At 42.7% G+C, this 56278-nt stretch overlaps 1 protein-coding gene across 2 annotated transcripts; it reads left to right on the top strand.

Moving 5' to 3' along the window:
* The first annotated feature begins 30420 nt into the window (after nt 1-30420).
* CD9 (CD9 molecule) lies at nt 30421-50925 on the top strand. 2 transcript variants are annotated; one of them, XM_065742378.1, is made up of 8 exons: nt 30421-30577; nt 40395-40497; nt 43645-43742; nt 44971-45045; nt 46336-46428; nt 47304-47393; nt 49187-49270; nt 49907-50925. In XM_065742378.1, exons 1-8 carry the CDS (start codon nt 30512-30514, stop codon nt 49970-49972), a joined length of 675 nt encoding a protein of 224 aa, XP_065598450.1. In that variant the 5' UTR covers nt 30421-30511; the 3' UTR covers nt 49973-50925. The 2 variants fall into 2 exon arrangements, with proteins under 2 accessions (XP_065598450.1, XP_065598451.1); XM_065742379.1 differs by lacking the exon at nt 30421-30577 and adding an exon at nt 39700-39775.
* Nucleotides 50926-56278: the final 5353 nt, after the last annotated feature.

Genomic DNA, 56278 nt, shown 5'->3' with positions numbered 1-56278 from the left:
TCTGGACATGCTCCAGGGCCTTGATGTCTACCTTGCAGTGAGGGGCCCAAAACTGAACGCAGTACTTGAGGTGCAACCTCACCAGTGATGAGTACAGGGGTACAATCTTCCCTGCTTCTGCTAATAATACTATTTCTGACACAAGCCAGGATACTATTGGCCTTCTTGGCTAGCTGGTCACACTGCTGTCTCATGTTCTGCTGAGCATCAACCAATACCCCCAGGTCAATTTCCTCTACATAGTCTTCCAGCCACTCTGCCCCAAGCCTGTAGTGTTGATTGGGGTTGCTGGGGGCAAAATGCAGGACCTGGCACTTGGTCTTGTTGAACATCATCCCATTGGCTTCAGCCCAGGTATCCAGTCTGTCCGGATCCTTTTGTGAGGGAGATTGACACTTCCAGCCAACTTGGTGTCATCTGCAAACTCACTGTGCAAACTCACTCAGTGCCCTCATCCAGGTCATCAAGAAAGACACTGAAGAGGACAGTTCCAGTACTGACCCCTGGGGAACACCACTGATGACCAGTCGCCAGCTGCATTTAACTCCACTCACCACCACTCTCGGGGTCCAGCCCTCCAGCCAGCTCCTTATCCAGCCAAGAGTGTACCTGTCCAAACCATGGTTTGCCAGCTTCTGCAGCAGAATACCATGGGAGACAGTGCCAAAGGCTTTGCTGAAGTCTAGATAGATGTCATGGTTTTATGATTTTTGGTACTGGTATTCCACATCATAACATCATGTAGTGCATTTAAAGAGTTCATGCTCCAGCTCCATGGATCATCAATAGTTCCAGGTATACTTGTCTCAGAAGAGAAGAAGAACTACATTCCCCAGAGGACTTTGTGATGCTTTGCGTTCTTACGTGTTTACGCTCAGAGGGAAAGATAAAAACTGTCTGCAGTCACGGGACACTCTCTTTCCTTTGGGATCAACTCAGCAGTGGGTGATCGCTGCTGTCCGCCTTCAGCATTAGCGTAAGGCCTTCGGTTTATCGGACACTCTCTCTTGCTCATTTTACTTGATTTATTAGCTTCAATTCCAATTATATTGTATTATATTGTTATTTTGCTTTCCAATATCTATTTAGTAAATTAGCTTTCCTCCTCAGATCGTTGCCGCTGTTTTGTTTCTAGGCCCATCTCCCTTTTCCCTTTCTCCCTTCCCCTTTCCTGGGGCGTGGGTCTGTGGGTCCCTTGCACCAATTGTCACGGAACCGGGCCGAACCTGCCCGTAAACCGTTGACAATAGACTACATCAACAGCCTTTCCCTCATCTGCCAGACAGGTCACTAGATTATAGAAGGAGATCAGGTTGGTCAAGGAGGACTTGCCCTTCATGAATCTGCTGGCTAGGCCTGATCCCCCAATTGTCCCACACATGCCTTGTGATCTCCCTTAAGACAACCTGCTCCATAAACTTCCCTGGCACTAAGGTCAAGCTGACAAGCCTGTAGTTCTCCAGATCCTCCTTACAACCCTTCTTGTAGATGGGAGTCACACTGGCAAGCCTCCAGTCTTCTGGGACCTTGCCAATCAACTAGGAGCACTGATAGATGATGGAGAGTGGCTCAGCTATCACCTCCACCAGTTCCCTCAGCACTCTTGGGTGAATCTCATCCAGCCCCATGGACTTGTGGCAGTCCAGTTGGAGTAGTAGGTCTCTGACTGTTTCCTCCTGAATTGTGGGGGGTCTATTCTGCTCTTCAACTGAGACTTCCAGGTCAGAGAGTAGAGACCTGGAGGATAACTGGTCTGACTTTTGGAGACAGACATAAAGAAGGCATTGAGAACCTCAGCCTTTTACTTAACCTCAGAGGTCACATTCCCAGCCTCATCTAGTAAAGAATGGAGATTCTCCTTGGTCCTCCTCTTACTGTTGATATATTTGTAAAAGTTTCTTGTTCCTTTTTACCCCAGCAGCCAGGTTGTGTTCAAGCTGGACTTCTGTCTTTCTAATTTTCTCTCTGCACATTGTAACAACTTCTTGGTACTCTTTCTGAGTTGCCTATCCCTTCTTCCACAGGAGGTAGATTCTCTTTTTCTCCTGGAGCCTCAAGAAAAGCTCATCCATGCCAGTCTTTTTCCCTGCTAACTCATTTTGCGGCTCAGGGGGACGTTCTGCTCCTACGCCTTTAAGACTTTCTTCTTGAAGGGCAACTAGCTGTCCTGGACCCCTTTACCCTCCAAGACTGAATGCCAGGAGACCCTCCCTCCACCCCACTAGTCTTCTGGGCAATTCAAAGTCTGCCCTCCGGAAGTCCAAAGGTGGCAGTTTTACTGTCCCTGCTCCTGGCTCCACCAAGAATCAACAACTCTACCATTTCTTGGTCACTCTGTCCAAGACAACCCCTTTCCTACATATCTCCTACCAGATCTTCTCTGTGAACAGCAAGTCTAGCAGGGCAACTCCTCTGGTAGGCTCTCTCACCAGTTGCAGAAGGAAGCTATCTTCCATACACTGTAGAAACCTCCTATACTGCTTCTGTGCTATGTTGTATTCCCAGCATACTCCCAAAAGCTGTTGATCGTGCAGCTTCTGCCAGCTGCTTGTGGAACACTTCATCTGTCTCTTCATTCTGGTTAGGCGACCTACAGCAGACCCCCACCAGGATGTCTGCCTTGTCAGGCCTTCCCCCGATCCCCATCAATAGGGATTCAACCATATAATGCCCAGTGACAAGCTCAGTAACATCAAAGCACTCTCTAACATAGAGAGCAATGCCACCACCCCTCCTTCCTTACCTATCCATTCTGAAGAGCTTGTAGCCATCCATTGCAGCACTCCAGTCATGGGAGTGATTCCACTGTGTTTCTGTAATAGCAGCTCAGTCACAGTTTGCCTGCTGCACAATGGCTTCCAGCTCTTGTTTGTTGCCCATGCTGCATACATTAGTGTAGATGCACTTCAGCCGAGCCTTTTGCTTCATTCTGTCCAGAATCCCCTTACCCCTTTCATATCTATTTTAAAGCCCTTTCTACAAGTCCTGCCAGGTACTGGGCAAAGATCCATTTCCCTCTTTGAGACAGGTGATACCCATTAGCAGATCTCAGGCCAGGTGCTGAGTAGACCACCCCATGATCAAAGAACCCCAAATTCTTGCCTTTGCACCAGCCTCTCAGCCACATGTTTATAGGATGGGTTTTCCTTCTCCTCTCAGTGTCCTTCCCTGCCACAGTAGGAATACAGGCAAATACTACTTGTACACCTGCTCCATTAACTAACCTCCCCAGTCCCCTGAAATAATTTTTTATGACATTTTTATAGGCTTCTGTCAGTGATCTCATCACTGCCAACTTGATCTATCAATAAAGGATAATAATCAGAGGGTCATATCTGCAGTGGGATTGCCTGGTCACAGCCTGAACCAGTGAATGAGCATCTGAGTGACCGGAGCGGAGGAGCCCAGGTCCACCCATCCTCTCTCTCTCTCTTCCTCTCGGTGGTGCATTCGGCTGTGCTTCCAGGAGCACAGATATGCTCAGAGCCTGTGAGGGTTGCCCCCCCCTTCCCTGGCATCCCTCCTTCTGGCACGCCAGTGTTCGAACGAGAGGTGGTTGCGTGCCTCAACCTAAACGGTCACCGGGAGGGGTGAGTTCATTCCCCTTATCTCTAGCATCTTGTTCTATAGCAGCTGTACTTCAAATAAAGGCTCCGTCACCGCCTTTGTTTGCTTTAGAGTATCAGACTGGGAAGTTTTCTAGCAATATCCCTGGCCCAGGCTCCAGGAAGGCAGCACACCTGATTACAGGTAGGGTCAGGCCAACACATAGGGTCTTCTGTTCCTCTCAGAAGGGAGTTGACTGTGACTATCACCCTTTCCTGGCAAAGGCAGTCTTGAGGTGTGGAGCTGACCACTTCACCTTAGACAAGTTTGGAGGCAGAACTCCTACTGCATCCCCACTCACCTCTCCCTCTGGTCTCAGGGCTTCAAACCTATTACATAGAGGCACCTGGCGAGCTGAGGCAGGTTGGGATGGGGGTTGCCTGCATTGCTGAGCTGGGACCTGTTGCCATTCCTCCTCTCCTCTCAAGTTGTCTCCCTCTGCTTGACTGTGGTAGAGGGTTCACCATGGTTTGCAAACCCAGTGTTTTTCTTGTAGAGAGTCACCCTACCAGTCAATTTCCTGCTCACACCCTCTGATGATCCTTAATCTCTCTTCCTCTTCTCTAAGCTCCATGACCAGGCTGAGCAGCTCATATACCACACGCAGATGGAATCCTTTCCTCCCTCCCCCAGCAGCAGCAGGCTCAGGTACTCCCTACAATCATGTTACAGCTCGCCCCTGTACAGCATCCAAATTAATTGACTTAGTCCAAAGATTTTGACAAAAACCATGCAAGATTGTACCCTCACGGTTGCTTCAGTTGTGGGACTTGGGGGCAGAGAGCATTGTGATCAATGAACCAGAGGTCTCCAAACTTGCATCCATAATCGTGTCACTGTGCAACATAGTGAAGAATACTATTCATTACTGAATTGGTTGATGGCAGCATGCCGTATCACTTGGATGACATAAGGATGTCACTTGGATGATCATAAGGCTGACATCCTAGTACACACAGGTCTGTGGACCTCCGTGGAGGACCTCCAAATGTACATTCATGAATTAGGGATGAAGGAAGCAACATAGGGGGAATCCTTCAAAAGGTCAGATTTAGTCAAATTTTTGGCATGAATGGGTGACCTAATTTTACAGCAGGCACCCTCCCAATACTATGTTATGTTAGTATCCATATAGAACTCCCAGGTTGCCTCGGAGGCCATGGTTCAGCAGGCTCCGCAGCTGGTAGCTGATTTGGGGAAAACGGAGGGCCTTCAGACGAGGTGCAGCATTTGAACATTGCAAGGGTCCTCCTCATAACTAAAACCAGGATGTCCACCCCAGGGACTTCTTGATCAGAACCCATAAGAATATCCTGAAAACAGATGTTTAATGATTTAATTTGGGCTGGAATCCAATTCTCTAAAATTGATCACAAGCCTAATCATGTCTTTCTGTAGCTCTGGAGACAGTTGGAGGACAATCAAAACTTTCAAAATTACCCCGAAAGGACAGGGGTGAGAACTATTGAAAAAAATATCAATAACATAGAGCTTGAAAGATTTCCTGGTTCCCAGTAAAAGTAAAAACCTCCTCAGGTGACCTGAGCCACTATGCCTGAGCCACCTGAGGGAAAAGATATGGCAATTGTGCAGGTCAGAGCATGAAAGGGAATGTTAGTCTCCATGTAACTAGGGCCTCTATACAAGACTGAAGGCCCTATGTTGAATTGACAACTTTTTGGTCCTGGAATATGTGTCGTGGCATTGGTTGATACAGGAGCAGAAACATTATTTATGGGGATCCTACTGAGTTTAAAGGGGACAGAGTGTTGATTGGTGGCTTTGGGGGACAGACTATTCCTCTTACCCAGACATGGTTGAAACTAGGGTTTGTGCATCTCCTGCCCCAGGAGTAAAGGTGTCTAATTGCCCCAGTCCTAGAGTACATCTTGGGCATAGACATATTATGGGGTCTGGCTTTCCAGACAATTGCAGGAGAGTTCAGACTCCAGTAGAGGTGCATTAATGTCTGGGCAGTGCAGACAACATTGAGAAGCCATGCAAACCATGAGCCTATTTGCCAGCCAGAACTGTGCCGGATTATTTGTGTGAAGCAATATAGACTCCAGGGGGGCAACATGAGATATCCAGAACAGTGTAGGAGTTAGAAAAGGCTAGGATTATAAGGGCTGTACATAGCCCCATATGGCCAGTGTGGAAGTCAGACAGCACATGGAGAATGACAGTGGACTATGAAGAGTTAAATAAGGTCCAAATGCCTATTCACGCAGCTGTACCCAGTATTGGTTCCCTAATGGACACATTGAGTAGGAAATAAAAATCTACCATTGTGTCCTAGACTTAGCAAATGCATTCTTCAGTATTCCAATTGCTGAAGAATCACAGGACCAATTTGCATTTACATGGGTGTCAACGGTTTACGGGCAGGTTCGGCCCGGTTCCGTGACGACTGGTGCGGGGGACCCACGGACCCACGCCCCAGGAAAGGGGAAGGGGGAAAGGGAGAAGGGAAAAGGGAGATGGGCCTAGAAACAAAACAGCGGCAACGATCTGAGGAGGAAAGCTAATTTACTAAATAAGATATCAGAAAGCAAAATAACACAATGTATAATACAATATAATTGGAATTAAAGCTAATAAATCAAATAAAATGAGCAAGAGAGAGTGTCCGATAAACCGAAGGCCTTACGCTAACGCTGAAGGCGGACGGCAGCGAGCACCCACTGCTGAGTCGATCCCAAAGGAAAGAGAGTGTCCCGTGACCGCAGACAGTTTTTATCTTTCCCTCTGAGCGTAAACACGTAAGAACGCAAAGCATCGCAAAGTCCTCTGGGGAATGGAGTTCTTCTTCTCTTCTGAGACAGGTATACCTGGAACTATTGATGATCCACAGAGCTGGAGCATTAACTCTTTAACTCTAAATGCACTACATGATGTTATGATGTGGAATACCAGTACCAAAAATCATAAAACCATGACAATGGGAGGCAGGCAGTGGACCTTTCAGGTCTTGCCACAGGGGTACGTGCATTTACCAACATATTGTCATAACCTAGTGACACGTGACCTGGCAAACTGGAGAAGACCTAATGATGTCAACTTGTATCACTATATTGATGGTCTCACATTGACACCTGACTCACTGGAGGCAGTAGATCAGGAGGCAGATTCATTGACCATCCATCTACAGGAAAAAGGATGAGCTATAAACCCTCAAAAGTTGCAGGGTCCAGGTTTATCCGTGAACTTCCTGGGAATAGTTTGGTCAGGAAAGGCCAAAGGGCAGTAATAAATAAAGTTTCAGGCATTCCCAGTCCCTGTGACACTTAAGCAGCTGCAAGAATTCTGGGGTATATTGGCATTCCTTTATACCCCATTTAGCACAGCTGCTGAGGCCTTTGTATTGACTCACAAAGAAGGGCCAACTATGGGACTGGGGGAGAAAGGAACATGAGGCTTTTCAACAGGCAAAACTGGCTGTTAAAGCCTAGGCATTAGGTATATTTGATCCTACCCTCCCAGATGAACTGGACATCCATGTCACTCAGGACAGCTCTGGCTGGGACCTGTGACAATGCCAGAGTTTCGTTCAGACCTCGACTGGGTTTTGGTCTCAGGTCTGGCACAGAGCAGAAGAAAGATACAGTATGACTGAAAAGCAGTCATTGTCTGCCTACTCCACATTGCAGTCAGTAGAGCAAATAACCCAGGCATCTGAAATCATAGTTAAGACCACTTTGCCAGTTCAGGGATGGGTAAAAGATTTGACCCACCTTTCTAAAACAGGGGTGGCCCAAGCACAGACAGTGGCACAATGCCACACACCTATCTCAGGCAGAGGAGTAGTCTGCCTTCATCACCATTGAAAGAGCTTCAGAAGATCCTAGGCCAAATGATATTTTTCACAGTGATGTTCCAGAAGAGGCAATGGTTGCTCCACTGGAGAAGAGTCCCATTCAAGAAAGAAAATATCCCATTCCTGAAGATACCTGAAGATGGGTCCAGCAAGGGCAACCCGAGCAGTGGCATAACCATTCTTCCACAGAAACAATCTGGTTTGAAGAGGGAGATGGTCAGAGTAGCCAATGGGCAGAACAGCAAGCCATGGGGATAGTTATAACCAAGGAATCCGGAGGCAGTATCTTGAACATTTGCACAGATAGTTGGGCTGTGTACCAGGGGCTCACCCTTTGGATTGTGCACTGGACCACCCAGGAATGGACTATCCACACCCAATCACTCTGAGAAAGAGATACGTGGTTAGACATATGGAATGTGGTTAAACACAGGACCATACATGTCAACCATGTATCTGGCCACCAACCTCTACAGTTAGTGGGAAATGATGACACACAGTAGCCTGAATTTGATGGACTGAGAATACACCATCCTCAGATGAACATCACCCACTAGTTACATCAGAAGCTGTGGCATGCCAAACAAAACAGTGTGCTCAGCTGCTAAAACATGGGGGCTGCCCACACAGCACAGCGATATCGTCCAGGCATGCTGAGATTGCAATGTTTACTCCAAGATGAGACCAAGAATATTGCCCAAAACAACAGCCCATCTTGCCAGAGGACTCAGCCCTCTCTAGCAACGGCAGATCAATTACACTGGGCCCCTCCTTCAATCTGGGGGGGCGAGATATGCCCTGACCTGCATCAACACACTAAGTGGACTATTGCAGGTCTATCCAACACCAAGAGCAAACTAGGCATATACCATCAAGAGACTCACCAAGTCGATGGTGAGTCATTTTACTAGGGCAATGATACAACACTGGGCAGAAGAACATAATATTGCATGGCAATTCCATCTGCTATATAATCCAACAGGGTTATTGAACACTATAATGGTATTCTTCTTATTGAGGCTTGTATGGGAACTGCTGAATCATGGCCTGAACCACATACTGGTCACCTGGGGTGAGCACCAAGTCAGCCATGGGGGCACAGGTGAAGGTGATATACCTGTGTGATTGGAAGGGGTGGAGCCTGGCTCCACCTCTCCCAAACCCCATTTAAGGGCTGACCACCACCAGGGAAAGATTTCTTCTTGGAGATCCCTTCTACGTGGAGTCCTCTGTGAGCCTTGACATCTTGAAGGTGAGTCATCTTCTCTTTTGTATTATTTGTATTCCATTTGTATAGAACTACCCAAAATATACTACCATCCACACTATTTTGTTGTGAAGTACCATCCTTGGGAGTTATTTACCTCACAAGGCTGCCCTGAAGACAGACTCTCAGTCCCTGCAGGTGTGAACAAAGAGACTCTGTAAAACACTGCAGGACCTGAATGAAAGGCCTAGAGACAGCAGACCCAGTATCCTCAAGAAGCTACAGACAACATGGGCCTCTTCTCTTAGGATCCAGATCGCAGGCACTGACAATCAGGTAAGACCCCAAATTGGTAATGACAGTAACCTTCTGCTCCCTGCCCCTGAGAATCTAGCCTCTGGTACCCATAGAATAGAATGGCCCTGGAATCTCTCTTTGGGGGAGATTAGTGGAGGTGGATGGCTCAGTAGTCCCTCTGTTATCCAGTACATGGCCTACTGATACTGTGGTCAACAGTCTAGTCTTCATTGCTAAGGAGGCCCTCATCATGTCCTTATAGCAGATCAAGCTCTCCCCCACGCCCCCCCCCCACCTTACTTTGGTGTCTGATATAGTTATACAGTCACAGATATCTGGTCAAAGAATGTGGTACAGACCACCAGGACATGCACCAGTGCAAGCTGAAGTGTTGACCCAGGACAGGAATATGGCTTGTATCTTGTCTTGGAGGGCAGACCTCCCCATCTTGGTACTTCTGAAACATCTGTACTACTCCCCGTGAGTTTTTGAAGTCTCTAGGATCACCGGAAGGAGCAAAATGTCATCATACCACTCCAGTGCCACCATGAGATTGAGAATGACACCTGACGATGGCCTCTGTAGAACTGATGGAACGTAAGATGGACTTGCACCAAACAACTGCACACCTCCAGTAACACCATTGAGCACTAGCCCATGAAAAAACATTAACCTCAACCACAAACTGATTATCAATTGCCTTACATTATGTAAACCTGTATTGCTACAGGCAAATTATATAAGCATCACAATGCATTGGATCCCTGTATTAGGATAGGAAAGGCTCACCCTCCAGCTGGCACAATCAGTGGTTCATGCTGTGAGGGGGTGGAGTGTATGGGGACTGGTGAGTCACAGCCTGAACCATTGGTTGAACACTTGAAGGTCAGCCAATTACCTGGTCAGCCCTGGGAGCACAGGTGAAGACAAGCTGAGTTAGACCTCATTTAAGGTCTAACTGACACTGAGGAAGGCTATTTTGTTAGAGATCCCTCCTTTTGGAGATGGTTTTCCTGAAAGCCTTGATCCTTGGAGATGGGTAATCACTCTTTACCTTCCTTTTGTAACATCTTGTTTGTGCTGGTCCTTTTGCATTTACACCCTTGTTCTATGACCACAGACCTTGCTAAAGAGTTTGTACCCTTCTTTCCTGTAGCTCCCCTTTAGATACTGAAAGGCTGCTATCAGGTCACCTTGAAGCCTTCTCTTCTCCAGGCTGAAGAGCTTTAACTCTCACAGCCTGTACTCATAGGAGAGCTGTTCCACTCTATAGATCACTTTCATGTCCCTTTTCTGGATGAACTCCAACAGGTCTATGTCTCTCCTGTACTGGGGAGTCTACATTTGGATGAAGTACTCCAGGTGAGGCCTTACAGTGCAGAGTAGAGGGACAGAATCATCTCCTTCAATCTGCTGTCACACATCTTTTGATGCAGTCCAGGATAAGGCTGGCTTTTTGGACTGTGAAGGTACATTGCTGGCCCATATCCAACTTGCCATCCACTATTACCTCTATGTCTTTTTTGGTAGAACTGTGCTCAATCCTTCCATTCCCCAATTTGTATTGTTAATGGGAGTTCCCTCAACCCAGGTGCAAGACCTTGCACTTGGATTTGCTGAACCTCATGAGGTTCACCTAGGCCCACTGCTCAAGCCTGCCTAGGTCTGAATGACATCCCATTCCTCTTGCGTGTCAGCTACATCCCACAGTTTAGTGTCTTCCACAGACTTGCTGGGGGTGCACTTGACCCTATTGTTGATGTCACTGATGAAGACATTAAAGAGTATCAGCCTCAGCCTGCACTAGTCTCCATCCAGACACAGCCACTGACCACCTGACAATGGTTTACAGGCTGGTTCAGCCCAGTTCTGTGATGACTGGTGCAGGGGATCCACAGACTGGGAAAGAGGAAGGGGGAAAGTGAAAAGGGAGATGGACCTAGAAACAAAACAGCAGCAACAATCTGAGGAGGAAAGTTAATTTACTAAATAAGATATCAGAAAGCAAAATAGCACAATGTAATACAATATAATTGGAATTGAAGCTAATAAATCAAATGAGCAAGAGAGTGTCCGATAAACCAAAGGCCTTAAGCTAAATGCTGAAGGTGAGATGGCTAGCAATCACCCGCTGCTAGCTCGATCCAAAAAGAAAGAGTATCTGGATGCTCCGTCCCTGAAGGTGTTCAAGACTGGATAGGGCCCTAGGCAACCTAGTCTAGTACAAGACCTGAAGGTTGGTGGGACTGCCTGTGACAGAGGGGCTAGAACTTAATGGATGTTCCATCCAACCCAAATCATTCTATGATCCATTATTTGAGAATGCACTAGGGTGAAAATGCTATGTGAACCTGCATTCATTCCTGATGAGCCAAACCAAGAGCATGATCCTGAAAGAGTCAGGTATACACACCAAATACATGGCATAAACTCACAAGAACTGAACCAGAAAAGTCTGCTGGTACATTGGCAGCAATGTATGGCAGAGGGCAAATAAGATCCCTTTTAAATGAAATTATTAGTATACATCATGACTTTGTGCTACATTTAACCCCTCTATGAACTTATGTTTCAGCCATTTCAAAAGTAACTGAAAGACTGGATAGAATAGAAAATATTCAAAAAGATATAATGGATGAACTGTCTACTGTGCTTCATCGTGATGAAACCAATGAACCTGTTGATTAGGATTATCAAGACAGCCTACTGGAGAGGATGATCAAATTGGTTTCCTCCCAATGTGCATCATCCAATATCTCAGCTATTAAAAGATGTCCTGCTCAAGCAAGTGATAACAGTAAGACCGTGTCATGTATTGCCTTGTGAAATTATCTATGCAACCATGGAGAAGATATGAAGAAGTGGCATAAAACACCCACCTCATGCACTTCGAGCACAGGTAAAAGAATTGCAAGACAGATCAAACACCAAGGCAAATTCCTCCAAAAAGATGACGGCTCCAGTTGCTAAGAGACGTGGCAAAAGCCATAAGGACCCTGATCATGCACAGAAGAAGAGCAATAGAGGTAACAAATAGAGTTGACATGTTAATAAAGCATTGGATGCATAGGTGATCATTCCACTGAACATGTACACCAAGGGTGACACTGCTATATTTATATAAAGGCAAAGTACATACATGTTCATCAGATTTCCCTAAAATGGGTTACATACACATTGAGCGTCCAGGAACTCTTTAGCATACTGTTCCACCCACTTGCACATGCACTCTAAAATGATGGGAGGGGTCTCTGGGCTCCATCTGGTGGTTGCTGGATGAAGGCTAGTAGTCATCCTCACAAAGGCTCAAAGTCTTCCTCACTGTGAAGTTTTAACCTTTTAGGGAGGTTTTAGCAAGACCCATTTCTGCTGGTATTGTGTTGCAACAGCAAATGTCTCCTTATCTTCACGGGGACACCCCAGGCAACTCTACTTGTCTTCATGGGACCCTGCATTCCTATGGTTTCTGCATTCCTTCCTAATGTGCAAGCTGTGAGGTCTAGTTTCAATAAGGCTGTACGTTGTCTCCTTGAGTCAAACCCCCATCTTCTATACCCTAGGCAAATTCTTTTGCCTATAGTACCCCACTATACATTAATACCTTCTTAAATTATTTCCCTGTTTTCACCTGGTGCTTTATTCACCAGGCATTGCCAGCAGCACTAGAAGTTACACTGCACTAATACAGAAGCGAGCCTTGAGGAATCAAAAATCCTGCTACACAAGTTCCTGTCCAATTTGTCAATAAACTTTTCTTGCCATACTATCTCCACACAACCACCACTTTCCTGGTCCTAGATTACATTTTGTGACACCATTGCTAAGATAAAATAACCTCCCTGTACCTTGTTCCCTAATATCTTCATATGTTATATTAAGCGTGGTATTTAAAAATCCCTACCTCTTGTCATGATTGAGTCATATGATATATTACATTACCCGCCTCTCAACCTTTTAGAATTAATCTAGGCCCTAAAACTTTTGTTGAATCTTATCCATAGGTGCAATTCAATCTACTTCCTGATCCTGTCCACACATTCTCTGTTCAACTCCTAGTAATGACTCCATATCTCAGTTGTTTCCACCCCTCCCTGAGGCATATATACCAAACATTCTGAAAGATTAAAGCTCTGTGCTATTTTCTGAGTCATTCATACAGTCCTGACAATCGGAAATTGTAAAAGCAATTTTAAATTGGTCCATAGTCTGCCTCTTCAGCCTTAGCTTTAAAGGTCCTTCAGTTTCAGAAATCCAAAGATGTCTTGGTGCTTGACAGGAGTGTCATGAATCCAGGATGGCTGCTCCTTTATCTTGACCACTTGAAAGTTGTTGTAGTGTGGAAAACAAAATGAATAATACCAAATGGGATTGTCAGTCAAGATAGATAGTATAATTTAGAAAGATTAACTAGATGGCAAAGAGACAATCAATAATAAGCTCACCAATCTCCAAAGATTGAGGCTTGCAGGAAGAAACTCCACAAAGGAGAAACCTCCAAGAGACCCTCTCCCACTAGTGGTCAGCCCTTAAATGGAGTCTAGGAGATGTGGAGTCGGACTCCACCCCTTCCTGTTACACAGATGAATTGTTTTCACCTGTGCTCCTGCAGTTGCCTCAGTGCTCACCTCAGGTGATCAGTCAGTGGTTCAGGCCATGATTCAACAGTTCCCATACCACTGTTAACAAGATTTGGAATGAACCATTCCACTTCTCTTCCAAGGCTGACCTGAAAAATTTCTAACTGTGGGGTAAATAACTCCCAATGATGGTACTCCGCAAAGAGATAGTATAGGGGATGGTATATTTTAAGTAGTTCTATATAAACAGTATACAAATAATACAAAAGGGAGGATGGCTCACCTTTAGGATGACAAGGCTCGCAGGGGACTCCACGTGGGAGGGATCTCCAAGAATAGATACTTCCCTGGTGGTGGTCAGCCCTTAAATGGGGTTTGGGAGAGGTGGAGCCAGGCTCCACCCCTTCCATTCACACAGGTATATCACCTTCACCTGTGCCCCCATGGCTGACTTAGTGCTCACCTCAGGTGACCAATCAGTGGTTCAGGCCGTGATTCAGCAGTTCCCATACACTCCACCCCTTCACAACATGAACCACTGATCAAGTAACCGTAAGGTGAGCTCCCCTTGATACAGAGACCCAATACATCGTGAAGCTTACATAATTACCCATCACAACGCATGTTGATATAATCCGAGATGAGTGATGATTGGCACATCAGTCAAACTCTTCTTTGGGCCAGTGCTCGGTGGTATCTACTGGAAGCATGTAATCACACAGTGCAGGTCCATCTGATGTGTCATCAGTTCCGGTTAGACCATCACCAGATGCTGCACATGGTCTTATAACAACTCTGGAACACTGCAGTATTGTTTGGTTCCTTCTGGCGATTCATAGACTTATGGGGAGTAATATAAGTGTTTTAGAGGTACCAAGAGGGGAAGATCCACTCTCCAGGGCAAGATACAGGCCGTATTCCTGTCTTGGGTTAACACTTCAGCTTGTACAGGGGCATGCCCTGGCCGCCTGTAGCAAACCCTTTGACCCGATGTCTGTGGCTGTACAACTATATCAGGCACCAAAGGGGGTGTCCTGATCTGCCACAGAGACATGATAGGGGTCCCCTTAGCAATGAAGACTGGAGTGTTCACCATTATTTCAGTAGGCCATGTACCCATTACCGGAGGGGCTACCAAACCCCCCACCTCCAATAATCTCCCCCAAGGTGCAAGTAGGCCGCACCATCATGGTCCTACCTGCACCTTCCAGGGCCATTTTATTTTATTAGTACCTGGTTTTAGGTCCTCAGGGGCAGGGAGCAGAAGATTGTTCTCACGGCCAATCTGAGGTCTCACTTCATTATCAGTGCCCGTAATTTGGATCCTAAGTGGGGAGGCCCATGTTGTCTGTAACATTTTCAAGGCACTGGGTCTGCCATCTCTAGGTCTTTCATTCAGGTCCCGCAGGGTCTCATGGAGTCTCTTTGTCTACCCCTGCAGGAACTGAGAGTCTGTCTTCAGGGTAGCCTTGAAAATACCATCGTAATGTTTGATAAGGCCTGCCCCCGTTGGATTATATGGCAGGTGGAAGCACCACTCAATATTATTTTCTTCTGCCCAGCATTGTATCACTGCACCCGTGAAATGACTTCCTTGGTCGCTCTCGATGACTTGCGGTGTCCCGTAGGCAGCCATCAAGCTTGTGAGTGCCTTTATAATGTATGCCTGGTTGGCTTTCGGTACTGGATAGGCCTGCATTAGCCCACTCGCAGTGTTGACACAAGTTAGGGCATATCTTGCCCCCTCAGACCGAGGGAGGGGCCCAATATAATCAACCTGCCACCTCTGTAGAGGATTGTGTCCTCTAGCAAGATGGGCTGTAGTTTCAGGCAACGACCTCAGTCTTATCTTAGAGCAGGCGTCACAGTCTCGGCATGCTTGAGCAATGTCCGATAGTTGTACAGGCAGTCCCCACGCTTTAGCAGCTGCCCACATGGTCTTCTGCCCAGCATGCCACAGCTTTTGATGTAGCCAGTGAGCGATATTCTCAGATGGCGAGTTCTCAACCCATCTAACTCGGGCCAGTGTGTCGGCTTTATCATTTCCTGGTGACTGTAGGGGTTGATGACCAGAAACATAGTAGACACGTACAGTTCTGTGTTTGACTGCATTCCATATGTCTAACCACATATCTTTGCCCCAGATCGGTCGGGAGTGGATAGTCCAATCCTGGGTGGCCCACTGTGCGATCCAAAGAGTGAGCCCCCGATACACAGCCCAACTATCTGTGCAAATATTCAGGATACCATCAACAGGTTCTTTGGTTATAACCATCCAAACCACCCGCAGCTCTGCCCACTGGCTGCTTTGACCATGCCCCTCTTCGAACCAGATTGTGTCTGTGGCAGGATGGTACGCTACTGCTCTCCACTTACTTGGGTTGCCCTTGCTGGACCCATCCGTGTACCAGGCATCTTCAGGAATAGGATATTTTCCTTCCTGGACGGGACTCTTCTGTGGTGGAGCAACCAAAGTTTGTTTTGGTGCATCACTATGATACGTTACTGGGCCAAGAATCTTCTGAAGCTCTTCTTTCAATGGTGAGGAAGACAGACTACTCCTCTGACTGAGATAGGCGACCCATCGTGCCACCGTCTGCGCCTGGGCCACCCCCGTCTTAGGAAGGTGGGTCAGATCTCTTACCCACCCCTGGATTGGCAATGTAGTCTTGACTATAACTTCGGCCGTTTGGGTTATTGGCTCTACCGCTTGTAATGTGGAATAGGCAGCCAATAACTGTTTTTCAATCATACTATATCTTTCCTCTGCTCCATGTCACACCTGAGACCAAAATCCAATGGGGGTCCGAACAGAACTCTGATGTTGCCACAGGCCCCAGCCAAAGCCATCTTGAGTTACGTGAACATCTAGCTCAGCTGGGAGGGTAGGATCAAATATACCCAGTGCCTGGGCTTGTTTAACCGCCTGTTTCGCCTGTTGGAAAGCATCCTGTTCTGTTCTCCCCCAATCCCATAATTGGCCCCTTTTTGTAGGTCTATATAATGGTCTCAGCAGCTGCGCCAAATGAGGTATAAAGGAACACCAATATCCCAATATACCCAGGAATTCCTGCAGCTGCTTTGGTGTTGTAGGGACTGGAAATGCCTGAACCTTATCTATGACGGCATCAGGTAACACTTTGGTCTTTCCTGACCAGACTACCCCTAGAAATTTTACGGACAGTCCTGGACCTTGCACTTTTTGAGGATTGATAGCCCATCCTCTTTCACTTAGGTAGGCAGTTAATGAATCTGCTGCCTCCCCTACTGCTTCCAGTGAGTCGGATGTTAACAGGAGGTCATCAGTATACTGGTATAGGTTCACATTGTTTGGTTTTCTCCAATCAGCCAGGTCACGTGCCACCAAATTATGAAAGTATGTTGGTGAGTGCACGTACCCCTGTGGCAAGACCTGAAAGGTCCACTGCCTGCCTCCCCACGTAAATGCAAATTGATCTTGTGATTCTTTAGCAATAGGTATGCTAAAAAATGCATTTGCTAAATCCAGAACACAATGGTAGGTTTTAATTTCCCTACTAAGAGTGTCCATTAAGGAAGCAATATTGGGTACGGCCTCATGGATGGGCGGCGTGACCTTATTTAGTTCCCTATAATCCACCGTCATTCTCCATGTTCCATCCGACTTCCGTACTGGCCATATGGGGGAATTATATGGGCTGTGTGCAGGCCTTATAATACCTACTTTCTCTAATTCCTGCACTGTCTTTGATATTTCTTCTTGCCCACCCGGGAGTCTGTACTGTCTTACATTAGTAATCCGGTGTGGTTTCGGCAAACAAATGGGCTCATGTTTCGCATGGCCCCTCAATATTGTCCGTATTGCCTGGATACTAATGTACCTCTGCCGTAGTCTGAACTCTCCCACAGTTGTCTGGAGAGCCAGACCCCATAGAATGTCTATGCCCAAGATATATTCTGGAATTGGGGCAATCGACACCTTATACTCCCGGGGTGGGAGACGCCCAACCCCCAATTTCAACCACGTCTGGGTGACTGGAATAGTCTGTCCCCCAAACCCACCAATCATCATTCTATTACCCTTAAATTTTGTTGGGTCTCCATATATAATTGACGTTTCTGCACCGGTATCCACTAGAGCCATCACCTTCTGCACATTTGTCCTAGACCAGAATATTGTTAGTTCTACATAGGGCCTCCGGTCACATCTGGAGGCCCTATGGGGACCAGAGTTTTCCGTTAATCCATGAATTTTGCCAGATCTAAATCTTTTGCCACAGGTGGCTCAGGCACTGTAGCCCGGGACACCTGTGGATGTTTTTTCCTTCTGTTTGGTATTACAAAGTCAGCCAGATTCCAGGTTGTTGTCGGTGTTTTTTTGTATAATTCATACTCCCGATTTTCTGGGAGCACTCTGAAATTTTTGATCATTCCTAAGCTGTTTCCACAGCTGCAACAAAACATGGTTGCGTTGCCCATCAATTTTGGTAAACGCAACCCCAGCCCATATGAGATCATTAAACATAGTCCTCCGGGATACCCGTACAGGGCCTGATCGGGGTATCCGTGGAGCAGGCTTTTTAGTTTTAATAGGGAAGGCCTCAGTGTCTTCCACTACACGAACATTGCGCCTGGTTCTTATGCGCTCTGTCTCCCCTAAGTCTGCCACTAACTGGGCTGCCTGCTGTATGATGGCCTCTGATGCCACAAACGGATTTAATATGGAAACTAACATCCCATATAGGTGGGAGGGGGCCTGCTGCAGTATCAGATCTCTCATGCCCGCTGTAAATTTCTCTGTATCGGGGCTTTCAAAAGCATCTGCGTACACAGCCTCCCTCATACCTAGTTCTCTGATGTAGGTCTGGAGGTCCTCCATAGAGGACCACAAACCAGTATTAAGAGGAATATCGGTTTTGTTAGGCCATGTTAAGCGGGACGCTGCCATCAACCAATCTATAATAGATAGATAATATATCTATATAATATAATATATAATATATAATAATATTGTTATATATTATATTGTATATTAATAATATAATAATATTATAATATAATATTATTATTATATATAATGATAATAAAATATATATAATATATAAAATAATAGTTTTCATCATTGTAGTGGACGGCTGCATATAACCTTTGTCTTAAGGCCGGGTTTATTGTTATGGATGCTAATTTTGACATTTCTGTCTCATTCACTAAAACACTTTCAGCTCCTGCATCCCATAACCTTAGGAGCCATGATGGTATGCTTTCCCTTGGTTTTTGATGGAACCGTTGTACTAGGTCCATCAACTCATTAGCTGCATACGGACGAGCAGTCACATGGAGGTCACATGGTTCCTACTTTAGGTCTGGTTGACTGGCATAGAGTCTCCAAGCAGTAGTGCTCTACTGGCTCTGAGGTGGCTCCACTGAAGAAAGATACTAGGTTCACAATGTTAGTGATTACTATGTTGGCATGCTCTTCTCCCAACATGGCCTGATATTTCAGAAATCTGGAAGGGGAAAACCAGTAGCCTCCCTTCTGTTGCAGAAACTGAGTGGGAACCAAAATGTTTTGTAAAGGTTTTACCAAAGATCTATGAATACATAATCTGCACCAACCTGTCAATAACAAGGAAGGTTCTGTTTTTATTTACCCCAGCAGAGCCACTGGTCAAATTGGAGCTAGGGGAACAGGGTAAAGAGGTTAATTTTCAGGTGGATATGGGTGCATCTCTGTGCTACAACAGGAATCATTACCCATAGATGCTGCTTTCATAACAGTAGTAGAAGCTACTGGTCAAGAAGAAATGGCTTATTTTTCAAGACCAAATAAATATAGTCTGGGAAAACAAGTAGGAATACATACATTCTTGTACATGCCAGGTTCTTCAAAGCCATTACTTGGGCAAGACTTATTAGAATAAATGGATGCAGAGATTAAATTCAATAAAACTGAAGCAAAGGGTCCAAGAAGATCAACCGATTGAAAATTTTAAGCCTGGTTTTAACACATACTGGGAAAAACAATGTTATACCCCCCAGAAGTTACAAAAATCTTAAATCAAGTATACCAGGAGTCCAGGTGCAATGGAACTGCGTGGTCACAGCCTGAATCAGTAAATAAGCACCTGAGTGACAGGCAGGAGCCCAGATCCACCTGTCCTCTCTCTCTCTCTCCCTTCCTCTTGGTGGTACTTCCAGCTATGCTTCCAGGAGCACATATATGCTCAGAGCCTGCACGGGTTGCCCCCCCTTTCCCAGCTCTCTTCCTTCCAGCACACCAGAGCTCAAACAAGAGGCAGCAGCATTCCTTAACCCAAACAGTTGCTGGGAGGAGTGAGTTAACTCCCCCTTCTCTAGTACTGTGTTCTATAGTGCCTATATCTCAAATAAAGGCTCTGTCATTGTCTTTGTTTACTTTACATTTGGCAAGTCAGGCAGAAGCAACACCATTCCAGCATGCTCCAATGTACTTGAGGAAACATCATGACATCCAGTGGTGGACTGTTGAATTTTTGAGAGCTGATGAGTGTGAACCTGAACTGCTACTGGTCATTAAAGAAGATATGCCTCCAGAAAGAACATCAAGTACTGGCCCAACAGAAACACAAAAAAAGACTGCAAATAATGGCTTTCAATGCCTTAACATTCTACACTGCAGCAGGTATTGGACATGTGTCACGATGTACTTTTTATTTTGAGCCACTGAAACAGCAAGAGATTATGCCCTACCTCCTCAGTTGTTGGTTCATGCTGTGAAGGAGTGAAGTGCAATGGAATTGCCTGGTCACAGCCTGAACCAGTAAATGAGCATCTGAGTGACCAGAGCAGGAGAACCCAGATCCACCCATCTTCTCTCTCCCTCTTTGTGGTGCTTCCAGCTATGCTTCTGGGAGCGTATATACACTCAGAGCCTGCGTGGGTTGTCCCCCCCTCCTTGTTCTCTTCCTTCTGGTGCACCAGAGTTCGAATGAGAGACAGTTGCATTCCTTAACCAAAACAGTTGCCAGGAGGGGTGAGTTAATCCCCCTTTCTCTAGTACTGTGTTCTATAGTGCCTGTATCTCAAATAAAGGCTCTGTCATCGCCTTTGTTTACACCAGGCATCAGGGATGCCTGGAAGAGACAAAAATGCAGCCCCAACACATTAAAAGCCCAGTCAGGGTAAAGCACTGCCCTTTGAGGATACAAGATTGCAGAAGGATAGAAGAAATAACAGGTAACTTTTTGGAGCTGGGATTATTAACTGAATATGAATCCAGTTGTGACACCCCTATCTTGCCGGTGAAATTCAGATGGAAAATGCTATCATTTGGTACAAGATTTGAGGGTAATTAATAGAAATGTTAAAGTATACACCCAGTGGTGGCAAATCCATACACTTTATTAGTTAAGGAATAAGTACGTGGGGTTTACTGTCCTGGATTTGAAGGATGCCTTTTTCTGCCTGTTTTTGCCAATTAAAGTTCAAAGTTAAACATATTAAGGGGATAGACACTCTTTATAAGTATTTGAACAAAGTAATTGTACAGGAACAAGATTCAAGTGGGGCCCACTGGGAAAGGGAACCTCACAGGACAACAGTGGTAAATAGATCAGAATTCACTAGAAAAGGGTGTGTTGGTGAATCACTAGCTCAAAAAAGGGCCTCCAGTCCCCTCTAGATGCCCTAGTCCCAAGGGATTTCTGCTCCCCATCACACTATTAGCTAAGCAATCCCCAACTCATTTTCTTTTGCCCAGACTACCTCAGGAGGTTTATACTTTTTTTATAGGACTATGAAATCCTCTAGATTCCACGTTTCTCACGGAATCTGTTCTATGATTCTAACTCCTTCCCCTTTAGGGGAGGATTGGAATCTTTATTTGTCAGGTAATCGCCTTCATTATTGTAATAGGACCTGATTAGACTGTCTGTTGATCTTTTAAAATTGAACTCCTGCCTTAATCAGGTCACTGAACTTTTGCTTTCTTGAGATTCTAATGGGTCCAGGCTGGAATCCTTTAGAGGACTGTCTCCAAAGTCACGATGGACCTCCAACCTCTCCACCACCATTCAGACACTGCACTTGGTGGTAGGCACTCTGTATCCCCCAGATCTTCAACCAATTGGACAGCCTGTTGTATTACACCCTCTAAAACCACTAGGGAATTTAGTATAAATACCTAAGTACCATATTGGTGTGTTGGGGCCTGTTGCAGATTGAGATCTCTCATTCCTGCTGAAAATGTCAACAGATCCAGACTATCAAAGGCATCTTCATTTTATGGAAGATTGCCTCTTCCATACCTAATTCTCTGACGTAGTTTTGTAGGACTTCCATAGATGACCATAAATAGATGACCTGTGGTTAAAGTTATATTGTTTTTATTTGGCCATGTTAGTCAGTATGCAGACATCAGACACCGTGAAATTAACAAACTATTTTCTTCATTATGTTGGACTGTTACATATAGTCTTTGCCTGAGGGCAGAGCGAGTAGTAATGGATGCCAATTTTGAAATTCCTGGTCCATATTCTATAATATTTTCTGCCCTCATGTCCCATAAAACTGGAGCAGCCACACTGGTACACTTTCTCTCAGTTTTTGTATAAACTGCTGCACTAGATCCATGAGTTTGGCTGCCATCATGCTGTTATATGTAATGTAGTTTGGGTAGGGGGAGGCACTTTCTGAAGGGTATCCCCACTAGTCTATCTTACATCTTATGTGGGTTTTTTTTTTTTTTTTTTGTATCACAATAAGACAGATCTCAAAGGGATTCAGCTCAAGTGGAGTATTGAGTTCAGACCTTTTAGTTTTTTTGACTGCCAAATCTAGCTGGTATGGACTTACTTTTTCAGGGTCCTTGGTAGTTTCTAACAATATATTCCTGACTTTTCTTACAGGGATGTTCAGATTTGATTTTTCCCCATTTAGAATGGCGACTTGTTCAAATCTTTTGACTTGATAACACAGTAATTGATTCTCATTTTCCAGTGTGTTATTTGATACATACAGTAGATCCAAGGCCACTAACAGTGATCATGCCACAGTGGATACCACCAGTTGTTCTTTTGTAACCAGTATATCTTTACTGAGGCCACAAAGATACTCTGCCATGCAGGCCAGGAACTCATAAATATTGCCCTCATCCCACAAGGGGTCCCATTTTTCTATCACTGGGGCAATCCTATAATATGAGGATCCTAGAAATCCCAAGATATGCCCTGGCAAAGTTTTGCCTAGACAGGTAGTTTTTTCCCAACCAAACCATCCAATTATGCTCCTTAGGATTGCTGTTTCTAGTATTCTCCTTTTCAGGATGATTATAATGAAATACTTCAGGAGTTTGATGTCTGCCTGACTCACCAATAATGTAGGGCAAAAGAAGTGCCTTTGAATGGGATACAGGCACTACAGAGCAATAACAGGTAATAAAGAAGGAAAATTGGCTCACCCCTCTCAATGACAAGTGACAGCTCAAGAGGAGTGTAGTCTCTCTCCGGAGAGATATCATTCATCAGCTGCTAACCCTTAAGTGAGGGTGAGGAGGGATGGATCCAGGCTCTACTCCCTTCTGATCACTCAGGTGCATTGCTTGCAGCTGAGCTCTCTGGGTTAGACAGACCTTCCCACTGGGTGCTCAACCATACTCAATCATCATTGGTTCAGACTGTGATCTGACAAGTCCACTGCAGCTCCTTTTGGGCATTCAAGCTGACTTACAGGGGTCATCTTGGAGGAGAGAATCACCATACCGTCAATATGTATACCTAGCAGTTCACCAAGCAACAGATGCGTGATCAGCTCCCAATTACTGAATGAGACAAACATGTACTATGGGCATGCTGTTGCCCCTGATAAAACATAAGTACCTCTGCAACTACTGCCACCCCTGAGGAACAAAACAAAAGTGTGCCTGACAATCGGCTGCTGCCTCTGGTAACCAAAATGATATTATGAAGAGGATAAAAATGCAAAGAATCCTGAGGTAGAACAGATACTCTACTGAACAGCAGCCATGCAGGTCAATGAGACATTGCTGACCAACTTGCTTCCTGCTTACGGACCAACGAGATGTTACAGGATCCCTGGTGGTGACTATCCATACTTTATAAAACATTCACTAGAATTTCTGTCTTTACTACCACTAACTTCCCCATCTTCCCCACATTCCTTAGCTGCTTAGAATTTGTAACAAATAAATTGGACAGTATTTGGCCTCTTTTGATGCCTTAGTCTTCCTCCGGGTATGTTGAACCATCTCCTCTAATAATTGGAGCAAGACAGCCTGGACGTGACCTGTAGCTCTGTAGAAATTCTAAAAGTGAGGAGCAATCTGCTTCTTGCTGAACCTGAGCAGTCATGATCATCTGCTGGAGAACTTTAGAGTATTCCAATTCAATGTTCTCCTTTATCGAATCTCAGGATATCTCCTCTAACTTCCTCTTGCACCTTTATTCAGGAGATATCCTACCAACTACACCAATAAAAATGTCCCATCCCACACAGTAGGTTTCAGGGGAGGTTAATGTTTTTCTGTCTCCTGAGTTGCACCTCCCCCAGTCAGCAGGGGTCACTACTGCAATGGAGTCATCAATAGGTTCATAAGTTCATAGGTTCATAAGGTTGGAAAGGACCTACAAGATCATCTAGTCCAACCATCCTCCTATCACTGTCCCTACCCAACTACTAAATCAAATCCCTTAGCACCTCATCTAAACGCTTCTTGAACAGCGCTAGGGATGGTGCCTCAACCACCTCCCTAGGCAGGCCATTCCAGTGCCTGACCACTCTTTCAGAAAAAAAAATGTTTCCTCAGGTCTAATCTAAATCTTCCCCGGCGCAACTTCTGGCCATTCCCTCTCATCCTGTCATTATCAGAGAGAAGAGACCCACCCCCTCACCACAACCCCCCTTCAGGAACTGGTAGAGTGCAATAAGGTCTCCTCTGAGCCTCCTCTTCTCCATACTAAACAATCCCAGCTCCCTCAGCCGCTACTCATAAGACTTGTGGTCCAGACCCCTCACCAGTTTTGTTGCCCTTCTCTGAACATGCTCCAGGGCCTCAATATCCTTCTTGTAGTGAGGGGCCCAAAACTGAACATAGTACTAGAGGTGCGGCCGCACCAGAGCTGAGTACAGGGGGATGATCACCTCCCTGCTCCTGCTGGCTACACTATTTCTAATACAGGCCATTGTATTAGATGCCGTTGGCCTTCTTGGCCACTTGGGCACACTGCCGGCTCATGTTGAGCCGAGCATCAACCAACACCCCCAGGTCCTTTTCCTCTCTACATTCTTCAAGCCATTCTGCCCCAAGCCTATAGCATTGCATGGGGTTATTGTGGCCAAAGTGCAGGACCCAGCACTTGGTCTTATTGAACCTCATCCCATTGAGCTCAGCCCAGCTATTCAGCCTATCCAAATCCCTCTGAAGGGCCTCCCTACCCTCAGGCAGTTTGACACATCCTCCCAACTTGGTGTCACCTGCAGACTTACTGAGGGTACACTCAATCCCCTTGTCTAGAACATCAATAAAGATATTAAACAAGATGGGCCCCAAAACTGACCCTTGGGGGACACCACTCATAACAGGATGCCAGCTGGACTTAACTCCATTAACCACTACCCTCTGGGCACGGCCCTCCAGCCAGTTCTCCACCCAGAGAAGAGTGAACCTGTCCACACCACAGGCTGCCAGTTTCCTCAGGAGAATACTGTGGGAGCATGTCAAAGGCCTTGCTGAAGTCCAGGTAGACTTCAACAGCCTTTCCCTCACCTAGCGCTGTTCAAGAAGTGTTTAGATGAGGTGCTAAGGGATTTGATTTAGTAGTTCAGTGGGTAGGGATGGTGATAGGAGGATGGTTGGACTAGATGATCTTGTAGGTCCTTTCCAACCTTATGAACCTATGAACTTATCAACCTATAAAATAATCTAGTTCCTCTTGCCTCTTGCCATGGGCAAGGTTGCCTCCCACTAGGGTGCATCCCAGGGCCCTATCCAACCTGGCGTTGCACACCTCCAGGCATGAGGCATCCACAACTTGTCTGAGCAATCTGTCTCAGTGCCTCATCAACCTCAAGCACATCCAAAGCCAGCACTTTCCTTCCACTCCTACACAAATGACAGATGACCTATGATGACCTCAGATGATCTCAGTCTGACACTAGAAAGGGCTTGCCATGTGTCATCATGCAGACTCCAGCACTGAATTACAACAGGGAGATGTTCCTGTGGGCAAGAATCTCACTATCAGACACTCCAATGGCAACCCCAATCTGCAGCCCCACTCATTGTGTCCTCTAACCTAAAATAATCTCACCTAAACCAGGAGCTATTACACATGCAGTTGTTAGGTGAATCACAGTTAAAGGTGCATGCTTGCTGCAGCCATGGTTTCCAGAAAGTGATTTTGCAGCTCCTCTCAATGACAGATTTTGTCAAAGTTCTGGGCTTGGTCCCACAAACACAAGACTGGTCATGCATTGAATGTGAAATGAAAGTATTATTATCAGCTACAAGGGCGTCTTAAAGTGTAATTCGTATGAAAAGTAGTTAAACGGTAGGATATGCATTCCGTGATCTCAAATGGTTTATATGAAAAAAATAGGGGGTTATTTTTTGTATTCCATAGGAATAAAAAAAGCTTGTGTTTTCTTTTCTTTTGGTAAAACAATGACATTTTCCACAATCTTCCTTCCAGAAATGATCTACTTTCATCATAGGTAGTATGAGAAGTTTCATTTTTCATGACTTTTCTAACTAACTCTTGATTTTGAACAGTTAAGAGCAATTTATTTTCTTCCATTTATCCCATGCATTTCAGCACAGATCTTGAAAATGCTGTTTATGATACAATTTTTAAGAGTTCCTAAGTTTGCATTGAAAATTTCCAGCCACACTCCTGACACTATCACTAATGTGTTATATACAAAAGCAAAGATGCGTAAAATTTCTTCTAATCTTCTTCAAACTGTGCTTATAGAAAGTGATAAAACAAACAAACACAGAGAACAAATAAGTCTGTTTTCAGGTCTCCCAGATAAATTTCCAACAGTGGAGGAAGATTCAACTTCTAATAAAAACCTAAGGACTTCATGAATTCAAAGCCTTTTCCCAGTGGAAGAAGGCAGACAAATTTCCAGGTTGGACGTACTTACTAATGGCAAGAGGTCATCCCAAATATAACTGTTACAGATACAAAACACTTTTCCTTCAGCAGCGGAAAAAGTCAGTACCATAGCCTTATAAGAATGACTGATCTTATGAGTCATTTTGCAATGAAATGAAAATCTTGATCTCCAACCCAGCCACCCTCTCATAGCCTCAATTGCAAAAGCCAGCAGGAGCCACTTAGACATCAGTGCTTGTTCTCTCCTGTATCACATTAAGCTATCGTCAAATTTAAAGAAAAAAAAAAATCTTTAAAATTTGTATGAAAACATTAGTTCAGAAAAAAAAAAGAAGAAAGAAAGAAAAGAAACAACACTATTGTAAAACTTTTGCAAGTAAAACTTTTCTTCTTCTGTGACTAGATAGTAAGATATGTTATTTTTCTACAGGGCAGAAAATATTTTTTCTTCTGTAATCTGCACTTCTCAAGAAACTCTGTTAATCCCTACCTTTCATCTGGGAGATCTTTGTACTTTTATCTCTGTTTTTTGAACTGCTTCTGCTTGGATGTTTAAGGGAGCTGAAAGAAATGTTTTAAAAGACTTGAAATCATTTAAGCAAAGAAGGTGAAAGAATCAAGTTAGTTGACAACAGTCCACCCATACATGTTTAAAGACATGGGGAAAATTGATCCAGGAGGATGCAAACCTCAGAACTCCTGCAGTACTTGCCAGTACATTCTTTTGCCTTGCTATGTGAATCAAAGATGAAGGTCCTGTAGATAATGTGATCTGAGGTGAAAATGCTTGTGAGAAGAAAAATCCTTAGCTGGTACCAACAAGACATTTCATTTCAAAGCAAAACAGAAGAAAATAATTTGTGTTGCCTGTATATGAAGACTAAATGCAGGTCCTGTTTAGATAACTAGAAAGGTAATTTTAAGAAGCTCCTGGTCAACTCAGATTTCTTCTTCTCAGCAATATTCTGAGTTTGCTCATATCAGTTGAATAAAGAGAAAACTCTTTAATCATCCAGCACAATTTTAAGCACAGTTAATAAATACTTCATGCAAAATATTTGGCCTCTTATCTCATCTAAATTCAAGATTTTAAAATATTAAATAATTCTGAAATAATTCTACAAGAGTTTTCTATTTCCAGTTAATGATGTCTGTTATGCAGAAATTCAATTAGTTACTGCCTCATTCTAATAGAGAGGCTCAGATTATGTGCAGAGAAAAATGTTTCCTAGGTAATCAGACTCTCAAATACTGTAAGATTAGTATAATCTCTTTACACTTTCTATGGAAAGAAAAATGTCACATAAACAAACATTTTAATTATTTTCATTCCATATCCTTGAGAATACTGAAAATGATCAATTCAATTTCACATATTGTTAAATCAATTCCCTGAGCAGATTTTGATCCAGTGGGTCCTTTTCTGTCTTTGGTCTATAATTCCTAATTTTGACAGAAGCACCTTTAACAAAAAGTAAGCCTGAAAAGCTTAATACTACTGTGGGTTTTGTAATCCACTTTTTTTTCTTTTTTTCTTTTTTTAATACTATCTTTTTTTTTATCATTAACTTTCTAAAGTTGCATTGCTGACATTGACTAAAATTCTTAATAGCAAAGTCAAAAAAAAAAAAAAAAGAAAAGCCATAAAGAAAATCAGTCACAGCTCAAGAATGAGACACTGTACTCAGTTTCCTGCCCAATTTACTTCAGGAGTCTCACCCACACCCCCTTAATAATTCCAGTTCTGTTGCCATGAGCAGTGAGGCACTAGCACAAGCCTCTTGGTTCACCTCAAAACTTGTGCATTCACAAGTTTTTTCCCAGTTCTGTAGTTTCCTAAGTTATTTTCCTTCAGAAACATATTAGTGTTTTGCAACTTGGTCTGGGAAATGTCTTCCCCAGTGCTGTGGAATATACTCTGTCATTTATTTTGGCAGCAACTCCAACATGTCTTTATTTGCATTTCTGCAAGTCATAGAATCATATAATCATCTATTACCAATATTTCTTTACTAAACCATGTCCCTTAGTACAACATTTAAATGTTTCTTGAACACTTACAGGAACAGTGATTCTACCACCTTCCTGGGCTGCCCATTCTAGTGCCTAACCACTCTTTCAGAGAAGAAATTGTCCTTAATCTCCAACCTGAATCTCCCCCAGCACTTTAGGCCATTCCCTCTAATCCTATTGCTAGTTACACAAGAGAAATGGCCAACATCCACTCCTCTTCAGGTAGTTGATAAGGTCTCCCGTAAGCCCCTGCTTCTTCAGACTAAACAATCCCTGTTCCCTCAGCTGCTCCTCACAAGACATGCTCCAGACCCCTCACCCCTCACAGTTTCATTGCCCTTCTCTGAACATGCTCCAGGGCCTCAATTGCTTGTACTGAGGGGCCAAAACTGAATACAGTACTCAAGGTGCAGCTGAGTACAGAAGGAAGATAATTTCTCTGCTCCTGCTGGCAACAAAATTTCTTGGCCTTCTTGGCCAGCTGGGCACACTGCTGGCTCATGTTAAGCCAAGCATCAGCCAGTACCCACTCCTGGGGAACACCACTCTTGACCAGCCACCAGCTGGATTTAACTCTGTTCACCACCAAGTCCTTTCTGTGCTTTCTGCTCCGCTTGAGTTTTGAATCTCAATAACTGCTAAACTTCTAATCATGTTCTATTAGGGAGAAATTAAGGTGAGAAGACCTCAGGTTTTTTTCTTATCAGATTCAGAAGCTGAGTGCTGACCTTCCCATTACAAGCAATTGGAACTCCTCTGAAATTTAACTAGATTTGTATAGCAACTGTGGTGAGATAAGGACATGCATACAATCAGTCAGTATGGATCAGTTTATGGGCATACACTTACCCTACCTGATTTTTCTAAATTGTGTGCTTATAACTTTATATACACATAATTGTGAAAGTAAGACAGAACTTAGACTCACCTCAGCTAAGCTGATACATTAAATGCAACTAAAATCATGCTATGCTAGGCAGCCAAGCGTTCTGAACACTGAGTCTCTCCACTTGTTGCCATGTACAGTTTCATCAGAGTGTTTCAGGATAAGTTTGGATCTGAGAGACAGGATTTCTCAGGAGCAAGCAAACTATACACCCAGAGCAGCACAGAGGCTTATGAATTTTGTTTAACACACATATACACACATCCATTTTAGATAATACCAGTAGGCAGCAAGAAGAAACTCCCTAAGCAAGATTATTTATGCACTATTATTTATGGACCCTTTAGAGATGGCAAACTGCTAAAAAGGAGAGAGTAGTAACATGCTGGCAGTGCCAGCAGGGCGTCTCCTGCTACAAAGTGCATTTTTCCTCTCTCTCCCACCACAGCCTCTCTCCTTTTATTCTCCCCAGGATCTGCAGGGTTTTTTCCACTTGCACACTGTACCCGTGTGGCCAATGAGTGATAAAGAGCCCAAGTGCAACACCTGCTTGCAAAACAAGTCTTTGCAAAAACAAGACAAATACCAAGGTCAGCTCTCTCTCCAAAACAGCCACAAATATGAAAACTGTCAAGTGTACTTTGTTCCATCCCAGGATCATTCTTCAGTCAGGGGCCTTCAACACATCGCAGTAGCGTGAAACTCCCATACACAAAGGCAGCCAGGTAGTAGCGCAACCTCCCCTCCGCCCGTCCTTGGGAGAGCCACACCCGTGAGTCCCCGGGGCTTCATGGTCTCGGGGAGCTCCAGAGCCACGGGCCAGCGGCAAGTGCGGTGACCAAGAGACATTGAGCCGGGGCGTGAACAAGGGAGGAGAGAGGGCTGGGCTGGGCTGGCGGGGCTGGGAACGGGAGGCGGGCAGGGACTTGATGGGGCAGTACTTAAGAGTAGTGCGCAGCGAAGGTATCTTCGCTGTACTTTTCCTCATCGCTTTTGTTGCGATCTGTCAGCAGAATGCCTGTCAAAGGAGGCACTAAGTGCATCAAGTACTTGCTTTTTGGCTTCAACTTCGTATTCTGGGTAAGAGACCCGCGCCAGGATCCGGGAGGGGACCTTCCCCAGAGCTTCCCCGATGGGGCCCCGGGAGGGAGCTGAGCTTTGTTGAGTGCTCGGTGTGGGAGCGGCAGATATTTGCTTGGTTTTGGATTTGTTTTTTCCTAGTTTTTTCCATGGACCATAGGAGGAGACATGCCGTGCTTTCCCCCCTCACCTCCCCCCCCCCCCCCCCCCAAGGCGCAGGTTCTCCCCGCCACTCCTGCCCCGCCGAAGCCTCTAGGGGTCGGGCACCTCTGCCCCGCCCTCGTCGAGCCGGTATTACAGGATGGCAGGGGCCGCGGCGGCCTTGCGCTGCTCTTACTGGAAGCGGGCCTGATTTGCCGGTCTGGAACCGGTCGGTAGTGTTCATGAGAGCCCAGCAGCCCAATGCTGAGGTGGGGCTGTGGAAGTCTGTGCTCGACTGCGATGCGCAGTCGTGAGCGGCCTTCAAAGGCTTCCTGCGCCGTAGGAGGGGCCTGAGTAAAACTCAGCCAAATCAGCCAGTATGCTGTTTTCTTTTTAAAAAGGGAAAATCCCATTTAAAGGGAATTGATCTGAGGAGCAGTTCTTCCTTATTTTGGATTAAAAAAAAGTTTTCGCTGTCTGCTGCTGCAGAGAAATACATATGATGTGGAGAAAATAAATTAGCACTTCTATGATCAATTGTATTGCACATGGAATAACTACAGATCCAATGTTAATGCCTGTAATAGTTGTGATCTCTTAAAATTAGGTTTCAGTAAAGCTTAAAACAAAGAGATCGTGGGCTGCAGCTGACTTGTGTACTAACTGAAGCCTCTAGATCAGTGAGCTGCTAAGCTTCTAATTGAAAGAGGAAAAACAGTTGATGTCTTTTTCCTTTAGTGCAGCTCTGCTGAAAAAGACCTGGGAGTACTGGTGGATGGAAAGTTAGACATGAGCCAGCAATGTGCCTTCACAGCCCAGAAAGCCAACTGTACTCTGTGATGCATCAAAAAAACCATGGCCAGCAGGTCAAGGGAGGTGATGCTGCCCCTCTGCCCTATGCTGGTGGGGCCTCACCTGGACTACTGCATCCAGGCAGAGTCCTCAGTACAAGAGAGACATGTTCCTGTTGGCGTGCATTCAGAGAAGGGCCACAAAAAGATCTACAGCATGGAACACCTCTCCTAAGAGGACAGGCTAGAAAGCTAGGGCTCTTCAACCTGAAAATCACAAGCCTGCACTGTGACCTGATAGCAGCCTTTCAGTATCTAAAGGGGAGCTACAGAAAAGAAACAGACTCTTCAGCAGGGTCTGTGGAGATACAACAAAGAGAAATGGTTTCAAACTCAGGGAGTGTAGATTTAGGTTGGATATAAGGGGGGGTGAGGGTGGGAAATCTTTTACAGTGAGGATGGTGAGGCTCTGAAAAGTTTACCTAGTGTTGTGGCTGATGCCTTGTCCCTGGAGACTTTGAAGCTGAAGCTGAATAAGGCTGCGGACAGCCTGGTCTGGCTGTGGTGTCCCTGTTCATTGCAGGAGAATGGGACTAGGTGGCTTTTAGAGGTCTCTTCCAACTCTAAGGAATCTATGATTCTTTTTCAAGATAACTACCTTTCTAGAAGCTGTTATAGTGAAACAATTGTGCTGGCAAAGGCACTGCCTCAAAGATAATCCTAGAATGAGGATCACCAAGTCTGAATGGGGTCTTGTACTCAGAGTAGCAAAGTATCTCTTCATGTAGCTTTGGAAGCATCTGTTTCTTGGGAATTTCCTAGGGATGAAGTCCAGGAGTTTGACTCAGTGCCCAGTAAGCATGAAGCCTGCTCTGTTAATAGGATAGGAAGAAGGAGAGGTGGGTGAGGGAAATGCTTCTGGCCTTCAGGACAAGCTGTGTCATCTGCTGATACTGTATATGCCTAGGGAGCTCTTGCAGTGAAGCAGCTGCCACCCCAATAGGCAGAATGGCCTTCCCAAGGGTGGCAATGCTTCCTCTTGAACCAAATGTGGGAAAAGGATGGATAAAGGTCCTGTAAGAGAAGAATTTGAGGGAGATCTTAGAATGGATTGAATTGGAAAGGATCTTAAAATCATCTAGTTACAACATTCCCTACTGTAGGCAACTCTGCTGCTCATAAGTTTAAGGATCCCAGGGCCCCATCCAACTTGGCCTTGAATGCCTCTTAGGATGGGGCATCCATTACTTTTATGGGCAATATTTAAGAAAGGTTTTATGTCTTTCTGTAGTCTTTTTATCATTCTGGAGGCAAAAAAATCTGACTGTGCATGAATTGAGTGCAACTCTGATACCAAACCTGAAAGTCTAGTCAACAGCTGTTTGGTTGGCTGCAAAATCTTATAGAGAAATAAACAATCTTTGCTTGATTCTACATAGCCCAGAGCTTTGGCATTCTGTTGTCAAAGAGCTACTTAACATTGTTACTGTAGTAAGAGCCAGTGTGCCTACTGAACCAGCAGAAAGTAAAAGATTGGATGAAGAATTATGAAGTTCATATTTATTTTTTAAACAGTGGTTCTCAAAAGGACAAGTGATAAATTTAAATGGCCTGCAACAAACATACAGGTATGTACAGATGGTGCATTAGGTGACACATTATCTCTCTAAATAAGAGACTTGAGAGAGCATTAGAGAAGACAGGAAGAGCAAGACAGCTGGGTTGAAGATATGTTCAAGAAGATGAAAGTCCATAAATGCTGGCAGGCCAAATAAAAATGTAGTAAGGCAAGCCAGAAGTAAGCTTTACAGTAACTTGCAAAAAAAAAAAAAAATTCAAATAATATACCCCCCCTCTCTAGAGATACTAGGACCAGGAGGTCTTCCAGAGTCCTTAAATCCAGTAGCCAGTCCAGGTGTAAGTGTATTAGTAGTCAGGTAGTCAGAATACAGTTAGCCTTGAATACTTCAAAAGCCTGAATGCTAGAGGAGAAGTTAATGCTTAGTACTATTAGTTTAATTTTGTATGTCCCCTAGAAGCTTAAGAGCGCTTTGGGGGTGCTAAGCTGTCCGGTGTGATGCCTATCGACAAGTGTCAAAAGGGAGATCTGGGGAACTGCAAGCCTGTCAGCATGACTTCAGTATTCTATAAGGTTATAGTGCAGATTGTCTTGTGTATTCTCATGGCAAATGCAGGCAACTGGGGATCAGGCCTAGCCATCATTCAAGACAAATCCTGCTTGACAACCCTGATCTCTTTATAACCAGGTGACCTACGTAGCAGATGAGGAAATGGATGTAGATTTAGTCTACCTAGACTTCAGTAAGACTTTTGACTATCTCCCACAGCATTCTCTTGAAGAAGCTGTCAGGCTGTGGATTGGACAGGTATACTCTTTGCTCAGTACCATCTGAGCCCAGAGTGGAATAGAGTTAAATCCATATGGTGTCTGGTCACTAGTGGTATTCCCCAAAGGTTATTACTGGGGCTAGTCCTGTTTTGTATCTGTATTGATCTGGTTAAGGTGACTGAGTGTGCCTTCAATAAGTATGCATATTGCACCAGGATGGAAGGAAGTGTTTATCTGAGGGTAGGAAGGCCCTATGGAGGTGTTTGGATAGGCTGTATTGATGATCTGAGCTCAATTATATGAGCTTCAGCGAGGCCACGTTCTGGGTCCTACACTTCACAACAACACAGTGTGGTGGAATGGCTGGGATACTACATGGAGAAAAAGAATCTGAGGGTGCTACTCAACAGGTCACTGAACATGAGCCAGCAGTGTGCTCAGGTCGTTAAGAAGGCCTGCAATATCGTGGCTTGTGTTAAACATAGAACCAGGGAGGTGATGTCTGTCTGTACTCAGCACTGGTGCAGCCTCTAGTGCTGCATTCAGTTTGGGGCCCCTCACTACAGGAAAAAGCCCTGAAGCTTCTTCAAAGAAGGGTAACACAAAGCTGGTAAAAGGTATGGAGCACAAGTCTTAAGAGAAGTGGCTGAGGAAACTGGGATTGTTTCTTCTGGAGAAGAGGAGGCTCAAGGAAGGCCTCTTTGCTCTTTACAACTGTCTGAAAAAAAAAGGTTGTAATGAGGTGGGGGTGAACTGCTTTTCTGAGTTACTGGTGACAGGATGAGTGGTAATACACCAGTGAAGATTCAGGTTCACTATTTGGAAAAAGTTCTCAAGGTGTGGTGAGGTGTTGGAACAGGCTGCCTGGGTAGGCCATCCCTAGAGGATTTTAAGAGAAGGGTAGATGGGGCACTTAAGGATATGATCTAGTGGACATGGGGGTGATGGGTTGACAGTTGGACTACATCATCTTGGAGGCCTTTCCAACCTGTATGATTCTATTATTCTTTTCCACTACAGTGCTTTCTCCATCTTTGCATAGCCTGTAATTGCTCCACATGTGAACTGGGAGATCAGTCCTGGGAAATACCACTGCCTGTCCTGCTTTCTTCTGATACCCTTCCCAGAAAGTACACCCATAGGATACTCAGCTGGGTTCTGATCATAGCCAATCCGATAACTTTTCTTTTTCTTTTTTTCTTTTTTTTTTTTTTTGCTGTTATGGTCAGCGTACTCCTACATTGACTTGCATACTGCTGTTCTGTCATAATGCTATCAGCACTGGCTGTGACATACTTTGTAATAAAAGCCATACCAGTTACCTAGTTACCTTTTTTATTTTTGGAGGTAGTATTGGGGAAGAGAGATGTAGAGGTTCATAAAGAACAAATAGGTTTTTATATGACAGCTTGAGTCTGGCAAGAAAATGATCGAAACTTCCCATAATGTGCCTTAAACCTGAGTGGTGTTCACTGAAGCTGGCTCTGAACAACCTTAGTACATGCCTCAGTTAGTACATTACCTCAGTCTGCGTTATGAATTGTTGCTTCCCACTGAGTTCCCATAGCTTGCTGGGCTGACTTTGTCTAGGTGGCTGTGTGGGAACTGCTGAATCACGGCCTGAACCACTGATTGAACATCTGAGACGAGCACTGAATAGGCCACAGGAGCACAGGTGAAGCCTTTTCACCTGTGTGACCGGTAGGGGTGGAGTCCAGCTTCACCTCTCCTAGACCCAGTTTATAGGGGCTGACCACCACTGGGGAAGGATCTCTTTCTGGAGATTGCTTCTTTGGAGTTTCCTATTGCAAGCCTAGGAAACAGGTGAGCATTTCTCTTTATTTCAGTTGTCTCTTTTCCATCTTGATAATCTTTCTAATTACATCAACTATAAAATATATCAGCTAACAATGCCATTTGGTATTGTTCATTTTGTGAACTTCAGTCCTTACAGTGACAGAGTCTTTTCCTAATAAACCTGTGGCTGTTCCTGGTGTGGCTGAGTGTATGGTCTTATGCCTGTGTGCTATCCCTCTGGCTTTCCCTTTCTGAACAGGAGTCAAGGCTTGCACCATTAAGTTTAAAAGCCTTTTTTTTTTTTTTTTCCCTAGTGACTTTCCTGGCATGCAAAGATGTCTTTTGCTAATGTTTTCAAATTAGTGTGTTTATAACCAAGGAGTTGTTACAGCATATGGTCAGAGTTCATACAGAGTCCTCGCAAGGATTTACTTTTTTGCCCATTTACACCATAAGGGAGCTGTCCTATCCAGGCTTTCCATGGGGAACATTTCATTTATAAACAATTCCTTTAGACTAGGAGAGCTTCTGCTAAAGCAAGATTTAGATAAGGCTTAGGCTTGGAGAGTTCTTTTTTTGATTAATTTGTGGTTGCTACTTTATTCTGGGCCATAATCTTGCTGTTTGTATTGTGCTTGGGACAGCCAGATCAGTGCTCTGTTTTTGCTGTTCAAGGGAAGAAGCAGAGTTGCTGGATGGACAGGGAATACATGTATATATGCAGACATGTATGTATGTGTACATACAAGAGTAACAGAAGTTGGTTTTGATTTCTCTAATCAAGTAGTTTAGTTGCTGGCTGTGCAAGTCAGATGCTACTTTGGTATGGCTTGACAGCTTTTATTTCAAGCAGATGCTGGTAAGTTAGGAATGGAACTAGAGGATGTTGTAAAAACAATTTAAATTATAAGTATGGTAGACTTCCTTCTGAACAGGATCTTCTGTGAAAAGGGCTGTAGCTCAGGAATTCTGTAATACCGTTGCTACTATACTGGAGTATTATTTTATTGCAATATATATTGTGCATTGTTTTAGAGGTTCAAGTCTGTGTCATACCCATAGATAGCACTTGGCTTGAGAGAAGGGTGGGAGGAAGACTCTGCTATGGGACCTGCAGAACTGCAAAAGAAGGGGGATGGAAAAAGGCTGAAAAGGCTGCTTTTTTTTTTTCCTCCCCCTCTTGCAACAGAAGGCAGAAGGATGCATGTAGGAGTAGAATGTTTAGAGTGATGGAAGTGCGGCTTTTGACATTGCATGCAAGCAAGAAACCTCTATAAAAGTCTTTGTCCTTTGTTGCTATGGAATAGAAATGAGTTGAGAAGGAATAAGCTAGGAACTTCAAGATGCTTAATAGTGGTTATAGAAAACACAAGGAGCTTAGCTTCCAGGGATGTCTGTAGTATGCTTGTGCTTATTACTTAGTATACTTGAACTTGTTTCTAATACAGTAAGCAAATAGTATCCCTTTTAACTACAAACTTTCTTCAGACTGGTGAAGCTGTCTCCCAGATACTACTATAGTATCTTTCTAACATATTCCATAACCATACAAAGCAATTTATTTTTGTGCATAAGATACATAGAATGCTAGCTTCAGGAAGAGAGACAGTTCTATTTTCTCTGTTAAATTTTCTGTTTCAGTACAGGATATTTGTACTTAGAAATACCTGGAATTAGTGAACTCATGTGACGATGCAAGAAGCTCATCTGTTTAATTGAGGAAAGCATTAAAAAAAAACAACAAAACTCTTAGCAAAACTTCCTCCATTGGAAGGTTCAGCTTCCAGGTATCCTGGGCAGGGAGGCTTGAATCACTAGGGAACAGAAATGCTTCCTAAGTGCCAAGTGGTGAGCTGGAGCCTGAGCAGTTGCTGCTGCCTGCAAGAGTGCATTGGGGCCGTGCCTGCTGCTTCCTCTGAGGTAGCAAGTTAGTGTCCTATCTTATTCAACTCTTGCTTTAATGAAAGTAATGCCAGAGTTTGTATTTTTTTTTTACCTTTGGTTTTAAAATTTCCATTTTTAGTTCAGTTGTTTTTGTGGGTAGGAAGATCACAAACTGGCAAAAACAAATTCACTTCCCTGAAGAACTGGAGGCAAAAGTCACTTTTCTGAGTGTACTGTGATGAAGGAGATCACTTTTAATCCTACGGTTTACAGTGATACTGAGCTGTTCACTGATGCCCTGTGATTATCCTATTGTTTGGATTGTCAGGATGGTTACATTCCAAGGAGAAAGTGCCACACTGCACTTTGTTTATAGTGTTTGAGGTGTGTGTTAAATTTCTTCAAATGGAGCAATATCAAATATGTCTAGACTTCCTAACATTAATCAAGCAGTTTCTTTCTCTGAAACATTAACAGAACACTTTGTGTAGACTTGAAAGATTACCTACTTGATGTAGTGTTCTTACTTCCTTCGCAAACAGTCTAAAGATCTGCTGGATGCAAACCTTCAATGTGCCCTGTTCTGTTTGCAGCACAGCCCTTGAGCTTGCCATACAGCGGAAATGTATAGCTGCATGCAGCCAGGCACTCTTGAACTCTGCAGTTCATGAGTTCCTATGAAGGTCTAAAGAGGAAGCAGGTTTTTCTCCTAATGCTTCAGAACTGGATACTTATAAAAGCTGAAGACTGAATGACCCCAGAAAGTAGGGCTGTGTCAGAGAATTAAATGTTGGGTGATTGGAAGGGTAAGTTGCAAGTATGGTTTTTTTTGTTTGTTTTTTTTTCTGTCACCAAGCCTTTCTGGAGTTTGAGACTACAAGAATTTTCCCAAGCAAAGCTGTAGCAAAGAGCGCCACATAGAGCAGGAACTTCCAGTCCCCTTGGCAGCTTCTCTTCCCTTGGGATGGTGCAACTGTATAGTATCTACAGCTGACACACCCTTATAACATTGGGTATTGGATCAAGGCTCTTAGGTATGATTTAGTTTTTCTGTCAGCATGCTTGCTCTGTCTCTGCAGGCTTTGTTCTTGCTATATTATATATTATATTACTATGTATTATGACTAAGCCTGTGCCTATACACAAGGCACTGTCATTCGCATAGATTTGGAAACTTGTGTGGGTTTAGCTCAATGTGTATTGTATCACTTCATCTTTTTTCCAAGCCTCAACCCCGAAGCTCTTCTCAGGCGCAGGTTTAGCAGATATGTGCCTGCCCTACAGATAATGCTGTTTCTTCCCAGCAAAGTTGGCTTCTCTGAAAGCTGCCTGTCTCACTTTTCCTCATTAGTACTGAGTCCTTGAAGACTTCAGTTAGGATGTTTTCTGCTGAGAAGTTATGAGTGATAGCTTCCTCTTGAACCCTTTCTTAGCTTGATTCTTTATCATGTTTCAGTCTTGAAAGATGTTTTCTGTTTTTGCTTTTTTTTTTTTTTTTTTTTTGTGGAGAGAGATAGCCTAGGAGGTTAGAATAGCTAGCTATAGGCAACCAGAATATGCCTGCCTTCAGTAAATATGAATATTCCTGTAAGAGAACAAGCTCTCATTCTTTGGAGAAAACATAGGGCCAAGGGTTACGCTTGGTGTTTGAGTGTGTTCACATTCCTTCTGTAGGAATTCTTTCCATATTCTTGCTGAAAATTGGCATTTGAAAGTAAACATCTCCCTGTTTCTTGGAGGCATTTCAAGAATGTTGTTTCCCTTCTAGAAGGGACTTTTCAAAGATAAAGCTTTCTTTTTTATTTTCATGCGTGCTCAGCCTAAGTGGAGTTCTGAACTTGCTGAGCATTAAGCTTATTGGCATTCATAAACTTTTTTTTTAGTGTGTTGGTATATCCATGGTATTTCTTCTTTAGAGCATTTCTTCTGAAGGTAAATGGTATTCAGACAAAAGAAAACCTAAAAAGTACATGCTATAGTGTTTGAGTTTCTTAGTTGACATCTTCTGTTTTTTCTTGCACTCAAGAAAGCTCAAGTTTTCTTGTAGCAGATAAGAACAGGCTTTTCAATCTATTTGAAGCAAATTTCTAGTGTTTTCTGCATAAGAGTATAATTCCCTCTTTCTTGAAACACTTCTGAAGCCAATTACCATCATCTAGGAGCTAACTTATATGTACAGCTTTCCATAAACAAGCCCTATGACAAAAGGAACCTGGAGGCATATAGGCAAAAAGGGTATGTCTCGAAGCTAAATATTATCTAAAGCTTAGCTGTATTCTTCTGGATCAGCACACAGGTATGTTGATATTTTAGCATCATGTATTTTCTACTTTCTGTTGGTGTGAAAACTTATCACATATTTGCTCCTGCTTTACAGATGAGGTCATTCTTTCTAAACTCAGTACTGCAGTACACTGAACTGTCATCAGTGTTTAATTTGGTAGCAGTTTTAGCTGGCCTTTCAATACATGGTAAAGTGATTTTCTTTACAATATACCTGTCCTTCATACTGAGTATATCTGTAAGCCATGAAATATCATTAGTGACCTGGAATAAAACATGGGTGGGGTAGTCAGTGGAAAATGTGTTCCTTGACTCTTCTGTAATCTTAGGATATTTTCAGTGTTAAAAAAAAAAACAAAACATGGCATTGTTCTCTTGTTGTGCTTTAATATGCAAGCAAATCTGTCAACAAGATGCCTTTTATAAGGAATTGACTTCAGTCTTATTTTGGTATCCCTATCTTGTTGGTTCTGTTACCACCTTGCTAAATAACAGTACTAAATCCTGTGATTAATTCTGGTGTAGGTAGCGTGAATGTATTGACTTTTTTTTTATTTACTCATTCCTACAGCTTGCAGGAACTGCAGTTCTTGCAATTGGACTATGGCTTCGGTTTGATGTGCAGACCAAAAATATCTTTGAACTGGAATCCAACAACATGACATTCTATACAGGTAAGTTGTGCAATAACTCAATGGGATAGATCATTTTGCTCAGCATCCCTGGCTACTTTCTTCAAGGCTATAGACAAAACAGTCATAAACAACATCAGTTGGGCTGAGAGCAGCTGGTGCTCTGTGCCTTTTTGCTAAGATAGCGATGGTTGGTAAGCATTCAGAAACTCCCAGTAAACAAAGGAAATGTGTCCTCCTGATGCTTCTCATGGATAAGTCAGTCAAATTTTACTCTAAAATAAGTTATTAGTGACATTAAAAGTACTTTTTCCCCAAATTGACGAACTATATGAAACTACAACTGCATCCCTTCCTATTTATGAAGAAATATAGGCACTATTGTGGAATTCATACAGCCCTGTGTATGCTAATACTGAAAACGATGTACAGTGTCTTAGTCTGTGAGCATCTATTATAGTCAGCCTAGTCCAATATAGTTTCAGATAGGCCAGGTAGAATCTACTCCTTTGTGCTTTCTTATCTTGTAAGATCTCAGTCTAGGCTTTCTGCAAACAAAGCCTGGGATACCTTGATTGTCAAATAGATGGTAAAGATGTGCCTTTTTGTTCTGATGTCTTATAACATCACTTAAGTAACTCTGAGGTCTTGATCTTTACAGCCACTGGCTTGGACAGAGGAACACGAGTTCCTTCAGTTACCATCAGTAGATACTCAAACCCTTCTTGAAATAGAGTAGCTGAGCTTGAAGATCCCAAACAACTGTGAGCAAAGAAATAAAATGTTTATTACATGCATCTAACATTTTATGCTTGGATACTCATTGTGCATACATACTTCATGTCAGTATACTTCATATAGCACATGGCCATTCATTAACCACCCCCGCAGGTTTGTCTTAGGCAGCTTTCTTATGGTTTAGATACTTGACCTGTTTTCAGTATCCAAACAGGTATCTATGGGAGTCAGTGCAGACTATGTACGTCATCCTGGTATGTGCTGTTCACACTGTAGCTTTTGAGTACCAAGTAGTCTTTCAGTGAATACTGTTAGTACTGAGTTAAGCTTTTTATAGACAGTAGTTGGAGAAAGACAAGATATACTTGTGCATCATTGTGAATCACTGTAATCCACAAGCGTGAGAACTGTCAAGAAAGCCTGTATTCTGCTGATACGGTGTAGGATGAATAACCTGAAAGAATAGTATCCACAGAAAATAAGGTGGATGGTATATTTTGCTTGGCTTATCTGGGTGGTAAACAGACAACCAGTAAATAAAGAAAGGCTCACCAATAATTCCATAGGGGAGGAATCTCCAACAAGAGATCTTTCCCCAGTGGTGGTCAGCACTTATATGGGGTCTGGGAGAGGTGGAGACAGACTCCACCCCTTCAGGTTACACAGGTGAACTGCCTTCACCTGTGGTCCTGCAGCTGACTCAGTGCTCACCTCAGATGATCAATCAGTGGTTCAGGCCATGATTCAACAGTTCCCATACATGTGGTAGTAAAGTGGGTTCATCCTGTAGCTGTCCAGGTTTCCAGATGCTTTTAAGTGGACTTGGGGAAGGGAAGAGATCTGAGCTTACCTGAGCTGAATTTTGGGTAATGTAAAGCAATGCTTTAGCATTCTAAAATTGTGTCAGTTTTGTAATGGTGTACTTGAGCCTATGGCTGAAACAAACCTATTTAAAGTCTGTCAGTTAAACTTAATTTAGAAAGAGTTTAAAAAGAATTAATGGCTTGGCTTTTTATTTTTATTTACAGAATTAATGACTGGCTATAATTTTTAGTTGGAGGTTAAAAGAATCTTCCTACTTGCACCTAATAAGAAAACAAAGGGAGTTTATAAACAGAAGGGAGTTTGTTTTTCACAGTCTATGAGCAATAGGATGAGGGGGAATGGTTTAAAACTAAGAGGGGAGATCTAGATTATAGAAGGAAATCCTTAGAGTGGTGAAGCACTGGAACAGGCTGCCCAGAGAAGTTGGGGATGCCTCATCCCTACTGGTGTTGAAGGCCACTCATGCCAGTGTTAGGAGGATTAGAACTCCAAGATCTCTTCCAACCCAAGCTGTTCTATGAAGTTACCTCAAAAGCCTTCTATACTACTGTAAGAAAATTTAAAATAAGTGGTTCTTATCTTCTTTCCATCTACAGTGGGAAAAACTTTAAACTGGGTTTAGAAAGTGCTGAAATTCTTGATAAGAATAATAATTTACATAAGCTAGACAAGTTAGATGCTTATTTTGTCAGGTAGTACTTACTGGTTTGTTAAAGAAAGCCTTTCTTAAACCAGCATTTGGGTCTCTGAACACCAGAACTATACATTTTGTCTTTTTTGATAGAAATGTTGAAGGAATTTTACATGAATTGTGTTGATATTTCTATCATTTTTTTTACCACCTCACTGATACTTGCTAGCCATCCTATGAAATTTGTGCTTTTCTAGTTATCTCTTATTGTTTTAGTGGCTAGCAGCTGAGGGTCTATAATTCTTAACTTGGTGGTTCCCAAGATTAGGAGGTATTTGGAGTGCTTTAGTCCAGAACTGTTTGCTCTCTCTGCTTTAATGCTTGTTACTTAAATTCTGGACAAAATTGTTTATAGATTTAGCTGTTTGGTTTAAAGAAATATCTGCTTTCAAAAAGGCAAATGTTGAAATTCTTTTAGTTAGAAAGTTTAAGTTAGGCAGCTGAAGTGAAGATATGGCACGGTGACTGGTGAAATAATTTTGTATTTCCTGATGGACTAGTAGGATACAAAAGTATTTAAAGCTTTGGTGGATGATTGTATTGTCTGCTTGCTCAAGAGAACAAGTACTGAAAGACATCAAGAATTGAGATCTTGATAAATCACTAGTTACAACTAACTGCAACACTTTTCATCCAAAAGTATATTATTTGGTCTCTGAGACAGTTTAAGTGTGCTTATAGTTTTATTTGAATGGCTTTATCTTACACAAGTTTTAGAACAAGTACAACTTTAGCAGTGGTGCATATCAGCTTTTGTAAGTTGAAGTATTTAATAAAAACTTCCCCATAAGCTTTGAGTTACTTTGTTTGAAAATTAAGCACATCACCCTTTTGCTTGAAACAACTCAACAAATATTTAATGAGCTATTTATAGAGCAGCAACTTGCTGCTGAGTATCCAACTTTGTATGAATCTTTGATTCCTCTCCTTCCTAGGAGTTTACATCCTAATTGGAGCTGGTGCACTCATGATGCTGGTTGGCTTCTTGGGATGCTGTGGTGCATTGCAGGAATCACAGTGTATGCTTGGACTGGTAAGTGTAAGTGCTTAAACAGAGTAATGTTTAAATTTAATATTGTCCTTCCTTTCTGATCACATTACGGGCTGTGGAGTAAAAGGGAGCAGATAGTAATTGGATGAGTTTTACAGTGTTTTAATTTATGGTTACATATTTAACCATTTTAGCATTACATAATGATGTTTAGTTTGCGTTTCTGGCACTAAATCAAAATGTTACATTTGAATGTCAAATGACCAAGTTAATGACATTCAGAAGGGGAGAATGTGTGAATGCAGAACTAAAATCTTGATAAGATTAATGCAGTTTACTAAACAGTTTGTCCTAAACTCTGAATGTGTTTAGATATTTCTGCTGGGGTATTTGACCCTCAAAATGCTAAACTTCTGCTTTTCATAATCACTGTATGAACTAGTCTAGTTGACAAGTGTTCTTCAAGTCAATTGTTGAAGAGTAACCCAATCCTTTTCAGACTACTGGGACTTACTGAGTTCTAGCATTTAGTAAGTCTGTACTTACTATGGAACTACTAGTCTAAATAACCAGATACAGTTAATGAGACTACTATAGCTGGTGGGAAGATAATTCACTTCCTGTATAAGGGAAGAAGATATAACTTCATTGCAAAATTATGCCTCTAGTCTGTTACTGTAATTCTGAGCACTTTTTAAGTGCCTTTAAGTGGTCAGTGTTCATGATGTTTTTTCTATTTCTAACACAAGTGACCATTAGCTCTTATGGAGGGCTCTCAGGTGGCATGCTAGGTATTAAGTGATGACTTGTAGAGCAATAAGGGTGACAAACCAGAGAAAGCATGTTAACTATATGATGTTTGTATGATTTGTGCAAATTCAAGTCAGAGTTAACTAATTATTGTTTTTAATTAATACTGATTAAAAAAAAAAAAAAGCAGAACTCCTGTTTGGAAAATATTGCCAAACTTACTGATGCTGTCAGGAGAAAGTGTATGTCCTATTACTCACAGAATTGGGGAGTTGGACTATATGATCTCTAGAGGTCGCTTCCAATCCCCACAAAAGGCTGGGTTGCACTATTATCAGCAGGATTCCCCATTTTCAACCAGTGTTTCAGAACTTCAGCAAAAAACAGGTTGAGTGATAGTTCTCACAAGGCTGAACACTGGGCACCAAATGAGCTTGCAAAGCTTCCAAGGATGTCTGCTATTGGTTTTGGGTTTTTTGGTGCTATGATGTTGGTTAATCATGTGGTCTTTCTTTTCTAGTTCTTTGTCTTTCTCTTTGTGATTTTTGCCCTTGAAGTTGCTACTGCCATCTGGGGATTTGCAAATAAAGAAAAGGTAGGTTGCTCTTAAGTAACAACCAAACCAATCAATAAAACTCATCTGAGGCTTGAAAGTGAATGTTCTTCACTTGAAAGGCCATGTCTGCTACTTTTTGATTCTTTCAGTGTCACAGCTTTTTTTAAACACAAAGATTTTTCCCAAAGCTGCAGGTCCTAAACTATATTGCAGTTTTTTTAAACCTTACTGTCCTCTCACAGCTTTCTTTTTTTAAAATTTGAGAGAACTTTGTGTCTAGTGAGAAGTGTACCAGTAGTAGTCAAATATTGATCATGTGTAATCTGAAAAGGGAGGGTTTGTTGCAGCAAAATATAAGAAACTAATTCTGAGATTCTGTAAACTAAATACTAAGAATTAAAAAGAAGCCAGAACCCAACATGCTCTTGCCCGTTACAGTTGCCTTCTGAGTGTCTGCACTGTGAAGTGAAGCAAGCCTTCAGTAAGGTCTTACCATTTCTAGGGAAGAGCTTGCTGTTAAAGACTAAATGTCGTATCTAAGTCATGACTGTTCTGTGTTTATGCCTCAGGTTGATATACTCCTCAGATATCATCTTTACCATTGTGGATGTTGACATGCTCTGTCTATTGTCTTGTCACTGTGAATGAATTTACGTGACAAGGCACTGAGCTGGCTGGGTTTTTGGTGCAGGTCCTTTGGTGAGGCCTTCCATACCAGTCAGGCTGGGAGTACAACAGATTATTGCTGCTCTCTCAGTTCAGGAACAGGAGGGCTTTATGCTAAATCACCAGAGTCATGTAAGCATGTAGAAATGTTGGTAGATATAGGAGTATTGACCTCCTGTGCCAGGGAAATTCTAATGCAGGTTTGGCTCTAGGCTTTTTGGCAAACAGTTTGAAGCATCAGAACTAATTGAGACTTTGGATATACTTCTTACTGATTTCTTGTTTCCTATTTGAGTACTTAGTTCAGGATTGTTTTACAGCTTATATTATGCAACTGGGGAATGTAGTGACTTCTGGGGAACTGCAATGAGTGGGAAATAATTCTGTGTAAGAAATGGGGAAAACTTAGTTTTCTCAGCACTCCTGAAAACTCACGCTTCTGAAGGGAAGCTGTGAAGCGTACCTGTTTAGGTCAAGCTTTTAATATGAATACACAGTTTAGGCTTACTTCCAGGTGAGTAATGCTGTCCACCCTATTTCTACTCTCTATTTCTTATATGTCAAAAGGCCATGTACTGTAGACTGTAGAAGATTTGAAGACTACTCTATCCAAAACGAGTTATTAATCAAGGTAAAACATTAATAGAATTATTTAACTTGTAGGTTGTTGAAGAGTTACAGGACTTCTACAGAGAAACCTATGAAAAGAGATCTCAACCAGCTGACAGAGAAACCTTGAAAGCATTCCATTTTGCTGTAAGTATTAAACTAGGTAACAGTACAGTTTAACAATGTTCTCTAACATAACCAGAGTTTTGTACTGTAAAAAAAGGTGTTGACAGAGCCTTTATTTGATGTACGGGTGCTATAAAACAAGATACTAGAGAAAAGGGAAATTAACTCACCCCTCCTGGCAACTACCTGGGTTAAGGAATGCAGCTGCCTTTTGTTCGAACTCTGGTGTGTGGGAAGGAAGAGAGCAAGGGGGAGGGGGCCAGCTCACACAGGCTCCTGGAAATGCAGCCAGAAGTACCACTGAGATGGAGAGAGAGAGAGAACAGGTGGATCTGGGCTGCTCAGCACTGGTCACTTAGGTGCTCATTTACTGGTTCAGGCTGTGATGAGGCAATCCCATTGCATGTACAAATCTAGTTCCTTACTAACTAGAAGAAATGAAAGGAGCATGAAAAGGAGCATTAGTAACAAACAAGTTCTTGTATACTGTTCGTGAAGTCAGTATACTCTTTTCCTTTTGAAGTAAGACTAGTTCTTTTCCTAAATAAATTTAAAAGCAAGCTGAGAAACTCTGGATCTCTAGGATTAATCTGAAGGTACCAGAGTATGTGTAGTTGCATGTGTTTAAGAAGTTGGTTTGTAAGGAGTACAAGCTGCCGCCAAAACTAAGGGATGTGAATGTATATATTTAATGAGATTCAGCTCTTTTTGAATCTTGTCTTCTGCTATAAACCTTGTTTAAAAAGCCTTTTACATTAAACAGATAGGCAGGACTTCTAAACAAACTTGTATAAGGCCTGTAATAATATTTAATGTAATCTAGTTCTTTCTTTTAGCAAGTATGGAGAGGAAAAAAATGTAACAGTTGCAGAATTTATTTCTGTTTTCTTTTGTAGCTGAACTGCTGTGGTATTACTGGAGGTCTTGAGCAGCAGTTGATGGACACCTGTCCAAAGAAGACCTTGCTTGAGTCATTTACTGCACTGGTAACTCACCACTTAACTCTCCATTAGCTCTGCCAAATCGGGTAGAATGAGAAACAGGCCTCTGAATAAAACCTTCCAGTCCATGGAAAATTTCTATCATTCTTGATAGGCAGCCTATCCATACAAGTGATCCACCTGTAGAAAATCTGCAGTCTCCCTGTAGAAGGAACAAACAAGATCAGCAGGAAACTGGGACTCTGATCTGCATGATATTGTAGCCTGTGTCATTAAATTGAGGGGCATGATGAACAAATTAATGCAAAAATTTCACGTAAAACCCTGCAGAGTTCTGGTGTATGGACTGCTGCTATCATATAAAGTGCCTTCCTGGTATGCACTGAAGCTGTTGCATCTCTTCCTTATGGAGGAGAACATGAGGAGGGAGAAACTTTCTATTTCAGAAATGGGGAAGATGGTGTAGGTAGTGCATTGGTGTCTTGCTTGGGTGGTTATATCATAAACAATATCTTTGAATCAGATTCCAGTGGTGAAATAGTGCTGCAGTATGCCACAGACAGGAGAGATGCATAAAGGTTTTCTTTTCTACTATTTCTGAAGTTCTCATGACTACTTTGTGATTGTTATGTACCAGGAGAGCCTGTACTAGTTATCCCACAGAAGCTGAATTTATGACACAGAGATTTCAGTTCATATTTTGGCTTGCTTATGCATCATTTGTTCTCTACCTCTCCCTACAGATAGCTTACAGATAAACGCCTCTGGCAGGTGTTTGAAGGTACTCAGTCTGTATTCAGATTCAGTCTTTAGTCTTATTCATGCAGTCTGTCTGCCTACACTGCATGAGTGTAACTGAGGCAATATTAGGTTTTGTCTGCTGTTATTCTGTTTCAGTTTGGAGTATTGACTTCATCTTGTAATGTGTTGAGGGCTTAGTCCCAACTGCAGAGGAAAAAAAAAAAAAAGAAAAAACAGTGGACTGACTCTTAAGGTTAAAGGAATATAATGGTGTGGCTGATATGCATGACATAAACCAGAAAAGTGAATAGATTACTAATCTTTAACTGATTCATTCTAGCTGTTACGTTCACTTAATCTCAAAAGCAGTCTTCTGTGGCTAGATATGAAATAATAAAATAAGTGGTTTGTAACAGCTCACTGGAATAAGACAGGAGGAGATATGAGTCTGACCAGCTACTGATATCTTAGATTTATACCTCTTTGTAAGATAATTGTTCTTTTTCTTGACTACTGTGCACCTTGAGGGGGGTAAAGGCTACTTAAAATCTTTTTAGTTGTAGTTTGTTGTCTTAGTAACTTTATACCGGCACTGGCATGAATCTGCAGACAGTCTAGTATACTTATGCAAGCAGTGTGAATCTTCTCTTTCATATGCACCATGTATTTGAGATGTCTGCAAAGATATAAAAGTAATTGAAAGTGTGAAGTCTGTCCTCAAATTTGTTTTTATAAGGGTTGAACAGTACTGCAGTTTAGGTGCTGACAGCCATTAGTAATAAGCAAACTCTGGTGCAACAACTGTTACTCCTGATGCTGTTGGCCAGGGAATGCTGCTTTTTACAAGGTGCATTTAAGAGGATAGATACTCAGATTTAAAATTTTCAAATAACTTTATATTGAAAACACCCATAGATCTCCAGAAAGATATTGAAAAAACAGGCCAGCTCTAACCGGTTTTTGAGAGCTAAATTTTCATCTGTATTACAAGGAGACTTGGTCAGAGGTACAGCACCAGTCAGCAGATCAGCTCAAACAAGCAAACAAATAAATGCTTCAATATGCATGAAACACTAACTGATATGGTTTCCTTTCAGCCATGCCCTAAAGCCATTGATGATGTCTTTAATTCAAAACTGAATGTCATTGGAGCAGTTGGCCTTGGTATTGCTGTGATAATGGTGAGTTTACAGATTAGGGGGTTGCTATCTGGCCAAGGGTGCTTAGAGTACAAGTCTACCAAATAATGCCAGACAAGACTGACAGCCTGTTCCAGTAATAAGTACCTGTAAGATAAGGTTGTATGCTGTGGGTCCTTGAGACAGCTCAGTGAGTGGGTGGGGACTCCATTCTTTTCCTCTGGAATAGGATCTGCCTCCTTGTAGCTTCAGCATTGGCAAAGTAGTATTGAGTAAGTGTGGGGAGTGCAGGTTGAACACATGGGCTGGCAAGATAGACTGTTTATTTCCTCTCTAATTGGCTAGAAGTCTGAAGTAACAGTGCTAATAAGAAAATTTTCACTTGTTTCTTCTCTTGAGGAGGAAAATAATGATTTAGATGCAATAGAGTATGTTGAAAAGATCCAATGTTTTAAAGGTTCACTTTAATTTGTAGTTGATCTGTTTTGAAGTACTGAAGGTGAGGGGGATTGGTGAGAATGAAATGAAGTTTGGGGATCAGAGGGAAAGGAGGTTTGGGGTCATAAGCTGTAAGAATAGTTAGCATGCATTTTGAGCCAGGAGGTATTTATGCTTTACTACATCTTGATAAGGATATTTTTTCCCCTCTGATTTCTAATGATCTTATTTTCTTTCCAGATATTTGGCATGATATTCAGTATGGTTCTTTGCTGTGCTATCCGCAGAAACAGAGAAATGGTCTAAGAGATGTAAATCTGAGGCCTCTGCATATAAAATCTGTCATCAATTCTAATGTTCTCAAAGCATTTCTAAAATAAAATTGTTACCTTTTTAAGGCTTTACTTGGTACTGACATAGGTTTGCTTTTTATGTTGTAGGTTAAAATGATAGTTACATCCAATTTGAGATGAATATTGTACATAAAACATCTGTTTTTTCTTGAAACGTGTGTAATTTGGATATATTTATCTTTAAGGCAATTTGATAGTTAATAAAGAGTAAGATGTGTTGTATGTTTGGGGAGTCATTGATACACTGATATGGGCATCAATGGAAATGTTGAGGGCTAGGTTGGATGGGGCTCTGAGCAACCTGGTCTAGTGGGAGATGTCCCTGCCCATGGCAGGGAGTTGGAAGTAGATGTTCTTTAAAGGTCTCGTCCAACTCAAGCTGTTCAATTTTGTGTTTGTCAATGTAATTTTAGAAGGCAATTCCAAAGAATGTGAAGATTTTTCGTGATCTGTTTTATTGATAAATATTGTGGAAGGTCTCAATTTCTCTTTTTTCTAGTACATGAACAAAACTAGTTATTTTTCTTACTGCTATATCAGTATCATCTTTATACAGTATGGTTAAGGAGATAACTGTCATACTGATGATATGTAGGCAGTGGTATGCTGCTGTCTGGGCTCTACTCTGAAGCTGGGTGGGCTTTCTTAGCTTGTGTCCTGGCTTAACTCTGTTCCCTGGTGTCTGACATTGCCTCAGTGTCTTGATAAGGCAGATTCCTATCATGTACTCGCAAGATTTTTCTCAGTAGCTGACTTTGTGCTTTGTCTGTCCCAAACCAGTAAAGTACACAATCTAAAGGCCAAATCTCAAATTCTGGGGGGAACACAAGTTCTATTAGAAGTGACTGCAGAGCCCTACATTAACTGTTCATAGCAGCAACTGTAACTGTGGCTGACCACATGTGGAAATGGGAGGAAGCAGCTGTGTTTTTGTAGAAACCCTAGCTAAGAAGTTACCAGTTTTCCTGTTCTTACACTCTAAATTGCTTTTATATTGTTTAGAGTATCTCCTGGTGAGATACAAACCTCACGCGTAGCAGTTGCTGTGCTATACCTGCATACTGTGTTCTTCTCCTGTAGTACCTTGGATAAGTTCTTAGAAGTTTCTGGTCTTTGTCATCTGTGCTCTTGAAATTTTTCATCAGTTCCCACTTTTCTCTTGTAAGGAGGTTCTCATTTGACATGAGAAATATCAGAATTGTGGAGGGTTGGGGCTCCAATTGTACAATAGATTAATGCCTGGATGTTTTGTCTTTGAGTTAATGAATTCAAGGCCTTATGCAAATACTAAGCTTTCCTCTGTAATGTATTGCTCTGTGCTATTTAATGGTGTTTTCTTAAAGATCAATCTAAAGGAAATGGGATGCATGCATTTAGTTTAGACTTGAATGAACTCAGTTGTAAGCTCATAATGTTGTTTGCAGAAGTGAAGCTGAATAGCATCAGCTGTGGTGGTAGCTCTCAAACTAATGTAGAAGTCAATTGAATAACTGGAAGGATAAAGTTGTACCTGTTTTCTACGGAAGCTAAATGAGCATTTTCTGTGCACATTAGTCTTTACCTTATAACACTGCCTCCTTAACCACAATGTTTGTGATAATATTTCACAATTGTCTGTCAAACTCTTTGGAAGTATTACAACCCAACCTTCAGCCCTTCTTGAGCATCCTATATGTGCTGGAGTTTTCTGTATAATTAGCTCTCTTTGAAAGAAGATTTAGTTACTGATGGTTACTTGATTATTGCTTTCCTTTTCACAAGAATGTGAATTATAGGTATAAAATTTGGTTGCAGTCCTCCTAAGATCTTAAAGTTGATATCAAATCTATACTTCTTACATAACTGCTTCTGGGGCGGCTGGCTTTTCAGGCAGCAACTGAGGCAGATTTCCTGAAGAAATTGCTTCTAAGCAATAGCCCTTTTTAATTTAAAAAAGGTTTTGTTGCACTGTTCCTCTGGGCAGAGGGTGAATTTCCCATCTGCAGATCAGATCAGGAATATCTGAAGGATGCTTGCTTGGAATGGAATGTCAGAAGAGATATGAGAACTGGTCATGGGGAGAAGTCCTGTGTAAGGCGCTAACATAACACTGCCTGTTGAACTGTCAAATGAATGATAGGTAAAGACTGCATGAGCTGTTGAAATGCATGTGGCAGGGCATAGCTTGCTGCTGATTTTTGTTGTGTTCATGGGGAAATATTGATAGGCTTTGCACTATGTTGATCTGAGGCTGTTGCAAATTGTGCCTGCTACCTACTGCTATGAGGAAAATCAAAGGAAAACAAAGCCAAGTCACTAAAAGATACAACAATTTATTTGTTGTAAGCTAGCCTAGGAGAGCTGGTAAAAAGGGTACATAAAATATGGAAATTTGTTCCAAGAAACAGCCATCGTATCTGCTGCTGTGAACTTGAGAAAAAATGTCCTTGCCACTTGGCCAAACTTACAAATTTCTTGGACTGGATTGAGGGTCTCTGTGAGATATTTATGCTAGAAGAAAAACATTTTAGACCACTTCTAAAAACCCAGACCCAGCCTGCCTCAGGATTGAAGGGAATCTCAAGCTAGCTGCATGGTTGGTGATGTTGGCAGAAAGTGCACTAACATGGGGAGAACTTGAGCTCTGCACAAGAGCAACACTTACCACTGCAGAAGAGGTTTCTTTTTTTACAGTGGAGCTAGGAAAGACAACTGTGATACAGTGTATTGTTATTTTTAAGAGAGTCCTAGCACACTGGCAATTGAGTAAAGCGCAAGGAAAAAATAACAGCAGAACCCTGAACTTTGAGAGATGTGTGAAGAAGCTGCTGTTATTGGGAAGAAAGGTGTAAGCCTAACAGACTCAGTGTGGAAAGAATTGTCAGTTTGTACTCTGACTATATTTCAGCAATTAATAGGTTTATTATTAAAGGGTGGAGAGCATGTCCTGATGATTACATACTGTAGTTAGCTACAGTGTGACCTGAAAAAGGAAATGCTTCAGCTGCAACATCATGAGCTTACTTTGACAGGTTATCTGGATCAGGATGATCCTGTTCCCCTTCACCTATCAGTCCAAATACTGTAGAACATTTGAAGATAGTTCTTATGTTGTACATCTGCCCTATTTCAGTTTTCCTGCTGCAGCTGTGGTTCAAGTGAATGTCACAGGATCTGGGCTAGAAGCAAGTGGGAGGGAGGGGAGGTAGATAGAAAACAGTGATATGGACTGAAATCACAGTGCTAAATGCAAGTAAAATTCCTATTTGTGGCCAATGTTATGTTAGAACCCCAGGAGGGCCTGGTGAGGGGATTTCTTTCACTCAGAGAAAAGCTGCTGGTCAAACACAGCAGAGCATACTGAAGCACTAGCTTGATTAAACCCAGTCTGGACTGTTCCGTGTTTCTATGTTAAGAGGGAGGCTTTTGCCTGTAGCCACTATATAATTAGAATGGTTATAAAATAGTAACCTCTTAGTTTCTGCCTGTTGGCAGCTCTGAGGAAGTGACCTAATTTGAACCCTCAGCATTGAGGACCTTGATTCCTATCAGAAGTTGCATTTAAATGGATCTAGACCATCTAGACAGCTGCCAGGCTTCACTGGCAATAATAATTAGTGAGATTGTCCACTGCTGGATACAGACTCACAAGTGTGGTTTTTACAAAATGAATCTACAAGGCAGCTTTTCATGGCTGTTTGAATGCTTCTCTTCTTTAGCTGCCTACTTGACATTCAATAGCTATTCAGGCTGAGAAGTAACTATTTTTTTGCCCTGTTCTCCATGCTGATATTAATTGCTGACTTAACTTGTGGTGAGTGCTTGCACTTCTACTTTGTCCCACCAAAGAAATGGCTCTTGCAGAGTTAGTGCAAGCATCAACCTTAGCATATGGCATGCCCTGCTCATGACAAGAAGTTTAGGTTTGAGTTGTTGCTCTGGGGTTTGGAATGAGAAAAGAATGTGGGAAGAGAAGAAACAGGCTTTTTGGCTTCGCAGGGGTGAAACATGCAAACTGCACTTTCAGCTTTTGCATATGTTCCTGTTCCTGGAAAGCTGGTGAGGTGCTTGGCAGTCTTTTCCAAAGCCAGTCTCACCTTGCTGCTACAATCATTTGAGGGTAGTAATTAGGATCCTTCTAAATGTTATCCTTGAAACTCCTCTACTGTTGTGTCTAAGTGTTTTGCTGTACATTCTGGCATGGTTCCTCTTGTAGCAGAGATGCTGAGCAGGGTAGCAAACAACTCCAAATTCCAGATTACATCCCACCCTTGGATGCAGTAGGGGAAAAGAGGAGAGATATGGTTGCTTGTCAGCAAGTCACAATCCATATTCTTTGGAGGCTGTTCAGTCAGGCTGTGTGCCTTTCCTTAGGACTGGCTTTATTGGTATAGTGACAATGCAAAAATTCTTCCATCATGTAGATGACCTGCTTTGTGTTTCACTGCACAGAATGAAAAAGCCAGCTGTCCTTCTGTATCCAGTCAAACTCCTGCCTCAGGTCACATTGTGTCTTTTTTAAATGATGAACTGTTTTTTAAGCAGCATGTCTCCTAGGGGCAGTTGCTCTCCCCTAGTATTAGGAAACTACAGTCCCCAAGAACCTCTTTTCTTACAGGACTGTTGCTTTGTGCTATATAGGACAATTGTGATTTGTAGACCCTGATACACTAACATAGAATCAGAGAATATACCAAATTGGAAAAGACTCACAAAGGCCATTGAGTCCAACTTCTCATTCTACATAGGACCATTCAAATTTGAAACTCAGTGTCTGAGAGCATTTTTCAACTGCTTCTCGAACTCCATCAACCCAGGCCTATGACCACTGCCCCAGGGAGCCTGTTCCAGTGCCTAACCACCTTTCTTTATACTTAGTCCAACCCTCCCATGCCAAAGCTCCATGCCATTCCCTCAGATCCTGTCACTGTCAAAAGGGAGAAGAAATCAGCACCTATCCCTTTGTTCCCCTTCTAAGGAAGCTTTACACTACAATAAGGCCTCCCTTCCATCTCCTCTAAAGAAAATGATTGTGCTTTTATTTGCTTTCTTTCTTTTTAGATTTTTTATTGGGAGCTATAAAAGCATACAGACTGTACTTGTAGGACAGGAGGGGATTTTCCTCCTTCTCTAATCTCTCTTGCACAGTCTATGTGCAAGAGCTATCCATAGCTGGATGTTTTTGTGTGCTGTAAACATGAAAAATGTTCTTGAAATGAAAGCAAGGTGGCAAATATGGTGTAATGGATGGAAGAGAAAGGACTACATCAAATCCAATCCATCCTCCATTAGTGTAAAATCATGCTTTTATGGGTAATAGATAAGGTGAATGAAAGATGTCTTTTCCTGTAGAAGCAGAAAGGATGACATGCTGTGTACCTGCTGTCATCCAACAAGACAACTAGGGAGTTGTGGGTTTTTTGTTTTTTTTTTTGCAAATTGTGAGGAGGGGAAAATGTCTGGGTATTGGTCATTGAAACTGCCAGCCTACTACTATTGCATAGTCAAAGGAAGCAAATATTAATTTAACAGCGTGAAGTTACTTCGGTTTTACTGTAGAGGCTGGGCAGATGCATACTTTCTTCAGGATATGAGAACTGTTATGTTTAAAGAAAACTGGGATCATAGGATCACAGAACAGGCCAATTTTGTGTTGACCCCAGGAGATCCAACCTTTTATTCAAGTCAGTTAGCCATGAGCTCAGGACAGGTTACACAAGGCTTTATCAAACCCAATCTTGAACTCCCATCCTCTAAGGATGGGAACTGTACAGTGTCTTACAGAAACCCTATCCACTGCTTGGCTATCCTCCTGGTGGGAATGGGGAAGATTTTCCTTATGAGAGTTTGACCTTCTCTTGGTTCAACTTATGCTAGTTGTCTGTCATCCTGCCACTGTGCATCACAGGGAGGATGCTCTGCCTTTTTTGGTAACCATCTCACATGTATTGAGAGGCTGTCATTAGCCCCTACTAAAGTCTTCTCTTCAGATTGGTCAAGCCTCATAACTTTAGCATTTTCTCACAGTGAACATGCTTAGAAAGCTAACCATCTCTGTTGCCCTCCACTGAGCTCACTCTGGTTTGTCAGTGATGGACACTGAAGCCCAAAACTGGACACTGCATTTTAGATGTAGCACACCGTTTACAGACCTCCTTTAAAATGATTTTCTCTTTTTATGCACTTGGAAACTTTCACTACTTGTGAGCTACCTGAGGATCTGTTTCCAACAGAAGCAAATAGGGGGGAAAAAAACAAACAAAAAAAATAACCTTCTGGG

The sequence above is a fragment of the Cyrtonyx montezumae genome, unplaced genomic scaffold, assembly GCF_038088225.1.
Source record: "Cyrtonyx montezumae isolate F1298 unplaced genomic scaffold, pur_monq_1.0 scaffold_3, whole genome shotgun sequence".
NCBI lineage: Eukaryota > Metazoa > Chordata > Aves > Galliformes > Odontophoridae > Cyrtonyx > Cyrtonyx montezumae.
This window is presented reverse-complemented; position numbering and strand designations above follow the sequence as displayed.

Bases quoted from the DNA above. Each gene is read 5' to 3' on its own strand.
- CD9 (XM_065742378.1), top strand. From the start codon at position 30,512: ATGCCTGTCAAAGGAGGCACTAAGTGCATCAAGTACTTGCTTTTTGGC. The intron at 30,578-40,394 runs GTAAGAGACCCG...TCATTCCTACAG, and splicing joins GCTTCAACTTCGTATTCTGG to CTTGCAGGAACTGCAGTTCT. The intron at 45,046-46,335 runs GTAGGTTGCTCT...TTTAACTTGTAG, and splicing joins GATTTGCAAATAAAGAAAAG to GTTGTTGAAGAGTTACAGGA.